Source organism: Porites lutea, chromosome 4, assembly GCF_958299795.1.
Source record: "Porites lutea chromosome 4, jaPorLute2.1, whole genome shotgun sequence".
NCBI classification, from domain to species: domain Eukaryota; kingdom Metazoa; phylum Cnidaria; class Anthozoa; order Scleractinia; family Poritidae; genus Porites; species Porites lutea.
Window position 1 is genome coordinate 8,534,354 of NC_133204.1, and position 72,089 is coordinate 8,606,442.

A 72,089-nucleotide genomic window follows, 5' to 3' on the forward strand; every position below is an offset into this window, starting at 1 on the left:
TGTCCATGTTATTAGAACATTCGTTGTTCTGGAGAATATTTTAGTGGTTGTCCTGTGACATATTTCAAGTGCATGCGCAGTTTTGTTTTAGCGAGCACGAGGTTTTTGCTTTTCTGCCAGCTCATCACATTTTTGGAGCAAGCAAGATGAAATTAAATTGTTGATGTTTTGTTTATTTTCTCGTGGTTTTTATGGACTTTCGACCGACCAGTTATCCTGGCGAACATCTGGTAGCAGAGCAAGGTTCTTTTTTAAGTGGATTTGACGTAATTTACCAGGATTTGTAACCGAACACTGAACGAACACGAGATGGCCGAACGATTGACAAAGGACAAAGCGAAGTACAAAGGCGCCTATACAAGAACCAAAACAAAATTGATGATGACTTTAGAGGGAGGAATGTATTCGAAAATGCAGGTGATGGAACGTTTGAATCTTCTTTCTGCCGCTTTTGAGGATGTAGTTCGTGCAGTCGAGAGTTTAGAAGCACATTATGAGACTGTTGGCGACTCATCGAGACTTACCGCCGTAGCGCTTGAACTAGAAGCTGTGGAGGAAGATTTCAACGAGATCGAACGGATTGTTAGAGGATGTTTGAATAGCAGCCCCAGTCAGATCTGTGCCTTAAGCGTTTCCAGAACAACACCCACGGGACAGTCTCCCATTAAAGAACAATCCGAACGATTGGAACAAGAAATTAAAATGCGAGAACAAGAGATCACGAAAGTGTTACATGACCTGGAGAAAACGTTCGCCGAACGCAAGAAACAACTTGAGCAGCAATCGTTGTCTACAGAACAGCAACGAAAGGAACCATTTCAGGGAGGTGAGTCAGCTAGAGTTCAGGACAATGTAAATGCTAGTGTGAAGAGATCAGAAGAACAGGAACAAAATAGTGATCCGAGAATTCAGTTGACAACACCACTCCAGCAATGTACTTCATCCTTCTCAGATTTAAACACATCAACCTCTGTTAACTTTAGTGGAGCAGCTGGTTTTTATCCCTCGAGTAGTTTTAGTCTTCAATGTCTTGTTTGCCTCCAGTGGGAGACCAACCCCTTCAGCAGCCGCCATTGAATTCCCGTGTGAACTCAACCCAGACCACACTTGTTGGGTCTTCTACAAAACGTCATTCAGCGTTTTCTTCGAATCATTTACATGCACCGGCAGCCCAAGTTTATACTCCTTTCCAGCCTTCGTCATGTGGTAGCTAAGTACAGTTTTCGACGCCTATTGCTGGTCAGCCATTTAGTTCTAGTTATGACCAGATCAGTATCGACTCCATGGCAGCTCTGAAACGAGTGAGTATTCCCAGATTTGCAGGCAACAAGAAAAATTATGAAGCTTGGAAAGCAGCCTTCTATTCATGCGTTGACCAAGCAAGAGCCTCACCACAATACAAATTGTTACGGCTGCATGAGTGCTTGCAAGGAGAAGCCCTTAAAGTTATTGAAAATCTGGGATACTCTGAGGCAGCCTATGAAGCAGCCAAGTCTCGACTCGAACGGAAGTATGGCGGAAAACGCAGGGCACTTACATTACGACTTGAAGAACTGGATGCCTTTAAGCAGATAAGAGAGGGGAATGAAAAGGATCTTGAGCTTTTTGCTGAGCTACTGGATGCAGTAGTAGTGAACCTTACAGATGCTAATCAGGAAGCAGAGCTTGGTAGTGGCTCTCTTTACATCTCACTGCAGCGCAAGTTTAACAAGAATCTTCTGGCCAAGTACAAGCAGTGGGTCTGTGACAATCATAGAACCGAGGGTGTAAAGACACTAAGGGAGTTTATTGATAGAGAGTCTGAGTTTTTAACCACAGCTTCTGAGACAATAGCAGGTGTTCTAAGTGGATCCAAGAAGGAGAGAGCACTGTTTGCCAAAGAAGATTTTGACCCTAAGAAGAAACATTCACGAAAGTGTAAAGTATGCAAGGAGTCCCACAGCCTGTGGACCTGTGAGAATTTTAAGAAGATGACAGTAAATAAAAGGTGGAACATTGCTAAAGAGCAGGAACTGTGTTTTAGATGTCTCAGTGACGGCCACAGAGGAGAAGCATGCCTCAGGAGTAGGGTCTGTGGGATAAAAGGGTGTCGCACTCATCACCATCGTTTGCTTCACGAAGACCCAAAGAAAGAAGAGAAAGCCGAAGCAGCAGATGGATCAAATGCAGTCGGAGCCAATGCCACCATTGAAGGGGAGTCAAGTGAGAGAACCCATACAGCTACTACTGGAAAAGGAACTGTACCCTCGTCAGAGTTTGTAGCCTTAAGAACTGTTCCTGTCTATGTGACCAATGGTAAACGAAGACTGAAGGTGAACGCTCTACTTGATGATGCCAGCAGTAAGACGTACTTAAACAGTGACACTGCGGCTGAACTGGGTCTCGAAGGCAGACCACACGAACTTACAGTTAATGTACTGAATGATAACCAGCAAATTTTGGACACCACAGTTGTAGAATTCATGATCAGCAGTTGTGAAGGAAAAGTGTCTAAACTAGCGTCTGCCTATACAGCTGAAAGAGTCACAGGAAACATGCAAGTGGTGGACTGGAGCAAATACAAGCACAAATGGAAGCACCTAAAGGGCATAAAATTCCCTCAAGTGGGACCCAGACCTATAGTAGACCTACTAATTGGTGTGGACCAAGCTGACTTGCTGTACTCATTGAGAGATGTGAGAGGAGAGCCTGGAGAACCCATAGCTAGACTTACTCCGCTTGGGTGGACTTGCATTGGTAATCCTGAGGTGCCGGTAGAAAGAACTCAGACAAGCTTCACCTTTTTTCTGAATGATTCACACGAGCTGAATAGTGTTGTTCGCCGCTACTGGGACGTAGAAGAACCTAAGGAAACTCTGATTGTCAATCCAGAAGAGAAGTTCGCAAGAGACACAGTTTCAAGGTCCTTAACATTCGCTGGCGGTCACTACTGAGTTGGGATGCCGTGGAAAAAAGACAGACCTTTATTATCTGACAACTACAGCATGGCTTTGCATCGTCTGCACTGCACTGAGAAGAAATTGAAGCGGTCCCCGGAACTTGGTGAAGCTTACAAAGCAGTGGTTCATTCCTATCAAGACAAAGGATACATTCATAGAGTTTCTCGTGACGAAGTTAAGCCTGATCAAGTCTGGTACTTACCCCATTTCCCTGTGTTGAGGCCAGATAAATCAACAACCAAGACCCGTATAGTCTTTGATGCCTCTGCAAAATTTAATGACTTGTCCTTAAATGACATTGTGCTTCAGGGACCTAAACTTCAGAGTGACTTATTTGCAGTGCTACTCCGTTTTCGCCGTGACCCTGTGGCTTTGATGTGCGATATCAAAGAAATGTATCTACAAATCAAGTTGAAACCTGAAGATCAGCCTTATCACCGTTTTTTGTGGCGGAACCTAGAGACAGACAGAGAGCCTGATGTGTTTGAGTTTGACCGTGTTGTATTTGGTGTGAATTCATCTCCTTTTCAAGCACAGTTCGTGGCGCAAGAACATGCCAGGAGACACCAGTCTGTATTTCCCTTAGCAGCTGAAACAGTGTTAAAGAGTACATACATGGATGATAGCATGGACTCAGTACCTGTTGTGAAAACCGCAGTAGAATTGTACAGTCAGCTGTCACAGTTATGGAAGTCTGCCGGAATGTATGCTAGAAAGTGGTTGTCAAATGTGCCTGAAGTGCTGCAGTTTATTCCCTCTTCAGACTGTGCTTCAGAAGTTAATCTTGATCGAGGTGAACTACCACCCGTCAAAACCTTGGGAGTCCTGTGGTGCCCAATGGAAGATGTATTTAAATTTCAAGTTAATCAGCCCCCCGAGAAGCATGAACACTCCAAACGCAGCTTTCTAAAGAAGATAGCAACCTTGTTTGACCCTCTTGGCTTGTTATCCCCATATACAGTGCGTGCTAAGGTTCTACTCCAAGAGATGTGGGCAAGCGGCGTGGACTGGGACGAGCCGGTGAACGAGAACCTGTCAATGAAGGCTTCGAGGTGGTTCAAAGAACTCTCAGCACTAGTCAACATTCAGATTCCCCGATGTTTAAGAACTACTAGAGCATTAAAGGAAGTAGCCTTGCACACCTTTGTGGATGCTTCTCAAGAAGCATATGGTGCAGTTGCTTACACTCGATACCTCTATGAGGATGGAACTGTTAGCTGTCGCCTTGCTGGATCCAGATCACGCGTTGCACCTTTGCAAGCTATCAGCATACCTCGACTCGAGTTAATGGCTGCTGTTGTAGGACTCAAGCTGAATCAAGCCGTTGGCCAGGCACTTGGCATCAAGAAAGAAGAGTGGACCTTTTGGTCTGACAGCATGGATGTATTGTACTGGATTCGGGGACAGAGCAGGAAGTTCAAACCATTTGTGGCAAATCGTGTAGGGGAAATCCAAGCCTTGACAAATCCAGAACAGTGGAGGCATGTTCCAACAAAACAGAATCCAGTTGATCTGCTAACAAGAGGCCTTAGTGTCTCACCTCTCAGTGAGGAAGAAAGATGGTGGGAAGGACCGTTGTTCCTTAAGTACGACCACACCCAGTGGCCGCCAACAACAACTGAAAGAGAGAAAGAAGCCGATGTTGAACTCCGGCAAATATGCCAGGCAAAAGAACAAATAAAAGAACAATCATTCCTTTCACTTCCCAACGAAGACCGGCTGAACCCACAAAGATACTCAAGTTGGACTAAACTCACAAGAATCGCAGCTTGGGTAAACCGTTTCCTAGAGAACTGCCGTTCGCCAGTTGCGGTTCGTAGACAAGACACAATACAACCTGATGAAGTTTCCTCCGCGGGAATAAGAATTATCCGGCAAGCCCAGCAGGAAGTATTTAAAGAAGAAGTACGAGCAGTACAAACTGGAAAAGAACTGCCAAGTGGAAGTAAATTGCAGCCCCTGAAACCCTATTATCGACGAAGATGGAATTCTCCGATGTGATGGACGACTTCGCTATGCAGAATTCTTACCATGGGAGAGTCGTTATCCGATCATACTCCCGCGCAATCACTGGGTTACAAGACTCATAGTCAAGCATCAGCATGAGCAGAGCCATCATGGGGGAACCAATCAAGTGTTATCAGAACTTTCAACCCACTATTGGATAATTTCAGCAAGAGAGGTGATTAAAGAGTGGGAGAAAGAATGCATGCAGTGTAGAAGAAGAAAGGCTAGCCCAGCCAAACAGATTATGGCTCCGTTACCAGAACTGGGAACCCGGATGTCGTTGCGAGCTTTCAGCCAAACTTCTGTCGACTTTGGTGGTCCATTCATTACAAAGCAAGGAAGAGGAAAGGCGCGTCAGAAGAGATACCTTTGCCTATTCATCTGTCTTGCAACACGAGCTGTTCATCTCGAAGTAGCTTTTAGCCTGGACACCGACTCATTTCTAAATGCATTCTTCCGTATGGTGTCCCGACGTGGCCAGCCCAAAGACGTTGTATGTGACAATGGCACTAATTTCGTTGGTGGAAGTAACGAGCTAAAAGAAATGGAAGCCTTGGACCACAAGAAGATTCAGGATGCTACAACAAGCTATGGAGTCAAGTGGCATTTTAACCCCCCTCTTGCCCCACACTTCAGTGGTGTACATGAAGTTATGATCAAAGCTGCGAAGAAAGCTATTTATGCCATCCTTAGCTCTGCAGACATCACCGATGAGGAACTTTTAAGTGCAGTTGTAGGAGCAGAAGGGTTAATTAACTCCAGGCCACTAACTTACCAGTCAAGCAGCCCAGCTGACCTGACCCCTTTGACTCCTAATCATTTTTTACATGGTCAGTTAGGAGGCAGATTTGCACCCGATAGTGTTGACACTGAAGTATTCAATCCAAGAAAGAGATGGCGTCGCGTCCAGGAATTTGTACGTCATTTTTGGCATAGATGGTTGCATGAATGGATTCCCAGTCTGAGTGTACGGAAAAAGTGGCGCAGAGAGCAAGTTGACCTAAAAGTAGGAGACGTTGTCATTGTCATGTCCCCGGATACACCAAGAGGAAAATGGCCTTTAGGAAGGATTGTAAGGGTGTTCCCTGGAAAAGACAGCAAAGTTGCTGTTGTTGATGTTCAAGTTGGAAAGACTGTTCTACGGAGACCAATTGTGAAACTTTGCCCATTAGAGCAATGTTGAACATTAAGTGACATTATTAAGACAAATGCTTTTGAACAAATTTATTTTGCCTAAGTTTTGTTGATAGTTTCATATCAAGAAAGGGGAGGATGTTCTGGAGAATATTTTAGTGGTTGTCCTGTGACATATTTCAAGTGCATGCGCAGTTTTGTTTTAGCGAGCATGAGGTTTTTGCTTTTCTGCCAGCTCATCACATTTTTGGAGCAAGCAAGATAAAATTAAATTGTTGATGTTTTGTTTATTTTCTCGTGGTTTTTATGGACTTTCGACCGACCAATTATCCTGGCGAACATTCGTCTATGTCTGAAAGTAAAATAGTGTCATCAAATCTGATATCTTTCCAAAAAAGAAAAGTGCCTTCAAAATTTGTTTTATTCTATTTCTCTGACTGGCATTTAGACTGTTAATTCTATGTTAGCCATCAGTTTGAGTTGTAAATACGTCATTCCATGTTTATTAACGTTGCATCCAAAATTTAACAAAATTAACAAAATAATAAAAATATAAAATATATGACATTTAAACAGAAGCACGTAAATGAAAGACTACTGAACTCTGGTGTTTGCTCTACAGGTAGGAGTTCAAAGGAAGACTAATATCAGTTGCATGCCACTCCTTTTTACCCATGGTACTTGTTACGTGTTTGTACCGGAACGAGCCTTGTCCTTGTGACCGCGCTCTGCCTTGTAATGAATCGATTACTTTTTGCAGGATACCAACTATTTTTTTCTCATGAATGAAAATTAAAAGCAAATTGACAAACATCAATTCTCGCGAGGTATAAGGCGAGGGAATCTTTTCCTTGGTTATTATAACTGTCTGGATTAGTTCATCTATCACGATTATTTCTATAGCCTTTCATGTTTATCGATTAAATGGTCCAGTTTTCATTTGTATGCTATTTATTTCAAATGAGATTCCAAAGACTTTTTGAATGTTTCGTACAATAACACTGCTTACGTAAAGACCTAATCTAACGCATTTTAGAGTAAAATTTTCTCTACCATCTCAAGGCGATGAAAAGAAGTCAAGAGTAGGCTTCTGGAGGTTTTTAGCACTACATACGAGACTGATACTCTTTTGTTCTTCAACCATTGTTTGATGTAGAGATATAAATAGCTATACATTTACCACGTATTGTTGTTGTTGACTCACCGTTGCATTTGTGTTTGTCACTAGAAAGCAAAAAACCACTGTGACACTGGCACTCATAACTTCCTTTTGTATTGTGACAGATCTGATGGCAGCCACCATCATTGGTGTTACACTCGTTCACGTCTGTTAAAAGAGAGGAAAGTGTTAACTAAGACCTTAATTTCACAGCTGATCTGCGTAAATGTTGATCAGTAATCATTCATCAGAGTTATTTTTATTATATACACAAACGTGTTGCAGAATCGGTTTACTTACACCCACTTACACTGGTGAGATTACATGTTTACTCAGTCATTTTTCTTCGATATTTTTTGACATCTGAGCAGATAACTTTCTAATTACCGCAGTTCTTTTCCAAGAACATTTTGCAGCTCTTTCATTCTATGGCAAATTTCCCACCACCTTTCTTCCCTTCAAAAATTGCAAATATCGCCAAACTTCACCGATTCCTAGAGTAATAACGTCATCAAACTAAATTTGTGTAATTATGGGTTTTATTGAGAGTAAAAAACTGATGAAAAGGGCTATTTGACAATAACCAGCATTTTCTTAAAGTTAAGAACAAGATATTAACACTATTATGTTTTGTCAACTGCATTCAAATCCTTCTAAATTTGACTTGGGTTATAAAGTCATGTTCCAAGTCAATATGATTTCTCTTACACGTCACTGGGCGTTCGCTCAGGGGGGCAGATCCAATGTACAATGTAAGAAGGAGTGGGTGATACTTATCGATCACAAAACAAGTTTAGTCCTATGGAAATCCCAAAACGCTGCAGTAGAGGGAAGATGAATACATGAACCTGTAACAACACAAATTCTTACACGCCTCCCGGCTATCAGAAATTTCAGGCGGCCAAAAATCCCTTGGATCCACCTTGCGGTTGTATTGCTATAATAAGCAATGAAGTTTCTGCTGCCATATGAGAACAGATTTTCTACTGATAAATATTACCTGTGCATTTTTGTCCATCTCCTGTATATCCTGGTGTACACGTGCAATCGAAGGATCCGTGGGTGTTATTACAAAATGCATCAGAACTGCAATCGTGGGCTTCTGCCACGCACTCATCGATATCTGGAATACGTTTTTCATTAAATAACTGAATACTCAGTCGGTGAAAAATTAAAATTTATTTAACCTGGACGGGAAAACATCCATTCTTGCAAATGCAATTATAAGATCCTTTGTTCTTCCTGACTTTGCGTTTCTGTGGCATTTGTTTGTTTTAGACCCACAATCGATTTTTGGACAACCTTTATTATATTCAGTAACCGTCTGAATGTGTCTCCTATGATACCATAGTCGTGACCTGAAGTTTACCATTTTTTTTTACTTTTTTAATTTTTTTTTTAACAATAATTGCAAATATAAGGTGAAGATGGTATTTCGTCATTTCCAAACTAGGTTTACTTCCAACTTTACTTACGGTTTCATTAATAAAACTTTGACAAGATGCTTCCCCTATTAACTAAAACCTCATTTATGTATTTGTATATTCACTGATCACCTGTACAGTTCCATCCGTCTCCCAAGAACCCAGGTTTACATGTGCAGTTGTAGGATCCTTTGGTGTTATTGCAAACCGCATTAGAACTGCAATTGTGGGTTCCTTCTTTGCACTCATTGATGTCTGAAATCATATTGATCAATAATAGCAACAACGTGTTTCGCATTTGTGTGTTTTAGACTTTCCACCGTTTGCATCTACAGTGAAATCAAGAGAAGAGGTTACTAGAAGGTAGTAACAGTATAAGTAGCAAGTCACAAAATCGGTGTTGAATCCAAAGAAAAGCTAGATTTTCCTCTGTCTGTTAAGACATTGACTTATTGTTTAATTTGCGTTTTGTTGTTGTTGTTTTTTTTTTCACCTTCACCTATGAACTTAATCAGTTATGAGAAAATTAAGACTTTTTGCATATTCAGCAAAAGATTATGGCAGGAGCACATAATGGTTGGACCCACAGTTTCGATATTTGACATTCTTGATCTTTGTATGTCATTTATTTTCCCTCGCAAAGTTTTATTTGGTTACAACTCTCCCCTAGCTGCTCACGGTGAGTTATCAAAAAATATGTACAACCCAATTTCATCGGCTCGCATTCGACCTGGAAGCTCGAGTGGTCACACGTAGGGTATGCAGGGTGGAAATTCAATGTTTTACCCATTAAGGTATCGCTGAGGGCTAAAGAGGATGAGTTTTGGTTTTTTCCTCAAGAAATGCCCATATATAAAAAAAACAAATGCCGTGACTTTCATGATCCATGGTATTCTTAAGGGGTCAATTACAGCTAAGAGCAAAAGGCCACGCCCTTATTAGTGTCCAGTAGGGGTTTTAATACTAATTTCAGACGAGCATTTTTCATTGAAGTCTTCCCGCCCCCACGCGAGCTGAGTAAAATGAACTTCCTAGCAAACAGCATAGAGGTATTACTCAGGCTCAGGCGATATCAGGTTTTCTTCTTTTACAGTTGAGATGCTATTGAAGATTAGCTTTCTTTTACCAACTGCTACTACTTAACAAGAAGCCCTAACACGCAACTCAAATAACCAAGAAACACACACAAGATTACGACAATATAATGCAAAAATTTCGTGGAAAATAGTATTTGAAAGTTTGCGACATTTAAAGAAGGCTAATTTAAACTCACAGGATAACAAAACCTTAAAATAACCGCTCGTTTCATACACTGCCGTGAGAAATGACATGGACGGCTCAAATTATCTTTATCACGATTTAAAATCCTTTGATTTAATTAGTTGCTTTAAAAGAAACTTTCAAGAATAACTTACCATTCTCACAGTGTTCACCAGTGAAACCAGAAGGACACAAACACCGATACTTTTTCTCTGTGAATCCAGACTGACAGGTACCGTTGTTATGGCAACGGGGATTATCACAAGCACTCTTTAAAGAACAAAAATCATGTCTGATTTGTAACAGAAGTTACGCCAATTTTTACAATAAAACTACGGGATGACTATGACGATGATGACAATGATAATTATTACAAAGATGATGTTGATAATAGGGAGCTTAACGACGACGTCGAAGACAACGATAACGCCGAAAAAGCAAATAGGTATAGTTTACCAAATTTAAAAAAAATATATTTGCATGTGAATAACACTTTATTGCACATTTCGTTGGTGTCGTTCCATGACCTACCTAATTTCACGTTTCTGGACAAATGTTTCTATTTTTTTCAACTTAGATACAGTCCTTTAGAATTTAACACCAGAAAAATTCACCAACATTTGACCAATCGCGACATGGAAAAAGAGCGATGAATTTTGAAACAGTTGGAGTTAACTTTTTAAGAGACGTTCACTTCACCGCCATCGTCGTAGTTGCTTAAGCTCCCTAATGACGAAGATGACGTCTCTTGTGATGATGATGACTATGATGAGATAATGATCGCCTTGAAGATGATGAAAGCAGATCATGAAAGAAAAAAAGACAACGAAAAGACAAGACAAAAAACTTACAATTGCGCCATGATATAAGCAGCCTCTCCTCCCTAAAAAGTCTTCATCGTGCGCTCGGTGTGTTGAATTATTCAGTTCACACCGTTTCTGTGTTTGTATTTCATAATTAACGCTGACGCAGTTTGGTTCGTTGTAACAAAGCAGTTCACAGAGACCCATATCCGGGACATGTTGGACAATTAAGATCGTGTGGCCCTCCAAACATTTGTCAGCAATTAGGAAATAGCTGGGAAACGCCAGTACGCGGCAGTTACCTGAATTTGAAAAAGGAAAAAAAATACGTTTAGAAATTCTGACCTGTTTTGGCGGCAAAAAGAGCTTCGATTAATATAAAGAAACTGTCCTTTGTAGATAAGATTGAAGTTCATGGAACGTAATAACTTATATTTTAGGTTATAGTCCTGCTCTTTCAGCCATGTTTAATCTGAAATTTGATGAAACTGCTATGTGTATTAATTAAACTTGCAGGGTTTTTTGGAATCGCTGACGATCTTCCTGGGAGAGTAGATTTTATTCTTCAAACTGGTTTAAAATAGCAAAGTATATGAAATAATGTCGACAAGGAGATGGATATAAGTTGTTAGCTCTCTAGGCCCATTTTCTGTCAATTGGTCGAGCTCTAAAAGAAAACCCCCTTTTTAAGGAAAATATACGACAATTCGTTTTAAAATTTGCAAAAGCCAAATGAAAAGGCTGAAAACAGGAAAACTGGAAGATGGTATTCCCACCTGTCTTGAATAGTGGTAAACTGTCGTGTTTATTGTGAAAATATTTTTCCCTAGTCACGCAAATAACAAAATTCTTTGTTTCTTAGCAACTTTCTCCTTGTTAACGAGTTTATAATCTAAGGGTTAAACCGCAGTGACAACATAGAAACTCAATTTTATATTTCTTAAAAATTTCTCACATTTGTCTCCTGTTATTTAACTTTTAAATAGGTTTCCATGTTGTTCGTTGAGTCTGCTGGCAATTTATAATTGAACAAAATAGCAACATTCCGGCATTGGAATAGAAGACACAGTTAAAATAAATCCGGCGCATAAAATGGGAAAAACCGTTTCAGGTTCTGCTCTGCCTTAAGGACAATAACAAATCCATGCAAAGTTTCGATTTTTATGAAAAGAGCCAACATTGTGATCGTCCGGTGTTTGCTCAGGAAATGTTTTCCCGTTGACATGCAAACAGAATTCTTTTGTTGTTGCTGTTGTTGTTGTTGTTGTTGTTTTTTCAATTGAATCTTTATACAGATTCAAACAGAAGTCTTTTTTTTTTTAGCAATTTTCTCCTTGTTAATTACGTGCAGCGGGATGTGTTTACCCTTATTTCCTCTTATTCAGCATTTATTAAGGTTGCCATGTCATTCAGTCAGTCTGTTAGCAGCTGCATGATTGAATGAATAAGCAAATTCTTGCATTAAATAGAATAAAACGTGGGTTGAAATAGATGGCATGATATCGAAAGAATTCCAGAATTCAAAGGACAACTTCTATGATACAATTAACACTGACTTACGCCCAAAGAGGACAAAAATAAATAACCTTTAGCTTTGTATTTCGCTGGTTTTTCGTCCATGAGGAACGTTTGATATTTATTCTGAAAAAAGGCATTCAGTGAACGTCTTAAACATATTAAATTGACCACAAAGGAAACAAGGACAGTTGAGTAGAATAAAATTCCCGTTAATACGATGACCGTTGGGCGTTGGGCTTGGGCTTGTCCATGATCCGAGAACGTGGTACAACCCATATTATACTAAGCCTTTCTAAAATATATGCAGCAAAGTAGAATTTCACCAGTCTATTAATCTGCCGTGCCGGATTTTACACATATGACTCGGACGCTCAATTATGTTATTGTAACAACTTTCAGTAAGATAAAATTGATGCAGATTGTCAAATTGATTACGTCTGACTTCCCTGTTGTTCGTATTAACGAGGTACAAATATAAAGAAGGTAACGCCTGGGGATACTTATAAAGGTGGTCATATTGAACGAGGTTTTCGAATAAGGAAATGACAGGACATTTTCGAGCCAGTAAAAGATTCGTTAAACTTAAAAGAGGGGAACAGGGTCGTATTAATGTATAGTGTTAATATGGTAGGGGTCCAAAGTAAAAACAAAGATAATTAAGAACAGATACTAAGGAATCTTGAGCTGCAGAGGGGAAGTGAAAAGTTCAACTGATAAGAAACGAAAAGAAATAAAAAGGGACTAAAAGATCCTCGCACACGCTGACATTGTAAGCAGCCTTTTTTATTATTTTTTTTCTCGCTAATAATAGCCACGGTCTGTTTTCTTTTCTATAGCTCGATTCTTGTAGAGCAATCATTTTGCCGGCGAGCAGACGTAACAGGCTAAATAAACAAACAGAGCCCACAAAGATGGGGTTAATCGCTAGTAGTTGTAAAAGAGGTTAACAGTGAAAAAAGCCGGTCTCCAACCAAAATTTATCATTTAGAGCGTTTCGAAAACGCTTGTTTAGAACTTTTTGCGTCTTTTCTCCTCGTTGCTAATAGACATGGTTCTTTATATCCGGGAAAGGTACAGTCCTTGGAGTCCTACGAGCCTTACACAATTCTGCAACCACGAAAATCAATTTTGCGGAACTTTTTGCATGTGAAGTGACTTTTTTGCATATGTCTGTTAACTGTAATTAACCTTAAGCCGTAGAATAGTCATATTTATGGGCAGTATATTAGAGCAGAAATTTTGCAGCTACTCTTGATTCCAATTCAGTTTAAAGTCCGTCTAGCCAATTATAATTTTTTTTTTATCTTCTTTCAAGAGATAAATGTATTTCTCACTATTTTGTCGTCCAGTTTTTGAAAATAGCGATAACTATGATTGAAACAACAAGCCGGGAAGAGAAGAACTTACCATCCAAACAGCCGAAGCAAATTCTTAAAGAATACATGTACAGCATAAAGAAAATACACCCATGATCGCTGCCTTGTTCGCGGAACGCAACTCTCCTGAAAAGTCGAGTGCATTAAGTGCGGATAAGTTACAACGGGGATGTAACTTATACTATGCCGGTAAACAGTTTCATACCACCTGTCACATTTTCACATTAACGTCAAAACTTAAATTATTCTTTTTGTTGATGACATAATTTAACAGTCGTTGGAAACATTTTACTGATCGATATTTCACAGTTAACACATACTTATGCACAAACAGAGACTTCCAGATCTATTGAAGATGTAGCTTTTCTAGCGTTAACTGTGCTCTCATTAACATCGTCTTTAGATTCTTACACCGTTCGTGGTAAACAAAATTTGGGATAAATTAATGTTGAAAGGCTTTTATGATCTATTAATAACAACTCTGTTTCAAAATATTAGGGACTAGCCGGATGGGCCATTGTCGCCGGGTAAATTGGGTAAATTTTTAAAAAATAGCATTTATTATTCAAAGATGAGTTAGCAAATTTTAATTATTTTCTTCTATGCAAATGTTTTTACAACAGTGTAGTTAACCCTTTCGCAACTGAACTTAATAAACCGCAAATAATATCTCTTAAATTGAGGTGAAAAAAAAACCATTGTTGTAGACAATACTCTAATAAATAATGGAAAGATAAGCAGGTGTTGAGTGGACGATTCCACACTCTATTCTAATGCACTAGAACATGATTAGCTGAGTGGTTGTCTACTCAATGGGACTCACCATGCATGGCCACAGGCAGACCAAGCTTTTAGCTGGGTACGTTTTACAGGGTCTCTGGCTATACATTCAAACCCCGCTTTGATGACATCTGTTTCGTTATTACCGACAGCTTTCTTTCCTGGACAAAGCCCTTACATTTTAACCCGCTTAATAAGGACACTTAAATCCTTTTTTGTAAGCGTCAGTATGAAAATTGCCGAAACCTTCCCTAAGGTATCACTATCTACTGCCGCCTCAATAATTAATTTTAGCTCTGATATTCTGGTCTTGGTTCAGGACTCCTGAGTTTTCATTCTATGTATACGTAATTAGTGATATCCTGCGTAACCTCAGTTCGTCCGTGGCGCAGGCTAAATAGTGAAGACCAGATGATATCAAACGTTTAACGGGTCATGTTATTAAAGTAAACAACCGAACTTCTTTTGGTGAACAACTGAAATACTAAAGAAATATTAATAAACAGAACATTGCTGTAGTATTTCTAACTGGCCACCTAGGCCATACAGTCTAATAAACACGAGCACTACTTAGCTCATCACCGCTACACGACAAAACACAACCCTGTCAAGTCACTTGACTAACATGACTCCAGACTGTCCCGCGCTAGGGAAGTTAAGTTCCGGATGTACACTACAATTGCTATTGCTAGTTTCAACGTAGACTACGTCCTTTGGTTTGCACTCATTACTTAATCAAAAACAGTTCTCTCTGTATTAAACTCATTTATTACTTTAAAAAGTCAGAAATTGACGCCTCCACTTCATTTTATCCCGTCTGCCGTAGCACTGTAAACATCGAAATGCTCACATCCGAAGATAACAGAGGCAAGGATTAATACAGCACACAACTGGTAGATAACAAAGTGCAGGGTCGGATCCAGGATTTTTTTTAGGAAGGGGTGCACTCGTCTCTTGCTCTACTTCAACACCAATAAACCACATAGTTTTTTTTTTGTAGAATACCAGTTGTATTAGAAAACCGCAGGTCATCTCAGGGGGGGGGGGGGGGGTGCGCACCCCCTGCACCCTCCCGCTAGATCCGCCCCTGAAGTGTCATATTATCGAGGTTAACTTCCTCTGGTCTAAGAATTTGTTGATCGGAGTAGGAAAAAAGTAACCTTTGTCCGAATTAACGGGTGTCCTTATTAAGCGGGTTGAAATGTAACGGCTTTGTCCATTGCCAGAAATTAGGGACAAGACGGCGGTTGCGCGTGCGCACCAAGGCCACAATGGCTGCGAATTCGTATAAGAAAATGTATGGAGAAAAGGAAACTTTTTCAAATATATCGATTATGAGCTCACGGGTGTTCGGTGCACGACTCGAAACATGTTAAGTGCTGTGCAACCTTCGCATCTGGGTTACAAATAGCTAATTAGAAGTAGGTTTACTTACTTCCCGAAGTGGCCACTTTTATCTCTCGTTGTACGCTTCATTTCTCCATACATTGTCTTAAAATCTTGCCGAAGTCATGCGAAATACTCGTCGATTAGAGGATAAACCCTTCACTGAAGTAAATTTGCACGACTCGATATCACTTCTGCGATGGAAGATGTTTCCAAAACAGTCGTTAAAAGGACGATTTTTGCACTGGAAAATACTTCCAAAGGCGCATTATTTATCGCAGTTTTCCATCTGTAGTCCAGTAATGGACGCCATGGTTGCGAATGACTTATTTCGGTCGGACAAAGCTTCACAACTCCAAACCTCACCGAATGGCCATTTTGGTTGTTGCTACAACTTCAGAGATGCTTCACGGGATATAAACTAGGTTCCAGGCATTCAAAAATCCTCGATTAGCCTACCAGGCTTGGTTTTAAAACAAAATTGTCACGAAAATGTCACGAAAATGTCACGAAAGGTACAGCCGCGTACTGTTTTGTTGCTATCAGCCGCTCGGCCGAGTATAAACCTAACATTTTCTTGCAAGGTGTTTCATTCCAGCTTTTTTCTTCGTAAAACAGATCCACAGAGCTCAAATTATTTAAAAAATCGCAGGGGATACGCTTTCCCTGACTACGATCGTTTTTGTCCGCCATTTTGGAAATGAGATTCCGCTGACAATTAATCACGGGCGCGAAATGTCCACTATTTCTGGCAATGCTAGGGACGAAGAGAGCTGTCCGTAATAACGAAGCATTCGTATTAAGCGGATGTCCACAAAGCGGGGCTCGAATGTTAGATAGATAGATAGATAAATCGTTTATTGTATAAATACTTTGCAGTCGTAAAACTGAATTGCGTATTTTACAAATAACATTAGTTAAAATATAAAACTAATTACAATCATATGAATATAAATACCTTGTGTAGTAAAGCTAAAAAATATGTATAAAAATCTTACAATAAAGTCGATTTCTTTGAATTTTTCAGAGCTTTATGCGCAATCCTGGGACATAGCATAAACAAAAGAGCGTCTGAGACGTTCCGTATGGGAACGTGGCAAGTTATATAACTTTTGACGCCTTAAATTATAGCTGGATTGTTTTCTTGGTGGCAGCAGGTGGTATAACTTATGTCCGGGATTGATAGCAATGGAATCGAACAATTGTCTACATAGTCCATTGCGTCTATCATATAGCATTGGCAGGCCTAGGCTGTAAAGGCATTCCCGATATGACATGGCAGGTGAAATTATGGAAAGCGCTCTTTTCTGAATTCTTTCAATATCCCCATTAAGATAAGCCGGGAGTGCGTGATGGAAAACCGGAGCGCAGTATTCTAGTACAGGTCTGTTTGTTGTACAATAGAAATTCACAATGTCATTAAGGGGAACACGAGCCCTTTTCAAGAGAACAATAAAATACAGGCGCTTATTTGCTTTCTTAATGCAATCTACAATGTGTTATATTTCAAGTCACTGGATATCGTAACACCTAGTATCTTCGTACAGTCGGTGACAGGAAGCTCGTTTCCGTCTACCTCGAGAGGGGAGAAGTTATGAGAGATCTTCTTAAAGTCGATAACCATCTACTTGCACTCGTCGGCATTTAGCTGCATCCGCTGGGACCGAGACCAGTCCTCCACGGCAGTAACAGCGTGTTGCACATCACCCAGGGAGCCGCGAAGTATGGCTTGAGAGATTGTCGTATCGTCCACATACTTCCACGTGAGAGCGTCAACCTTGAGATCATTGATCATGAGTAAGAAAAGCCAAGGGCCGAGCTTGGTCCCCTGAGGAACTCCGGCGGGGACTGGACCTCACTCAGAGAAGCAGTCTGAGGACAACTTGACGCGTTGGTGTCAATTTGTCAAAAAGTCAGTCACCTAGGCTTTGATGCTGTGCGGCATATCGAGGCCATTGATCTTAGCGACAAGTATCTTATGATCGATAAGGTCAAAGGCCTTGCGGTAATCAAATAACACGACCCTGACAGCTGCACCGGTACCGTCTGTAGCTTGTAACCAGTGGTGAAACATCGAGATCAGAGCAAACAGGGTGGAGGATTTAGGGATTCCGCCGTATTGATCATGGTCATTGATCTTGAGCACAGTAGGGCCGATATGGGTCCTGTGTTAGGCCACAGGACCCTGAAACGTTCAGTGTTCACGAAGAGCTTTTATTAGGCCAATCCGTTGGTCCGTCCAAATGGCTATTGCCGGACTTATTGAGCGGTACTGCAATCGACTGGGAATGAGTGTCATTAAAGAAATAAAGAGTGAAAAGTAGCTGATACACTGGGTTGGTTATCAGAACGCGCCGCAATCCGAGGTGGTAGAGTTTCGCTCAACCCTCAAGAAATCTACACCGCCAAAGTACTACAAACCGCAACCATCGTCTGATGTTTACTGGAAGATAGGATTATCACTTCCAGATGTAGACACTGCTCGTTCAAAGCTTGTACGTCAGGACGTGGAGGTTACTTCTCCAAGACAGTTTCGGGATATCGGATACATGTGCCACTTATGCGACCTATTTGGGTTTTCATTAGAGCTGCTTCAGCATCATGATTTCCAGTCTAATTTTAGTTCTGAGCGAATACAAGCCTCTCTTGAACCGAACCTGGCGCTTGGGCAGCAAGCGCACATCGGGCGAATCACTCTTCGTGTTTCTGATATCAATCGAAGCCATCAATTTTATCAGTCTACGCTTGGTTATGAAGTTACTTTTAGCACGTACAGACGAGAAGCCACCTTCACGTGATATGAACGTAGTGGAAATCCGCGAGTGGCTTTTGAAAAGGCCTTACACCACTTTAGCGTTGCAGCATTATCCCGGTACGGACCGGAAGTACAACATTGCAGACTTAAACCATGAAAGTGGCTTTACTGCGCTCGCGTTAATAGTTACTGCACAGCGTTTTGAGGAGCTTAAAGTCTTTTGTAATGTAGAGGATGTAGGCAGGAATTATCCAGAATATAATGCCAGTGTCCTAGAATGCAAAGACCCTGACGGTACAAGTGTTTTAGTGAAGGTGTCTTATGAGCTACAGCGTCATAAAGATACAAGTGTGTTGCTCATTTTAGGCGAGTGACAGTGTCCAAAGGATGATACCTCCTAAAATGGGAGGTCCATTAGTCACACTGATTAGTATGGGCCATGACTGGGCAGGAAAAGCAGATAGTAGTCCCAGGGGGTAGGGGTACTCAACAATGTTTTATACAGGTAGGCTCTGTCCTTTGAACTGTAATGTACTTTCTTTAAGATATATGAATAAACCTCAAACCAGAACATTTCCTGAACTTTTTGACAGCCTTAAAATCCACCTGTTAGTCCTTTTGGGCGTAATATTACAGACCAAAATGACAGAATTCCCTACCCTTTCATAAACTTCAACCAGTGAAATCCTTACCCTTTCATACAGTCATGTATACCTGAAGCCTGAAAAAGGTGCCCCTTTCGGGTAGAGCCTCCCATTATAGGTCATTATAAGGAGTACCCACCCCTCCTACCGGGATATCAGGGGTGGGTCCAAGAATTGTCTCATAGTGGGGAATCAGGATAGGAGTATTCTCTGATGGGTGCATTAAGAGAGGGAATCAGAACCTTCTTCATGGATCAGTGATTTTGATACAAATAGTTAATTATGGTGAATCCTGGGACTCATCTTATGAAAAATCAAGAGTCCCAGTCCAGAACCAGTGAGTCCGAGTTTAAAAAAAAGAAAACAGCCCAAACCAGTGAAAATGGTTGGGCCTTTTTGTAACCAGATGGACAGTTAATCCGACGGAATCAAGATCCTTGTTCTACCCCACAACTACCCAAGCTATGGCGTCTATGCCTAACTATGGTGCATACATGCATGTACTCAGAATAAGGATTTTGTCTCTAGCTTGCATAAAGACTTAATCAGAGGTTTAGTTTCATCTGTGGCACACTGGTTACAGTTCAACTGTTATATTAGTCATGTGACCTCAAAAAAGCCACTGAAAGCATGTAGAACTTAGAAAAATGCTGTTTATAAGCAACAATGACCAGTCATTTTGTTGTTAGCAATAATTTAATAGATCACCAACAACACTGCCAGTTAGGATGATAATTTTATAATTTATATAATATTAATTTTTTAAAGGCTATAAATATATCAATCGTTCTTGTATAAAGATGAATCAGAATTAATAGCATTTATTGTTTTACAAATATAACAAATATATGTGTAATTTACTTCTCATGATAATATGTATTAACTCATTAAGTCCCAAGCGTGACCAACATCAATTTTCTCCCTACAAAATTAATACACAATCAAGAGAAAAGGTTCTGAGAATTAATAAAATGATCACCAAAAGAAAAATGTTTTGATCTTTTATCAAATTCGTTCAACTTATTCTTTAAGGAAATCTATAGAGGTCAGTTTGGAGAATTTGTAAGTGGATATTGGTCATTAATCCTTTAAAAAGAATTAATGACCTCAAGATCAAGAAATAATCCATTATGGGTATACCTTCTTATCTCTGCTCTGTTTAAGTTACAATGTCATTGTATAAATTAATGATGATAACAATAATAATAATATTGATTCTCTTAATAGCAGTTTTAACCGTTCAATAACCACATGTACCTTGGTTATTAAAATGGACAGTGCCCATTTTGAAATAAACCAAATCTTTAATCAAAAAACCTAAAAATGGCCTTTTACCAACTTTTTCACCTGATTTGACATGAATTAGACATATTTGGCTGTTTTATCCCAAAAAGTGGATTTTTTTCAAAAAGCTTGGTACTTTGCTTAACCCATTCGCTCCTGGAGATTTTGCCGAAAAACGCGTTTTGAAGGTACTCGAGTGGTTTTCTGGCCACTGTCCTGCTATAAAGAGCTAAAACTTACCACAAACCGGTTTACAGGTCGTACACTTCCAGGAGTACCCAACGAAAATTTCTCGCAAAATTGATTATACGATGTCGTAAACGCTAGCAAAGTGCTTTTACGTCAACCTATGTTAATATTTAACTTTCCTGGGAAAAAAATACCCGCTCTTCACTGCTAGCCAGCAAGACTTTCAAAAAATAAAAATCCCAGCCAGCAATCATGTTTGACGGTTTTTTGCCAGCCAGCGAGGTTAAAAAAACAAAAATTACGCTATCCCAGCCAGGGTGAAAAGGAATTCGGTGTTTGCCAGCCAGCGGTAGCAGAAGTAAGTTATGAGCCAGCCAGCAAAGTTTCATTTAACACATTGCCAAGAAAAACATGTAAGTCAGTAGGCAAGATCTGTTTTACGTCAAATTTACATAATATAAAAGAAAAGCGTGTTTAACCTGTTTCACCCTTTTATCTAGTTTTCGTTATTTTTTTTTGAGATATAGGGAAAAGATCAGTGTATTTGTTTAGTATATGTTATTCCCTACCCCTTAGTATTACATAACAATAACATAACAACTAAAGACATTCAGCAGTACTTACAGTTTTGGAATGTGGACTTGAGGAGTAGTCTTGAGTTTTTGCCAGGTAAACGATAAAAAGGAAGATCCCGAACTTTGTCCGTAACACAATAAAACGTAAAAAAAGTGATCACCGCAAAGCCTTAAGACCATTGCATTTTTTCCAACGATAATCGACTGAGGCGAAATAAAGTTTAACAATAAACAACATAACGAGTAAGCTCGATCTACGTGTGATCTCCTCTGCAAAATCACCCCAAATTCAGTGTAGACACATGCTTATCGCCAGCATTGTATGCCGTGCCTACTGTCACTCCGCAAAAAGTTTACACCAGAACTGATAGAAAGTTTCGAGTAAACAGGCTTTCCGTCGGAAACTTCTAACCGCTACGGCTGAAAACCACGAACCCACGAAGTAAGGTAACGTTTGCGGTCTTTAACTCGAGTTTCAACGTGGGGAGGATGGTTTCCTCTTTCGTCATTAAATATGCTATGGCAACAGTTTACTTTTTAAAGCCAGACTGATAACTTGTTCTTGTAGTAACTTTCACCGCACCAGTACTAGAAGAGCTTGTCATCCTGAGTTTGATCTAACTCACTCATTTTTTCTCTAGCCAAGAAGCCATAATGGTATGTCCTCAGACAATTACCACAAAAGTTTCGCAGCAAAAGTCAGTAGTCGTAGGTAGTCAGTCAGGCAATCACCGTAAAAGTTTCACACCAGAACTGGTGCAAAGTTTCGCAGCAAAAGTCAGTAGTCGTAGGTAGTCAGTCGGGCAATCACCGTAAAAGTTTCACACCAGAACTGGTGCAAAGTTTCGCAGCAAAAGCCAGTAGTCGTAGGTAGTCAGTCGGGCAATCACCGTAAAAGTTTCACACCAGAACTGGTGCAAAGTTTCGCAGCAAAAGTCAGTAGTCGGAGGTAGTCAGTCAGGCAATCACCGTAAAAGTTTCACACCAGAACTGGTGCAAAGTTTCGCAGCAAAAGCCAGTAGTCGTAGGACACCAGAACTGGTGCAAAGTTTCGCAGCAAAAGCCAATAATTATTCGTATGTAAGTCAAGAATGTTTCGTTTTGCAGTCAGACAATCACCTATAAAGGCATGTAACCTTATGTCGTGCATGCGATGGTCGTGTGATGTCTATAAGTTATAGAATCGAAGCGCAGTTGAAACAAATGTAAGTATAATGATCACACCAAGGAAGGCAAGCTTTTTTTGCTTTGGGTACAGAGACACGCACCAAAGTAAAATACCTTCCACAATACGTTTATCAGTTTGCTTGAAGCGACCGTCATAGTAAATTTGCGAACAACAACAGTACTTGAGTTTTAATACAGCTACAGAAAAATTCTTGTAGTTTTTAGCAGTAAGATAAGCTTAGGTGAAACCTTCTTCGGTACGTTTAAAAATCGAGTTGAAGACGGCAAACGTGACGTAACTGCGTCCTACTGCGTATCTCGCGCTTCGCGCTCGCGCCTCTTAACAACCCTAAGCACCTTAATGACGCCTTTTGCGCAGGCTGCGGTTGAGTTGTAAGGGCGATTATTTTGTAGAAAGCAATAACTTCATGATAACCAGAAGAAAATAAAAATTCCAAAGAAAAATATCCTGTTCTTCACGACAAATGGTTACAAATAGGACAACATAGTTGTCTATTAATTTGTTTATTCAAAAGTCCAGTTTAAACCCTGCTTGCGGCAATTTTAGGAAAATGTGTAAATACTGTTCATGCACATTTGTAATTTTCTTTCATTTTTTGGCAAGAAAATTCTGAACTATTTTTTATTCTTTTCTTCTACATTGGCCAAAGAGCCTCTCAAACGTAACCATGGCCGGTAACGCCCGCTGTCAAATTTGAGGTCCTACAGCCGGGAAACATCACCAAAAAAGTGTAATCTGAGTCACTGTGTTCGAAGATATGAATAAATTCACTAACAGAGCTCTTACAATTTATACGATAAAAAGCTTTAAAAGCAAGAAATGCCTCAGCGTCAAAACAGATTAAACAGATTCTCACTACGTGTATCTTTTACAAGGTATTCACACCCAAACAAATTTCCGTTTTCACAGGCAAAAGGTGTCATTTCCACAGCTCGCGTGGGGTGATTTTCACGCGCAGTTACTTGCTTCGCCCACTCTAATATCCATGTAAAAAATTACAGTGCGATTGCCAGGAGAAAAAATATACCTTTTTATCCAGCCAGAACCGGCATAAATTTTTCATATTTTCAGCTAGCGAGGCGCTCATTCAGATTTCCCAGCCAGCTAATTAGCCAATGTTTTTTTTTTCCAGCTAGCTCAAATTCTGCCTGTAGAGCGGGTATTTTGTCGAGCGGCTCCGTCGGGTATTCCTGCACGTCGCGGCCTTCTGATCCAGATGCAAAATATCAGCTTGCGAAGTTCGGGCATGCGCAGAAAGCAAAATTTCGAGATCACTCTTCACTCTGCACAAGTTAGAGGACAAAGTTGTTATTGACCGTTAAAACTGATGACGTCACAAAGGGTAGAAAGGACGTGGATCCGCACGGGCGGTTACGGACGGTTCAGGGGCGAATGGGTTAAGCATCTGGTGGTTGACCAGTGTGGTACGTTCTTTTACAGGATACAAACTTAAGTGGCCCGATATTTGTTCAAAGTGTTCGAAGTCCCTTAAACAAAAACAAAGTTTCCAACTTTTAAATGTGAGTGCACCTCTCTTCATCCAACCAACATACAATGTAACTGCAAACTATTAAATCTCGACAATGGCTTTAGTGGCATGCTGATAAAATCATGGTGTTTTCTACCATGGGGTGAATGTTATTGTAGCCAATCTAAGGCAATAGCTAGCCAACCTTACCGCAACTTAACCCCAGTCTCCACATGGTTCAGCTAATCTCCTGGATCCACATGAGTTCCTCTTAGCCTGCGTCGCAGGCGCAAAAAGGGAGGGGGGAGGGGACAGGGACAAAAGCACGAAAGAGGGGAAAAGGGAAGGGTCCCTTCCCCTCTCTCCCCAACCCCCTCCCTTTTTCCCTTCCTCCCAATCCCCCTTTCAACGGCTGCTACGCAAGCTAACAATAGTCTGGAATACAGCCTAAATTTTTTCCAAACATTTTAAATTTTATAGCTTACATTACTGTTTGTGGTCCCATTTTTTTTTTGTATTACAAGACTGTCTAAGATTATTTTTGTAACATGATCAGATCAACATTAGAACACAACTTAGGAGTTGGGTTTTAATGGAGGTCTATCTGGTGGATTAACAATACTTGATGAGGCTTAGATAAGACCTCCCAATCATTATCTCAAGCTTGGCTTAGTCAAACTCCATACCTTTAACTATGAAAAACTCTGATTATGATATTTGACTGTACTGTAAATATTGCTAAAGCAAATGCTTTAGGTTATTATGCACAGATGCTTTTGTAAAGCTGTTGCAATGTACATTGTATGGCATTGAATTGCTTTGTTTTCCAATGCAATCTATTGTAAAGAACTTTAAGGCACAGAATACGGCACATATATAGTAGAGTCTGCATCTCGTACTTTAGTCAAGAATATCTAACTGTATTTTGTTTGCATAAGGGACTAAATTTTACTTCAACACTAATACCTCGAATCCCCAACAATGGAAATGAGCAACACACTGAACGCTACTGATTGTCAAACTAAGGTGACCTACAAGCAATTACTCACTGTATTACTTCATGTACCAACTCCCATATGTGAGTGCCATGTGGGTGGACCGAAAACTTACTTGTCATCTTTGAAAAAACTGTAATCGAGTAGGCCTAATTAACATAAGCTGATAGTTTCCTTTAGGCCTCCTCGCTATTGCTTTCTACATTTTTGCATCTTGTTTGTAATTGTAAACATGTAATTTATCTGTGTGGCAAATAAATAAAATACAAATTCACTCTTTTAAAATCACCTTTTAAATGAGCCTTTTATTATGAATGATTCCTGATACAAATCTTTTCTCCGATCGATCACAAAAAACCGCCAAACCGCGAGAATAGTCTTTTAAGACCATGTCCCTTTAAAAAGGGACAAAGGGTTAAATAGTCCCTTTAAAAAGGGACTATGTCAGCCCAGGCGCATGCTCGAGCTGGTGGAAACCAACTTGAAAAGGTCGGCCCGACGTTTTCAAGTTCTGTCTGAGATTTTGGAAGGCTGTTTTTTTCTGTTTAAGTCTCAGCCATCGTTTGATAGTTAGCGCAGTTTTGCATTAAGAATCGCTCTAAGGAGATTACAGGAGACTTTCTATTGTTATTTTTGAAAATTTTATGTGGCTTTTATGCCCTTTGATCAGCGACCGTTGTACTGGCAGCTGCCAAAAGAGAATTTTAAACGACTAATACTCCATAAAGAATAAAGGAATGTTAGATGGAATATTTCCTCATAGTTCACAGAACCTTTCTGTTGAGTTATTTTAGAGGCTGCTGGCCCTTGGATATTTTTTGTTAGGTATTTAAAAATGAAATTGTTTTGGGGTAGTCAGGTTATATGGACACACAATTGTTGTTTTTAATTACAAGAGCAGACAGCATGGCCATGAGTTTTGGTGACGAAACTCAACTCCTTCTTTCCGGCTCGATTCCTTCTTGTATTCATCTTGATTCAATGCAAGGATAAAGACGACCACCTGCACTTCCAGCTTGTTCTTATTATAACGGGCACTAGTTAGATCTCCAATCTTGTAAATGCCATGTCTTTGAACTGACGAAACAGGATTTCCTCGCTAGAATTTATTACACGTCCTGCTTCATCGACGGTCAAGTATTCTTCAGCGTATTTACTTTTTATAACGCATTCGGAGATTTGTTTCTGAATTGATTGAACACATGTGTATAAAATCACAAAAATCGAGGGCCTCGATTCGAGGTAATTTACAGTAGAAACTCGATATAACGAAGGGCCAAGGGACTGGCATAATTTGTTCGCTATAACGAGGTTTCGTTGTGTCGAGGTTCTTTTTCATATATTTTACTATTACTAGGGTAAAGAAAAACGTTCGTTAAACCGAGGACTTCGTTATATAGAGGATTGTCATACAGTCGAACCTCAATATAACGAACCTCTATAAAGCGACCTCCTCCTTATAACGAACTGTTATCACTAATAATAGTAAAATATATGAAAAAGAAACTCGATATAAAAAAACCATATTATAGCGAACACGTTTTGCCAGTCCCTTGGCCCTTCGTTATATCGAGATTCTACTTTACATAATTGCCAAAAAGCCAAAACTTGATTAACATGGTTGGTGTGCGTCATTTCAATTATCGCCGAAAATAAAACGCATGCTCATCACGAGTCCGCTCATTTGCATACAAAGAACGTTTACAACACTTGACCAACGAACCGAGCTATTGCGCTACTGTAGTGCGCCCTAGTGAACAGATTCAAGAGTTAAAGAATCGGGATTTGGAAGAGTCAAATATTAATATGGCGATTTGCTTATTGTTGTTTTTCCTTATCATCCACTTTTTTCGACCACTGAAGTAGTATTCACTTGTTCCAAAGTAATCAACGCTTTCAAGCGATAGAACTCATGTACCAGACCCGTTCCGGAAAACCTCGACATCTTTTGTTTCAATCTTTCAAAAGCTTTCTTCACAAAACATGCACGGCGCTCTGGAAAATGTTTTTATGTTGTCGGTCACGTCGCGATTCTTATCCCAAGTTTCCACGGTCTGCGCTAGGAACGCCTGGGACCATGACTTCCCTTTTGTGGACTTAATACCAGGAAAAAAAACGGCTTGCACATATTGCGGCTCTCTACGCAAGGTAAAGTAATAGATTAGAGTTATTTCATTTGATTTCCGTAAGGCTTTCGATCTTATTGATCACAACATCTTGGTGCGTAAATTCTCAGATTATGATATTCCGAACCACATCTTATGCTGAATTCCTAAATTTCTATTGGATAGGAGACAGAGGTCCTGGGTTAAACTGGCCCAGGATTGATTGGCGTTACATACCATTAATGATTTGAATTCAAGAGAGGCAGATATGTGGAAATATGTAGTTGATACTATAATCTCTGATGTGGTAAATAAAGGCCAAGAGAGTTGTATTCAGCAAGTGGTAGACGATCTCGTAAGGCAAGCAAGGGATGCCAGATTTCAGTTAAACGACAGGAAATGCAAAGGGCTCAGGATTAGCTTCGCATTGAAAGAGCCAGAGTTTGACTCTATCTGTGTTAACCGTCAGACCCTAGTAGTATAGGAGGGATGAAATTATCCCCTTTTTTGCGCAGGAATCTCATTAGCGTGCGCAGGAATACATTAACTAGGTGACGTCATAGGCTTTTGTCTTGATCTCATGAATAAAATGCGCAGGAATCTCATTAACTTGCGGTGGTATCTCATAAAGATAAGGTCATGTGCTATTTTAAAATGGATGATGTCATGGTTGGTATAACCGGTTTGACAGGTTTTAGTTATTTTCGGAAGATGATGTCATATGTATTCCGGGGTACTATGATGTCATAGTTGTCTTGATTGGTTGACCGGAATTAGAAAGACGCTCATTGGCTGTCTCGTTTGACGAAGCATTCTGGTTGGTTGCCGTATTTTTATTGTTTGAACGGTATAAAAGCCTGCTCACTGCCTTCCCGCATACTAATTTGGATTTCCTGCATACTAATTAAGTGTCTTCCTGCATACTAATTCGGTATAGGTTTACTAATAAGCGTCACTCTTCTACAATAGGAACAATAGGCTTGCCTAGACTTGACCGGTAGGTAACTTGAGCCCGGTTTTCGGACCGTCTATTAAAAGAAAAATAGGAATAAGAGAAGTGATCACCTAGCAACGCGAGAAACGGCTTCCTATATCTTATTTAGCGCTAAAACCGGGATATATATAAACAAAACATACACAAATTGGAGCTGTAAACTCTTTATTTCAAGTTTGTCTGACTATTACAGAACTGTTTTCTCCTTTCTATCTCGAGGAAAAGAAAAACTATTGAATTCTTGTCATTTTCACGCACGGTTAATCAGTTAATTATGCGAGTTCACAAGCCCAAAGTTGAATACAAATTAGTTCATCAGTGCAGCTAGACCCAAGGGGGCACCTTGACGTCAATTGGAACACGCGACTAATAATTGCTAGCAATAAAACCCCAAGAGAGATACCGTTTGAAAAAACTTTATTAAAAAACAATGACGAAAAGAGTCAAATACACAGCGATTTGAAAGGAAGGAAAACAAGTGATCTAACTAAGCCTGAGAATAACCTTCCTTACGTAAGGATCTGATTGGTTGGAATCGACAGAACTAGCGATCGATAAGCGAAAATTCTTACTCAATCGACTGTATCAACAGCAGCCCATTCCACAAGATGAAGACTAGTCCAACTATGAATATTATAGAATTATTTTTCCTAGATCTTTGTATTGTTGCGTTTCAATAAAAACTGTAAACAACCAAACTTTAAGAGTGCTGTATTGCTGACTTGAAAATAATAACAATAATAGTAAACTTGCACAATAAATAAAAAAATCTGAAATTTGAAATACCAATTACTAATGCACGGTCAAAACTTTTTTAATTAGGCACTGTTATTTGTGATTACACTTAATAAAGATGATGATTCCAATGTTGAGAGTTGTTGCGTGACTAGCGATGCGCGACACCCACGCGTGTGTCCGAGAAAAAATAAAGACACATGACTAGAAATGGCCCGTTTGTCTCCTTTTGTCCTTTTTGGCCTGGTTTTGGCCTTTCAGGCCTGGTTATGACCTTTCTGGCCTGTGTTTGGCCTTTCTGACACTCTATAACCTGACTATTTGCGAAAAAGATGTCATTTGTGTTCATCCATCGAACTGTCAGCATGGTTTACAAGAGAGTTTGCAGAAACTGTCCTATTTCATCGTGTGGGGCAAAGTACCTTGTCAGATTAGCTAACCATCTCGCGGATGTTCATCAGTAAGACCATATACAGCGAAGACAGTATTTACAAGAGGCCAAACTGCAACCTAAAGTTAAAGTCGTCGTTTACGAAAGTGAAGCGGATAATCCCGGAAAAAATCACCATCACAATCCAGTACAGACACAAGAAACGGTGTACTGCGAACTGTCAAGATCACAGAGAAATGAAGCCTCTTTTAACAGTAAATCACGCGCTAAAAGACGAACTACAAAGAACAAGACAAAGTGCAAGAAACAAAGAAAGTCGAACTCTTGTCTTAGAGGCCATAGGAAAATTGTGTAGACACGGAAGGATTATTTTGGAACGGAAAAAAAACTGATTTGTAATAGTCAGTCAATGGATTAATTTTCATCCCTTTTCCTTTCAAATCGCTGTCTATTTGACTCTTTTCGTCATTGTTTTTTAATAAAGTTTTTTCAAACGGTATCTCTCTTGGGGTTTTATTGCTAGCAATTATTAGTCGCGTGTTCCAATTGACGTCAAGGTGCTCCCTTGGGTCTAGCTGTACTGATGAACTAATTTGTATTCAACTTTGGGCTTGTGAACTCGCATAATTAACTGATTAACCGTGCGTGAAAATGACAAGAATTCAATAGTTTTTCTTTTCCTCGAGATAGAAAGGAGAAAACAGTTCTGTAATAGTCAGACAAACTTGAAATAAAGAGTTTACAGCTCCAATTTGTGTATGTTTTGTTTATATATATCCGAGTTTTAAGCGCTAAATAAGATATAGGAAGCCGTTTCTCGCGTTGCTAGGTGATCACTTCTCTTATTCCTATTTTTCTTTTAATAGACGGTCCGAAAACCGGGCTCAAGTTACCTACCGGTCAAGTCTAGGCAAGCCTATTGTTCCTATTGTAGTAGAGTGACGCTTATTAGTAAACCTATACCGAATTAGTATGCAGGAAGACACTTAATTAGTATGCAGGAAATCCAAATTAGTATGCGGGAAGGCAGTGAGCAGGCTTTTATACCGTTCAAACAATAAAAATACGGCAACCAACCAGAATGCTTCGTCAAACGAGACAGCCAATGAGCGTCTTTCTAATTCCGGTCAACCAATCAAGACAACTATGACATCATAGTACCCCGGAATACATATGACATCATCTTCCGAAAATAACTAAAACCTGTCAAACCGGTTATACCAGCCATGACATCATCCATTTTAAAATAGCACATGACCTTATCTTTATGAGATACCACCGCAAGTTAATGAGATTCCTGCGCATTTTATTCATGAGATCAAGACAAAAGCCTATGACGTCACCTAGTTAATGTATTCCTGCGCACGCTAATGAGATTCCTGCGCAAAAAAGGGGATAATTTCATCCCTCCTATACTACTGACCCTCAGGGACACCCAACGTCAATTTTCGGAAAATATCTGTTCGGAAGACGATTTGAGATCTAGAATTTTCGGAACATTTTTTGCAAAATTTCTTGCTAGCCTGCCTCTCCTCGCATTTTCGAACATCTAAAAATTGGTATAATTGCCCATTTTTAACGGATTTTTATCCTAGAAAGGTCACCTAGAATTTTCGGGAGCCCTTTTTCTGGCTGTAATTTTCGAAAAGGTAAGTTTTGATCCCCAATAGACTTTCAGCTAGGAAATCCGAACAGATGAAAAATTTTTACGGGATACAAATATGCCTATATCTACCGTTTAAATACTAAAATACATGTAACAGCACTATGTTTAAGCGGTTTTGAACTATATTCTCGTTGGGTGCCCCTGGACCCTAGAGACTATGAACAGTGTGAAATTGTTACGACTTGATATTAGCAGTGATTTAAAGTGGAATGTCCACTTAAGAAATCGCATGTTGCTACAAGAAGAGAGCTAATTCTATTTTACATGCCTTCGCTCTATTTTGGCCATGGAGTACGGCAAACCAGTTTCCAGAAACTAGGGTCATCAAGTAACTATCAACCAAGCTACTCCCTGAGAGAATACAGAACATGTATTCGTCGAAAGTGTAAAACTGAAACATGCAGGAATAGTTTTCTTTTAAGTTATGTTTACAGTAATTGAGAACTAGATATAATCTATCTATCTATCTATCTATCTATCTATCTATCTATCTATCTATCTATCTATCTATCTATCTATCTATCTATCTAGTGAAAAACATAACATCCTTGCCTTGACAGATTGCTAAAGGAAAGTTTGTTAACTCAAAAGTTGTAAGGACATCCTCCAAGATACAAATTACCAGCCATCATCCGCGGATTAGCTAGGTACAGAGTCTTGGGGGTTTTGCCAGGATTCCTAGAAACCAAGTTACGCACACATCCTGTATAACTTTTTGTTACTGTAACTCCCTTGCCTGCTTCGCCAGCTAAAAAACAAAACACGATCGCTTATCAGGCAAAACGGCAGGAAGTAATAAATGGTTTGTCTTTTACTGCAAGTATACAAGTGTCCGTTTTAGGTAGGTGTCCGCCTTATAAAGAATATAAAAAAAATGACTGGAGAACGAAAGGTACAAACCCGAGGTGTCCATGTAAGAGAGGTGTTCGCCTTAAAAATAATTAATGAAAATGACTGGAGAACAACAGGGACCAACTCTAGGTGTCAATTTTAGGTAAGTGTCCGCCTTATGAAGAATCAACGAAAATGACTGGAGAACGAAAGGAACCAACTATAGATGTCCATTTTAAGGAGGTGTTCGCCTTATAAAGAATCAAAGAAAATGCCTGGGGATGACAGGCACCAATTCCAGGTGTCTATTTTAGGTAGGAGTCCGACTTATAAAGAATCAAAGAAAATGACTGGAAAACGAAAGGGACGAACTCTAGGTGTCCTTAGAAAGGTGTCAGCCTTATAAAGAATAAAAGAAAATGACTAAAGAAAGAAAGGGGCCAACTCTAGGTATCTATTTTAGGGAGGTGTCCGTCTTATGAAGAGTCAAAGAAAATGACTGGAGAACGAAAGGTACCATCTCTAGATGTCCATTTTAGGGAGGTGTCCGCCTTATAAAGAATAAAAGGAAATGACTGGAAATAACAGGCAGCAACCTTAAGGGTCCATTTTAGGGAGGTCTCCGCCTTATGAAGAGTCAAAGAAAATGACTGGAGACAACAGGCACCAACTGTAGGTATCCATTTTAGGGAGGTGCCCGTCTTATGAAGAATCAACGAAAATGACTGGACAACGAAAGGTACCAACTCTAGGTGTCCATTTTAGCGGGGTGTCCGCATTATGAAGAGTCAAGGAAAATGACTGGAGAACAAAAGGTACCAACTTTAGGTGTCCATTTAAGGGGGTGTCGGCCTTGTGAACAATCGACTGAAAAACGAAAGGTACCAATTCTAGGGGTCCATTTTAGGGAGGTGTCCGCCTTAAAAAGATTCATAGAAAATGACTGGAGATAGCAGGCACCAACTCTTGGTGTCCATTTAAGGGGGTTTCCGCCTTATGGAGAATCAAAAAAAATTACTGGAAAACGAAAGGGACAAACTCTAGGTGTCCATTTTAGGGAGGTGTGCGCCTTATAAAGAATCATAGAAAATGACTGGAGATAGCAGGCACGAACTATAGCTGTTCATTTAAAGAGGTGTCCGCCGTTATGAAGAATCAAATAAAAATACTGGAGAACGAAAAGGACCAACTCTAGGTGTCCATTTAGGTAGGTGTCCGCCTTATGAAGAATCAAAGAATATGACTGGGGAACTTAAGGGACCAACTTTAGGTGTCCATTTTTACGGAAGTGTCCGCCTTATGAAGAGTCAAAGAAAATGACTGGAGGACGAAAGTAACCAAATCTAACCATAAATCTAGTTGTTCCCCAGCAAAAACACATTGTTTTACAGAGATTTTGGCCCAGTGGTATGCAGTGTTCTGGACCCCGAAGCAAGAGGGACGGGTTTTATTTGGAGGAGCTTACAACAGGAAGGGCTTATTTTCAGAAATTTGCAGTTTAGGAAAGTAAAAAGATTTGTCACCGTACGAGGCAGTCCTCCAACATACAGTGGACGATTGTTGATTTTAACACGTTTCGTGTTTCCTCGTGGCCCGTCTTCACTAGTAAGGTTTCCATCCACTTGCATTCGCACAGTATTCTCTATTTTCCACACTTGTATCTTATGCCACTGCCCGTCACAGAAATGAAGAGGTTCGTCTACACTGTGCTCCGCTACCAGCTCGCCGTCACCGTTTTCTGCACGGAATATGATCTAAAACCATTGATGAACACACTTATTAATAATTTTTCCGTTAGCAAAACGACGAATCCTTTGTTCTGATCTTTCTTCACTACTGGCTAATGAAACAAATAACGAGCACCGGCGGAAATAGTTTTCAACGTGAAACAAAAATCGTCATCTCTGAATCATAATGTTTGGGAGTTGTCTTGAAGCTGTGTCTATGTCAGTTTGAACATCAACTTTCATCGCGAGATATTGGTAGCGCAGTCCTTTAAACCTACATACGCTTTGCGAATTTCTGGATGCTCAGTGCGGGTCGACTAAGATACGTTAATGGCCTTGAAATACCGCATCATTTGATAAAAGTATGTTTTTCTTCCGTGCGTGCGTGTTGCATAGCCGCTCTACTCATTATGAATACTGATAGTTTGTTTTATGGTAGAAGTCTAAAAGGTGACCCATCATCTTCAATCTCCTTGAACAAAGGTACTTTAAAAAATACCCTATCCTGAATTAAACTTACGCGGTTCCCTGGAGCATCTGGTTAAGAACTCCCTCCCCTTATTCCATGTTGGTTCCCGAAAGGACCGTTGGCTGAGTAACATTAATTGGACCAAAGCAAGATTGATAAGTGACGGCGGAAGGGTCACTACTGTGTTGCCTCATTCTGTCTGTACACAGAAGCGTACAGTTATTTGTCCAAGACTATAGCATCAACCAGTTACAGACTTCTAACTTGGGATTCTATTATAACACCGATATGTTTGATTTAGAATATAAGTGCTATAAATACTGCCGAGGGTAAATAATTAACAATTAATGAATGAGCCGAGTATCTTATGAAGAATTATGGAGATCGTGAGGGTGTTATCCGTCGAGGCCCGTAAGCCGAGCGGATAACACCCTCCGAGATCTCCATAATTCTTTATATGATACGAAAGCCGAATTCAATAATTGTTTCATTATTCATTCAAAATAATTCTTAGCTTAAAAATATTGCTAAAACATGCTTACCTCCATCGATCCATCGATGTTAAGTCGTTCTTCCATAGTGCACGTTTTGAGTTGTTCTGCTCCGCAAATATTCTCCAAATAGCAGATGTCTCCCTTCGAGTTGTCTTCTTGCTGTTCTTGCCATGTTTTTAGCTATTTTTTTGCCTACATCTTACTCTTGATACGAGTGAAATTTTTTTTTGTTTCCACAATCAAAACAACTCAACCTCGTACCCAGGTCTTCTCGATTAACGGTGCCTTAACCTGCACGAAAGCTGCATTCTTGACGTCATTTCCTCGTTAAACACAAAATTCTTCTAAATTTGGTCATCAGTAACTGGTTATGGTGAATTATGCGTGTCCTTTTAGCAAATTAGAATCGGGGAAATATTTTGAATGAATAACGAATTTATTATTATTATTATTATTATTATTTTTAATTATTATTATTATTATTATTATTATTATTAATCCATTTATTTATTTAATTATTCTATTAACTTTACTGGACTTCACTGGACTAGTCCAAGTTGAACGGCATTACAGCGACAGAGAAGTTTAGAACTCACGTTTCCATTGGACATCTCCAGAACAATGTAGTCCGGGCTATTTCCATGTCCCCAAGCCGACAATAGAAGTCCTGTGTGTGTTGTCGGTTTGATTTCAAGTGAGATTTCCTCTTTTTCTCCAACCTGGTATTGATCGGCTGACAAAAAAAGTACAAAAACGTCATTTATAATAAAGGAACAAAGTGCCAACTCCAGCAAAAAGAAATCGAGAAATACTGCACATTATATTTTTGCTTAGCTTGTTTCGTAGCCTCCCAAGCAAGCGTTTCTAGGGGAGCTCGTATCTCGTCCCTCCCCAAAAGCGCCTGCTCAACCGAGAACAACATTCATTTCCTAAACTTAGCCAATCACGTCGTATCTACCAAATTCTGGAAGGTTGACCTTGACCGCAGGGTAACCGAATAATTGCTTGACCTCCATGAAACACTGGGAAAGCTTTATTACCTCTAATAAATGTTATAGGACTCAGAGCGGCAAAAGTGAGATTTAGTCAGATTTTAGAATACTCCGTGCACTGCACAACTTTAGCGAAGGAAAGAAAAGAAGGAAAAAGGTAACTCTAGGGTCACGTTTTTACACTACCACGAGCTTATGAGTCGTGTTTAGCCGGTCAACACTTTATTTCAAAACTTTTGATTGCTCACTTACAACGCGAAAAAAAACAAAGGGAAAGGAATGTTGTTATTGGGCAGGCGTTTGTGGGGAGGAAGAGATACGAGCTCCCCTAAAAACGCCTGCTTGGGAGGCTACTTGTTTCGAAGCGCTTTTCTATTCCGGTGTATCACAAACATAAGCTCCCTCGGATGTAAACCTCTCAGTTATAGGCCCTCTTAAAACCCATTACAGAGATGTATAAGACCAGAGCTTATACGGGGCAGTCATTAAGGTCTTTGATTACGTTCAACGACATTTTCAGTTTGCGAAAACCATCGACACCATTTAAGAAACGCCTTAAGATAAGTGACGTTGCCAAGTTCGGAGTGATCTTTTGAAAATTATGAAACAGTACGCTTCCGCAAAGTCGCCATATTTTACAACAAGAACAAAACAAACAACAACAACAACAATACCTTTGTTCGCGCTGTACTTAACTAAAGAGAAATCCTTACAGACCATCAAAAAGCTGAAGTTAACTCACCGACTTTAAGGTAGCCTCCTCCATTTTTAAAGCTGACTCCCGATTCTGGGCTGTCGCGGGAACAGCTCTGCGTATTGATCTTACTAGGTGGAGTGTCAATGTTCTTTTCATTTACTGTCAAGTTCGCGATGCATCCTGGGAAACTGTTTCGTGACGCCACCTACAGTGATATGAGGGGTTAGTTTCTTAACAAGTGTTGTGCTGCGTCGGTAAACGATTGAAACGAAATTTGGTTATATTTATCACTACCGTCAAACCCCGCATTACGGACACCCGCTTAATACGGATAGTTCGTCAGACAGTTTCCTTTATCCTTACGGAAGGCCCATACATTTTCTCTAAAATTAACCCGCTTAATACGGACACCCGTTAATGAGGACAACGGTCACTTAAAAGTCAACCTCGCTAATGCGAAAACTTCACTGCCATCTGTAATTTGAGTAATAAACCTTTCGTTCTTGAAGGTAAACAAACCTTCATTTGACAGCATATCGATGTGCCCAGCGCTACTGTACACCGGATAGAATGATTTGTTGAGTATAATTTCAGACTATTTTGACATCAATCAATTTTTGAGTGTTTCCGTGGATTTAGTTCGCGAAATGACGGCTTTGTGAACGGCCAATATGTTTAGTTTGACGATGCTTATGTCCTGACACCCCGTTAATACGGACAGTTTTTATGGCCCCTTAAGTCAATCTACATCCTCGGAGACACAGGGGTGCCCCTGGGTCTCCGAGGATGGGCAATCTACCACCCTAAAAAGATTACAAAGCTTACATTTCGAGGGCTAGCCTTTCTTCATAGGAAATCAAGGATTGTGGGTTGGGTGTGGTTTGTATATTGAATGGTGGAGCAACGCCACTGGTGGGAACGTCAATAAGTCTCAATAGACTACGAGCATTCTCTCTTTTCCTAGTCCGTCAAGCGAAACGCGCGAGACAGGAAAACGACTACGCGCGTGGCGGAAAGCAAAAGAAAAAGAGAGACTGTTCGCAGTGTAGATCATCAATGAAGGCCGGAATTCATCTTGGGTCATATATACCCCAACCGATCGGTTCATTGCCCACCCCCCACCCGGTTATCGAGTCAACACTATGTCAAGGTACATTGAATAGCGAAGCTGCAAATCTACTAACCGGAACTCCTTTTGCATCAAAATCCTTGGGAACTCCTCCTAGGAAGAGTCTCTCAAGTGGGTTTATGTAGAGGAGTTCGCCTTGCAATTGGCCCGAATCCACGCTTTTGCAATCTACATAAAGCGTTCCGTCGACTCCTTGCTTGGAAAGCCGCACCTAAGAAATCAAGAGCGCTATTAAGGAGCTGATGAAACGCAAGAGGTGGGGCACCTGAACTAGTAAACAGATGGTGAAAGGTTTAACTCTGTTTGGGACAAATCGCACATTCTTTCGAGTCGCCTGTGTAACTGACTGAATAATCCAGTTAGAGGTTACTTTCACAAAGAGTTAATGATTACCGTGCGAGGTAGACTTGGGGCAAATTTGTACACATAACGAAGGAAACAACGGGGCGTGTCAAAGGTGCAAAATGTTGTAAGGTCTCCATGAGCCCCCAAATGAAAACATGGTCCAGCAGAAATGGGGCATATGAATTGTAAGCCTTGCCATTCAGAGGCATTGGATCAGTGGCTCAGGCGATGAGAAACAAGGCTCGAAATTCTTGTTTGTGCACCGGTATAAACTAAAACAACAAAAATATCCCCGATTGTCTGCGGATTGCGTCCCTGCTACGTCCTGGGTAAATGGCATGTGCACGGCATGTAATTGTTCGTTGTTACACGTCGCTACGATACGACCCCCTCGTGTCTGCCAACCTAGATGAAATGCAGTGCAAGTGGATATACAGTGAAAACTCGTAAATGAGGAAAACCAAGGGAAAAAGTCCAGTTTCCCCATTATATAGTTGTCCATATCTCCTTCCAGACACATCCATACGGACAGTTCTCTTGGTCCTGAAATTTTCATACATTTCTTCCTCTTGAATACAGACTCCTCTTTAATGTGGAGACCTCAATAATATGGACACCATGATTGTAAAATGGACTCCTCTATAATAATTTTATGACACTGTATAATGCTGACATTCGGCTTTGTTAATTAGATGTCTTTACAGGAGAAATGTCCGTAATAAAGCAGTGTCAACAGACAGAGCGTTTTTGTATGTAGTGTAGGACTTGAAAAACGAAACAACAGGAAAATGGCGAGTTAAATCTGTTGATTCAAAAATCAATTCCACCGTTTCGGCGATGCAACAAAAATGCACATGAACAAAGAAAGAGAGAAAGAGAAAGAGGGGCACTTGGAAGTCACTTGAATTCAAAGTCTTTTTCTTCTTCCCCCACCCCTACCCCCTTGCGCTGGCGGTCAATAAATCTACCGCGGTTTATATTTATCACGCACGCTCAAAGGACTTTGAAGAGAAAATAGGGGGTCTGTGAACAGGCTATCAAGGTTTTAAAGGGACTGTGACACCCTATGCGCATGTGCGGTATCTTTATTTCTGGTCTAGCGGAACCTTTTTTCAAGATTGGCTTTTGGTGAAAAAAATCCTCTTCCATCGACCCTGAGATGCCCGAGAAAGCTATTATATCAGTATTCAAGAGCCATTTGGTCAATTTTGGAAGTTTTAAACGCCGTATTTGGTATTTTTGTGCAAGCATTGTCGAGCAAATTCGAAGTCATCGAGGAGAAGCGCAAACGCATATTATTTAGCTTTATTTGTTGTCAAATCAAATGTGGCGTTTAATGTGGTCATCTGGCTTTCACTTGTGTCTGCCAAGTTCTCCACTCAACGATCTACCTTTTTCGGTGAGGTTTAAACGTTAAATATGTAAACAAAGTTGAAAAGGGCTTCCTCGATACAGCCGTGGACTACAAATGGGACCCAGCGGCGAATGAAGCTGATCTGCGACATGACTTCCGATTGTCTGCAACAATTTAATCTCGAGAGAGCTTGGAATAAGAAGGAGAAAACCCAGAAATCTTTAATTGTGCAGGAAGTCGTGTGAGGTTTGAGGAAAGAATCCATCGAACATGAAACGTTTTAACAGGCATTCGATTTATGACTCCGATCCGTAGTTGTCAGGAGTTGTATACCAGAAAGAACTGTGGAAAACGGGCCGCGCGATCTTTGCCGATGTGGTTCGCTCAGAATGTTCCTTGTCTCTTTGCTGTATGAGAGTAAATGTTTAAGAATATAACAATAGATTGTTGCCTGAATGTTCTGTTTATTATCTGGTTTCTTTATGTGTTGAATTCGATAACAACTGAGTTACAGTACGGTTCATACAGAGTGTTCATCGCGCTAGCCGAACGCATGGCTTATTTTATCATAGTGCGCATTTAGCTGGCATTTTAAGCAAAACGTTTGCCTAATTCGATACTGGTTGTTTTGGCTACCGGTCAGGCGCAATTTGCAGGTATATTTCTAAGTTTATATAGGGCAAACAGAGTGATCAGCAAGGTTTGTTTTCGGCTGGTTTGCAAGTGTACGTACGTAAAAATATACGTAGGTAAATGTTTGTTTCAAACTAGGACAGGCTTGTTTATCTTTTTCTTATTGGCCGCAATAAACAGATATCTGAGGAGTACCAGAGAATAAATATAAATTATAGAGTGTTTTCACATGACGTCACGGTGGCCATATTGGTGTCCCAAAACAATGAAACGGCGGCCATGTTGGTGTCCCAAACCAGTCCTCCGGGAGTTGAACTCTTTTCGTATGCAAACGCTTTCTTTTGTTCCAATAAATTTTCATATATGCTGGCCACGTGAGTGAAAACACTCTATAGTGATATATAAAATGCAACAAAAACGTCTGGAAGTCTCTCGCTTCGCGAACAACGAATTTTAAATTGTGTAAATTTCCTTGCGTGCAGCTTACTCGCTTCACATGCGCACTATCGTGACACAGTCCCTTTAAATTGTGTATCAAGTGCGACTTCTTTTCTTCTGCTCAATAGATCGGCTACGATTAGCTCCACTCTCTTCAAGCTGGTGGTCCAAACCGCAATATCAGCCCATCCGGGTTGTGTCTTTTTTTTCTTCATTACATCAAGCCCTTGATCCCGTAAATGAGGTCGTAAATGGACTCCAAGTCTACAACCTGACTCCAGGGCATTTCCGGCACGAGATACAATAGATTAGCTTGCTACAATCCTGACCAAAAGGTTTCGAGGCACCTCCCCTTTTTCATGTGTCTTTGTATGAAGTTTGCAGCTAACCGTCAATGCACACTCGTAAACACGGCCTTACCAAGGTTTCTCCCCCAGAGAGGAGGGGATTAACTTGAATTGCATTTTCCTTGGATGAAAGACAAAGTGCCCCAGACGTTTTGACCAGGATTGTAGTAATGAACCTAAAATGTGTTTTCACTTGGCACGTATCAGTAGTACATACCGTGTGCCACTTTCCATCGCTGTAACTCGCATTCGGGGTTATAAGCTTCAAGATGTGTTCTCCCGCACCGAAGCTACAGTTGACTTTACTGTCCTCTAAATGACACTCTATGAAATTAGACTGCGATGGCTCATCGGCGGTGTATAACATGATGCCATTTGGATTGGAGGCACGGAAACTGAAATTCAATTCTGTGCTGCAAAAGTAGAAGACAGGTTCAATCGTAGTGCTTTTAACCGACCGTTTATTTATTCGAACAGAGGATCAGGCAGACGATCAAGCATAGAACCCTTCTAAGAATGAGCCCTCAGTTGAACTTTTTCTTTATCTTCAGTCCATAAAAAAGTGAGTAAAATGAAACGGACAATACGATTATCTTGGGGCTAGAAGACTATTTGCTGTGTTATGGTTAGAAAAGCTTGAAATAAATGTTGATTAACATAATGAAATCAATCTTTGACTATACTAATTCTTTTCGAGCACAATCAGGAAATTTTGGCGATTTATGTGGTCTGAGGTTGGCTTATAATCAGATCAAAACTTCAATGTCAACGTTTCACGGAAAACGTTTCACAATCGACTGGCCCGCATGTAGCAGCTAAAAGATTTTAAAAATTCTTAAGTACGTAAAGCTTGGTTTTCTTTCCACAGTTTTCTCATCGTATTGTTTCTTGAATATTGTCAACCTATCAATATTTCCGTCATACATTCCCACTAACAGAGTTTGTAGGGACTTGTTCTTGTCAGAGTAGGACGTTTGCTATTTAATATATATGATGGAGAGTGACACTCTCTTCAAGGACATGTCATGAAAATTAGCAGGGTCACAGTCCTTGTTATTTATGAGACACCCAATGACTGTCAAAGAAAAGCCTTGAGGCAAGCGTACTAGTACACAGTGTAATTAGAAATCGATCATGTGAAATTAAACATGTGACAGAGTCGTTCCCAGTCGTCCTCGGCGATTTCGGATGTGACGTCACCTGTCAAGCTTGTCGGGAGAATTCGCCGCTCGGTTCCAAGCCTCCTCTAGTAACTCGGATAGCGCGAACAGGCCTGGGTACGAGGCTGGTGACAGAGTCTTCGGTTAGCATAAAAAGCGATTGAACAACAGAACCCTGGGAAGTTACCATTTGCGGGGGAAAACCTGAAATCGAAATCCGTCTGAAAAAGTTCAGAAAAAAATATCGGCGTTTCTCAATTAGCCTACGGTTGTTAATTCTTTTCGAAACAGCTACAAAGTCTAATCAAATCACTGCTATTTCTTTAATCCAACCATCCGAATATCTGGCGCTAAATTTTCAATCGGGAGATTTGTGCAAAGATAAGCATCCCTGGTCTCGAACTGGGTACAACTTACCTGGCCGACTTCAGCGTCGGGTCCCCAGTAATGCTGTAGAGGGCATGACTGTTAAGGTCGAGACCAAAGCCCAAAACGTCTTCCAGCTGAGCTGGATCGCCTGGCATTGTGCATGTCGGTTCTGAGTTTGTCGTTGGGGCAGGAGTGGTTGTAGGCTCCAAGGTAGTTGTCGGGGATGGGCTGGTAGTAGGTTCCGAGGTAGTTGTGGGGGGTGGGCTGGTAGTAGGTTCCGAGGTAGTTTTGGGCGGAGATATAGTCACAGGTTCAGATGTTGTCGTGGGGGGAAGGGTACTGGATTCCTCGGTTGTGCTTGGTAGGTTGGTAGTCTCAGGAGGAGTTCTTGGTGCTGGACTTGTTGTGGAGGAATCTGAAAAAAATATATCGTAGTCCTAACTCAGCCACTGACAGTAACCAAACCTAGAGGGGCGTTCTCAGCTGGAGGTGATAATTTTGCTTTCTTGGGTAATGGTTCAATCAATTAATCAATCTTTTTTTGCCACCTAATTTCTAACGTAATAAGGCTATCACATAATCTATTAGCAGGGGATCTCTGCAAGCTGAGCTGAGTTGACCTTTACCAGGGAGATCGCCTGTACATAATTAATTTATGCATTACAAACATTCGTATTGAATATGGTGGCCTTCCATATTGTTGAGCAGCAAGGTTGTTACATGTCTTATATTGTATGTATGTTCCACGTCGTCTTCAGTTGTAGCTGTTTCGCCTTACTTTTGGCGAACGCGGAAAAGCGTGAATTGCTGAAACGGGAAGAGGCGTGCATGAACAGATTGAGGAACACGGTAGGGATATACGTGATACACGGCTTTCAAGAACTCAAACCTCCACCGCTCTGAACACACCAATAAGATCGGGCATCATCCACTATGGAACGGGGTTAGGGTTAGTGATCAAGACCTTAACTGGTACTCTCGAAGAGTTAAAGAAGCTATGCGAATAAGACTTCACGAAAGATTAAATGGAATTGAAATTCCTGAAACGTGGATGCTTACCAACAGACAGCACAGCAGCCGAGAGACAGAGGACCGCTGAGGGAAATTTCTTCCCCTTCGCTTCGGATCGAACCTACCAAACATGAGCGACTGAGATACGTGATACACTATTACTAACATCCATTGTGGTACTAAGGCCGTCATTAACAGTCCCACTCAGTAAATCAACACTATCGCTAAATGAAGACCTGCAGTACGCGGTCGAAACGTCTCGATGGCAACGTGAACATCTTCAATTGAAAACAATTGATTGTTCTCTCTCAAATGTCTGTTAATCGCAAGGGAGAGAAATTAATTTTGAATCCGCTGCTGTCGTTAGCTATACCTTATTATAGGACATTAACGCTCCATGAAATTAACGAGAATCGTTAAAATTCGGGTTAATTTAAGTCGCGGTAATTTTGTTGAGCGTTAATTTCCGCGACGTTAATTAAGTGCAGCGTTAATTTCCGAGCTCTTAATTTCCAGTATTTTAACCCCAATTTTGGAACCTGTCCAGACATTCTTGACACCTGAAAAACATTAACTACAAGCTTTCTTTCTTTCAATTAACCCTTTATTTTTCATCTTTCACAAAAGCTAAGGCGAAGGTTTACAATATTTCGAGTTTATCTTCATCGTTGTCGCTGTCAGAAGTGATGTCAGTCAGTTTTGTTCAGTTTTGAATTTTTTTGCATCCATTGTTGAAATCAATTTGTTTCAGTTATCACCACCAACTGTGTCTTAATCGCGTTAATTTCCTTTATAATGAAATTCTACCTCCTCTTTCGCGTTAATTTTCTTTATTCGAAAGTCGTTTTCCATAAAAGTCGCGTTAATTTCCAATACCTTAATTTCATGGAGCGTTAATTTCCTATAATAAGGTACGTCGGGTTTAGAAATTGGCGAGAAAACTTGCCCATAGGGTATCTCAGATTATTGTTGTTTTTGCTACTGTTGTTGTTATTGTTAGTATTATTATTGACTAAAACGTGACACTGAAAAGTTTCAACAATTTTAAGACGTACTCTTTCTTTTTTACAAGAATCACTGAAGAATGTTGTTTTTCTGGACCGATTCAAAAAGAATTGCCGTCGAGAGGGAGCTATAATCATACAGTTAAGTTAGAAACTTTTCAACACACAAAATTATACCCTTTTCAAAATCTTAGCCTCAGGCTTATTCTTAAAATTTCGCAAATTTCAGCCTCGATATTCTTATGAAATATATTCTTGTAAAAAAGAAAGAGTGTAACGTGTATCTGTTCCATTTAGCCTTTTTAATCGAGAAGTTCGTGATCAGGCAAAAGTGGGTCCCACTCCTCCAGACACTGAGGACACTTAATAAAATTAACGTAAATAAAGATGACGTTCAGCGTAAGCTCCTAATATCGATAAAAGGATATGCATTTCTCCCTCTGATAAAGTCTCACTCTAACCTTTCCTTTATTTTATTTTATTTTATTTATAGCGGGGCTCCCTCGCGCGCGAAGCGCGCGTGGGACAGAGCCCCATACTCATAGAATATGGTCAACCTCTTTTCGTGTGGTTGTCACGTGACTGACCGAGCGTACGTACGTACGTACGCGTCTACAGATTGTACTGGTAGGGTAGGGGAGACTATCAAAAGGAAGGGAGGGGTGTCTCAGGTGTGTCTTGGCAAACCCATATCTTTTATATTGGCCATTCACAATATGGTCAATTGACAGCTGTCAAAGCAGGATAGCCACTGACCAGTATCGCATTGCCATATCGGGAGCTCATGTGTCAACTCATCAAGGTGACGTGATTTATTTGGAAGCTGTCCGCTGACCAGTTGTTTTACTAGCTCGCAATCAATGTTCAATCTCATACTTTCTAGCTAAATTGAGAGCACAGGAAACTGATAATGCACACATCCATTGAACATCAATGTTGTGATCAATTGACAGCTGTCAAAACAGGGTATCCGCTGACCAGTATCACTTGACCGTATCGCGGGCTCAGGTGTTGACCCATCGAGGTCGAGTATTTTTTTGAAGTTATCCGCTGACAAGTTACTAGTTTTCAAATGATCGCAGGCTCAAGTTTGTTTGTTTTTAAAGTCATATGAAATATGTTTTGTTTTTGTGCCGCACAATTAAAATTTTGATTTAAAACTGACCTCGGATACGAAAATTCAGCCAGCTATTACAGGCAGGGAAGGCAGTTGCTTTTGACTTTGCTCACCATGGTCACGCTCCACGTCCAATTTTTACGCTCTGATTGGTCAAAATTTGACAGGTGAGCTCATGCGGAAAATTTATGCAGCATCTTGAATCTTGTTTACTTTGAGAGCTGAAGCTGACAGAGTTTTATGTCAACTTGTGATGTTTTTAACTGTCTTTTCCACTGGATGCACAAAATGAAATTCAGCTGCTATCAGGAGTCTTCTGTAATTCATGGCTAGTTGGTTTTTGGTTGAGAGATTAATACATTACTTGTCAAAGTCTGAAATCCGATTTCGGATGGCATCGATTTCGCTTTCCACCTTGCTTGATGCGTAAGGGTTGAAAAGTCTGAAGCGATACTGGCCTTCCTTGATACCTTTCAGGAGCTGCACCTCGAATGGTAAGCCTCAGTAATTATTGTGTTTGATGTTTGTTTTTTATATCTAATTTAATGAAGTCGAGCGCAGTTTATGCGGCTATGTAGTTTATGCACGTTTGTAAGATTTGAGACAATTTGATATGACCAAGAATCAGGTTTGATATAAGCTTACAGAACTTTAAAAAGCCTTTAGACATTTTCTCACCGCAAATAGAAAGAAAACGTTCCAAAGAACATTTAGTTAAAATTCTGGTTGTAAAAGAAAGCTTTGAGCGATTTTCTTGCCTCGAGTTCATCTTTGAAAAAAGTAAATACCGGGAAGCCGGCTTGAAACATAAACTTAAGCTTTAAGCTTGAAGATTCAGGATTTTTAGAGACACTTTAATACTTGTCTTCGTCAATGAAAAATGTTGTCTCTGTATATGTTTAACCGAATTATATTTCTTTTATTGATTGTTGGTAGTCTCTCTTGTAATTTTAATCGCCGTGCCGTTTGTTTTCAATCGTTCAGTGAACATCGCTTGCAGGAGTACTCACAGTGCCGCGGGTATCAAACCGGCGCTTTTAAAGATTACACATCGATAAAACAATTTAATAAAATTGAATAAACATAATAATTTCTTTATTATGTTGTAGCTTAACTGTTCGTTCAAACACTCGCTACAGTTCGCACTGCAAAAGTGAGAACCGGCTGGCCGTATATGATTTTGGAAATTTTTTTTAACGGTTTAAAAAGCCCACGCGTGCTTCGATCGTCCGGAATATTGAATGAGTGCAATTTGTGTTGCAAAATTGTTAAATACTGCATTCTGTCCGAGGTCTGTATGATAAAAACAGTACCTCTGTTTCACCTCAGATGTGATGTATAAATGGTGTAAAAGGTTGGTTTACACGTGCACGCACCCGGATTAGTTGGCAAGATTTTGTAAAGTAAACCTGTCGAACGCAAAAAAATTCGGCCTGATTTTCTTTTTCTAGGCTTAATTAATCTTACGGTGATCAAGAGCCATTATGGCTCCTAAATGTGATCGAAGATGATTGCTATTTTTTGGGTGTACATATGAGGCTATCAACTTGATCTAAGATTTTGTTCACTCTTGGGCTGTTTGCAAATTATTTTTCTCTAAAATCACTTAGCCTTTCCCTCAAAAGTCACATGAATGTGCTATGTGCTCTTAAGTTAACTGAATTGTGGATTACAAGTTTATTGTTTGATTTAAATTATAAATATATTAATGGGAGCCTCGCTTTTAGCCCTGGCTAAATCTATATATTCTTTATTTTATTATTTTGCCACACACAATGAAATACAAGCAGAATAGAAACGATAATAAATAGGTTAATTAACATTAAATTTAAAATTTGTACATTACATTACCTTTTTTTGAGCGACAGTTTTTCAAAAAAAAGGCATTAAACAGTGCATAGAAGGTCTGAAATGCAGTCAGAATACAAAGAAAAACAAGAAGACGCTAAGGGTGAGCTTCAAAGCGATATTCCATGTACATTTTGCTAATTTAGTGAGCAAAGAATATTTCTCCATACAACGTCTCATAATTTTCTCGCTGTATGAATACTTAATTAGGTTAGTTGGGTAGTGTTGTTTTCGGGTTCTTTGGCATCCTAACAGGCCTGAAACGCAGTCAACAGACAAATAAACATAACAACATACTAAAAGGAAAACTTTAATGTACGTTTAGCTCAATTATGGAGAAATAGGATAATTCTCACACAACGTCTTATAACTGTTGTTGTATGAATAATTAATTACTAATGGGATAATGTTGTTCAGGGCTCTCATAGTGAGCTTGGGCTACCTGTGGGATTACTGGGATTTTGATCCACACAAATCTTGGGCCTAATTAAAGTTAACATTATGGCAAAGAAAGAGCAGGAAGAAACTACATCTGATGACAATGATCAGGTTATAAAAACATCTCAAGAACTGAAAGAAGACGTCAGTCAGAAATATGAATGTGTTTACAGAACTGGGGGGGTTAGAAAAACCTTACCACATTGAAATAGACCCAACAGTTACACCCGTCGTAGACCATCACTAGCCGCACTTCAGGAGGGAGTGAAAGCAGAGTTAAATAACATGGAGAAACGAGGAGTGATTTGAAAAGTGGAAGAACCCACTGACTGGGTAAATTCAATGGCCATTGTTGAAAAGCCTGATGGACTTTGCTTATCTGTATGGATCCAGGACATCTGAATAAAGGTATTAAAAGAGAACACTTTCAGCTACCCACTATTTAAGATATCACGACACGCATGGCAAATGCAAAGTGGTTCACCAAGTTAGATGCAAATGGAGGCTATTGGCAGATAAGTGAATGATGATAATCTTTATTGGGGATCCCAACTTCACTTAAACCAGTGATTTACAGAAGGTTCCTCTTAGGCTGCCGTTTTCCTAAGATTGTTCCTAGATCGGGTATTTTAATCATGAAAATCACGATTAAAACTAAATTGAGAGGCATAAGAAAAAAGATTATTAACTGATTTATAGACAAAAATGGCGCGGAGCTCGGCTCTACTGCACAGTAGTGGTTTCCAATGTAATTTCACTTGAGCATTACTAGAAGATGCGCGTGGAAGGAGATCTAAAATAATAAGTTTCCTCGGTCGCCCCAGATGATGTCTCCATAATCAAAATGCGTAAAACAAAGCCACTGAAAAAGGTCAACCTAGCGCTAACAGGTAAATAAGCTTTAATACGTCTCAGAAAAAAACCAAGTTTCCTATTGAACTTACTTGGAACGTGTTCAATGATATCATTCCATAACAATATCCTCATTAATAACTATGCAAAGATATGAAAAAGAATTGACTTCTTCGAGCAAATTGTCTATGTGGGGTCGATGTAGATTGGATGTAGGGTCGATGTAGGGTCCATGTGGGGTCGATGTAGGGTCACGTGGGGTCGATGTAGATTCTATGTAGGGACAATTTAAGATCAATTATAAATTACAGAGGAAGACGCTTAGTAACCCCACCTTCACTAATATTCTCTACCTTCTGAAGTTTAGTTTACAATAAGAACGAGCTCGGTTCAAACCAAACATGTGGAGCAGCAGTCATCATTACGACCTTATGCAACAAGGTAATGGAAATTTGGAAGAAGAAAGTGAAGAAAGCGAAGTCTCTCAAGATAGCTTCCCAGGAGGAACAGAGCACTTAGAGCTTTGGTCATGCATTCATGATGAAGCTGAGAAACGCCATAAGACCCACCTCAACGCTTTGATCGATCGATCAATATTGAGTAAACGGAGATTCAGAAAACGTGGCTCGTATTATAGCCGAAAGGATAAAAGAGAAAAGGGCTGAGGAAAGTACCCTTAGAGTGTCTAAAGTGGGTGCGTGCTATGAAGAAAGATTCTTCCCTCCAAAAAGTGATGGAAACCCAATAAGAGCTCAAAAATACAGAAAGATTTGATTGTCTGGAATCGACAGAACTAGGGATCGATAAGCGAAAATTCTTACTCAATCGATTGTATCAAAAACAACCCATTCCACAAGATGAACACCATACCGGCTAAGAATGGTAGAGATTTTTTTTCTGGACCTTTGTATTTCTGCGTTTAAGTAAAACTGTACGCTAAAACGATATCTCGTGTCTTAAGGTACATTTTGGTTATACCCTCATTACCATTAACAATTTGCGCGCCAAGAATTAATGAACTGGAATTTTGAAATAAATTGTCGCACAATGAAAGCGGCAGGAAATAGAACGTGCATAATTCATTACGTTTCAGTGATTTTCAGTCACGGGTGGCTTCAAATCCAAATAAGGATGTGACCCAGACAAACAACCTAGGACATCATACCACATAAGGACATGACGAACATAATTAAAAATAAACTATGACATCATTCTTCTGAAAATAGCTAAAACCTGTAAAGCCGGTTAAACCACTTAAATGAGATTTCCCCCCATTTTGTTCATGAGTTGAAGACAAGACTATGACATCATCGGCGTTAATGTATTCTTCCGCAAGTTAAAGAGATTCTTCCGAAAAAAACGATAATTCGGTCCCTACACCACTACTCTCACCTCACTGAATTTCATCCTACTTGCTCTTCATCGACCTTCAAACACGCACACTAATCACCCGATTGACAACGGCCTATATCATCTATATTGTCTATGCGGTTGAACAGTTCAAACACGAGATATATATATGCGAAACCAATAGAGGCATTCAAGTAGCTTCGTTCAAAGTTTGATCATTATCATCGCATTGTTCCAAAAGCTCGTCAATTCTACAAAAGAATTACTTCTTCTTCGAGAGGGTAATGCAAGCGCGTGTCAATTCTGAAACCATAACAGTCGAAGAATTTCTCGTTCTTTCGCCCACAATCATAGTGAAAGCCCATACCCGCTTTAGCATCGTTGAAAGAGTAATCAGTTTCCTTGCCGAAAGAAAGCAAACATTTCCTTCACTCATAGTTTACTAATCTTCCTGCCAGTAAAGCGTTCAACTTACAAATCACTTTGTAACATGATTCACGCTACCCTAGGTGCCACGCTTATCTCCAAAGAGGGTTTACTTCCAACTTTTCTTAAGGTTTAACTTTGCTCAAGCCCTCGCAATAAGACTTACGTTGAGCAAGATACTGTCCCAATCACTAAAAATTCCTTCATATAATAATCAATCACCTTTACAGTTCCATCCGTCTCCCATGTAACCAGGTTTACACGTGCAGTTGTATGCGCCCTCGGTGTTATTACAAAACGCTTTAAAACTGCAATTGTGGGTTTCTGCTGCTTTACACTCATCGACGTCTGAAATCATATTGATCAATAGCAAAAGTTAACTTTGCAATGTGGATTCCTGTCAACGTTCTACACAAAGTGTAATCTTGAACTGAGGAGAAAGGTGCAAAAGAAACACATGAGAAAAAAGAAACACGAAAAAACAAAGAAAATCAAGTTTCTGATGCCGGCTAGTGCACTAAATAGGAAGCTATACATGCACTGTATACTAGTACGTTAAGGCGTTTTAAACTTTCTTACCTTTTTAGGTAATACAGTCTAACCTCTACTAAAGTTCGCCTCTCCTCAACGGCCACTTTCTTCTGTCCCGAAGGTGGCCGTTGTGGAGCTGTAGCTAACAAATGGTTTCTATAAAGAACATATTATCATGGAAACAGTAAAAACAGTAGTGCTTTCGAAGGCATGCAAAATGACCAAGTTAATAAAGAAACTACCTGTGCAATTATATCCGTTCCCTTTGTATCCTGGTTTACACGTGCAGTTGTAGGATCCTTTGGTGTTATTACAAACCGCATTAGAATTGCAATTGTGGGTTCCTTGTTCACACTCATTGATGTCTGAAATCATAGTTGAACATCAATGACAATAAACTAAGTTGGCACAGTGGATTCCTATCAGCTGTCTGACGTTCTTTTAAAGCTACAGACGAAGTAAGTTGTTAAGGAAACAAAAGAGAAAAAATCAAACAAACAAACACTGAAACAGACACAAAGCGTTTGATGCCATGCGAGCGGACCAGACAATAAAATGAATATTACCTGTGCAGTTATTTCCATCTCCTCTATATCCAGCTTTACATGTGCAATTGAAGGATCCGTGAGTGTTGTTACAAATGGCATCAGAACCGCACACGTAAGTGTCTGCTTCACACTCGTCGATGTCTGTAATATTGCATTATTGAACACCATAAATAGTTAGCTTAACACGCTGAATGTGATTCCTCGTACCTGTCACTGGGCGTTCGTTCAGTTGGGCGGATCCAAGATTTTAAGAGATAAGAGAGAGTGGGTGCTAGGGGTAACTTGTCCTATGGCGTCCCTAAAACGTTTTAATTGAGTAAGGATGAATAGGAACCTGCAACACCGCAAATTCATACAACGCCACAAAATATAGAAATGACTTTTTACAAAAAACTTGTTCTCTTCCTGGCTGTACACGATATCGAGCATAACATGGGAATAAAGTGCCAATTGAACTGTTCTAACAAACAAGTAAGTCGGCTAAAAAAGGAGAGGTTGCTAGCCTTCCAATCCACCTCCCCTGCATCCACCTCTGTCGTTGCATTGCTATAAGAAGCAAGTTGTAACAGGGGAAGAGAATGAAAGAGAAGAGATAAAGTTTCTGCTGCCATACGAGAACACACGTACCACTGAGAATACTACCTGTGCAGTTTTCTCCATCTCCTGTAAATCCAGGTTTACATGTGCAATTGAAGGATCCATGGGTGTTATTACAAAATGCATCAGAACTGCAACTGTGGTGTGTATCTACTACACACTCATCGATATCTGAAATAAGTTTTAAATTACACGTTAATGACTGAATGCTCAATCGATGAAAAATTAAAATCTACTTAGATTGAAGGTAAAATATTCTTTCTTTCAAAAGCAAAGGTAATTAAGACCCTTTTATTGTCCCTTCATCGTCTTATTTGTTTGTTATAGACCCGCAACCGATTTTTGGATAACCCTCCATTTTATTCACTAAGCGTATGAATTTGTCTCCCAAGATACAGGTACCATAATCGTGACCTGAAATTTCATTCTTTTTTCACTTATCACCAATAATTGTTAGTATAACGTTAAGATAGTATTGCGTTATTTCCAAAGTACGTCATTACTTCCAAATTTGCTTTAACCTTTCATGAATAAAACTCGAATTTGTCATTTGTGTATTCATCACCTGTACAGTTCCATCCGTCTCCCAAGTACCCAGGTTTACATGTGCAGTTGTAGGATCCGTTGATGTTGTGACAAACTGCATTAGAACTACAATTTTGAGTTCTTCCTTCACACTCATTGATGTCTGAAATCATTAGAACAATAGAGATTGTCTTAGTTTGCAGAGTGAATTCCTCTCAGCTTTCTAAAAAGTGAGGCTAGCATTAAGTGAAAGTTGTAAAAGAAATTTATGAGAAAAAACAAAAGTTTCTGATGCCGGCCATGTTAGGAGACAAAACATAAAAAATACATGAAGGTACTAAGCATTAACCTTTCCTCTTAAAATTTTGAAGAAATATGGTCTACTACCTAGCAAAGAATTGCTATAAAGAACATCTTATCATGGAAAAATAAAAACAGCAATGCTTTCGATGGTATGCAAAATGACGAAGTTATGAAAGAAATTACCTGTGCAATTATCTCCGTCTCCTTCATATCCTGGTTTACATGTGCAGTTGTAGGATCCGTTGATGTTGTGACAAACTGCATTAGAACTGCAATTGTGAGTTCTTCCTTCACACTCATTGATGTCTGAAATCATTTAGAACAATGGAGATAAGCTTAGTTTGCAGAGTGAGTTTCTCTCAGCTTTTTAAAAAGTGAGGCCAACACTGAGAAGAAAGTTGTAAAAGAAATGCGTCAGAAAAAACAAAAAAGCAAAGTTTCTGATGCCGGCCATGTTAGGAGACAAAACATTTAAAATACAAGGTACAAAGCGTCATAAATTTTCCGCTTAAGATTTTAACTGAGGTATTATTGTCTACTGTCGAGCAAAAATTGATATAAGACATATAAAGAGCATCTCATTATGGAAAAATAAAAACAGCAATGCTTTCGATGGCACGCAAAATGACTAAATTACGAAAAATATCACCTGTGCAATTATTTCCGTCCCCTTTATATCCTGGTTTACATGTGCAGTTGTAGGATCCGTGGGTGTTATTACAAAATGCATCAGAACTGCAATTGTGGTGCGTATCTACTAGACACTCATCGATATCTGAAATAAGTTTTAAATTACATGTAAAAAACTGAGTGCTCAATCGGTGAAAAATTAAAATCTACTTATTCTGGAGGTAAAATATTCTTTCTTGCAAAAGCAAAGGTAATTTAGACCCTTTTATTGTCCCTGCGTCGTCTTATTTGTTTGTTATAGACCCCCAATCGATTTTTGGATAACCCTCCATTTTATTCACTAAGCTTATGAATTTGTCTCCCAAGATACCATAATCGTGACCCGAATTTAATTCTTTTGTCACTTATCACCAATAATTGTTAGTATAACGTTAAGACCGTATTGCCTCATTTCCAAGGTAGGTCATTTTTCCAAATTTGCTTTAACAGCTTTCATGAATAAAACTCGAATTTGTCAAGATACTTCGCCCATTAACCAAAACGTCCTTTATGTATTTGTGTATTCATCACCTGTACAGTTCCATCCGTCTCCCAAGTACCCAGGTTTACATGTGCAGTTGTAGGATCCGTTGATGTTGTGACAAACTGCATTAGAACTGCAATTGTGAGTTCTTCCTTCACACTCATTGATGTCTGAAATCATATAGAACGACAGAGATTGGCTTAGTTTGCAGAGTGAATTCTTCTCAGCTTTCTAAAAAGTGAGGCTAGCACTAAGTAGAAAGTTGTAAAAGAAATACATGAGAAAAAACAAAAGTTTCTGATGCCGGCCATGTTAGGAGACAAAACATTAAAAATACAAGGTATTAAGCATTAACCTGTCCACTTAAAATTTTGAGGCAATATGGTCTTCTATCTAGCAAAGAATTGCTATAAAGAGCATCTTATCATAAAAAATAAAAACAGCAATGCTTTCGATGGCATTCAAATTGACTAAAACTACGAAAAATATCACCTGTGCAATGATTTCCGTCCCCTTCATATCCAGGTTTACATGTGCAGTTGTAGGATCCTTTGGTGTTATTACAAACCGCATTAGAACTGCAATTGTCAGTTTTTCCTTCACATTCATTGATGTCTGAAATCATATAGAACAATAGAGATTGGATTAGTTTGCAGAGTGAATTCCTCTCAGCTCTCTGAAAATTGAGGCCAGCACTGAGAAGAAAGTTTTCAAAGAAATGTATGAGAAAAACCAAGAAGGCAAATTTTCTGATGCCGGCTATGCTTGGAGACAAAACATTTAAAATACAAGGCCAGTATTAAGCATTCACCTTTCCCCTTAAATTTTTGAGGTAATATGGTCTACTATCTAGCAAAGAAGTTATGCAAAGAGCATCTTATCATGGAAAAAAAAACAGCAATGCTTTCGATGGCATTCAAAATGACTTAAAGTACGAAAAATATCACCTGTGCAATTATTTCCGTCCCCATCATATCCTGGTTTACATGTGCAGTTATAGGATCCTTTGTTGTTGTTACAAACCGCATTAGAACTGCAATTGTGAGTTCCTCCTTCACACTCATTGATGTCTGAAATCATATTGACCAATAATTGCGAAAAAATAAGTTCCCATTGTGTGTTTTAGACTTTCCCCCGTTTTTATCTACAGTGCATGAAATCAAGAGAGGAGGTTACTAGAAGATAATTACAGTATTCGCAGCAAGCCGAAAAAAATGGTGTCGAATCCAAGGTGAAGCCATTTTTCTCTGTCTGTTAAGACATTGACTTATTGTTTTTGTTTCATTTTTTTTTTCACTTTTACGAATAAACTTATTAAATTGTTATGGTTGGACCCACAGTTTCGATGTTTGACATTCATGTTCCTTGTATGTCAAGTTATGGGCCCCGTTATATTCCCTCGAAAAACTTATTTCGGTATTTGGGTAAGTTTCCCTTAGGGGCCGGTTTCATTCCAATTTTTCGAGGAGAATTTTATATGGAACTAGCAACGAGCCTAGATGCATAATCAAGGCTCACGCCATATCACGTTTTCTGGTTTAGAGTTGAGATGCTCTTGAAGAAAGCTTAAAGGCTTTCAATTACGAACTGCTTTTACTCAACAACAAGCTCTAATATTACTCAACTCAAATAACCAAGAAACACATAAGATTACGGACACAAAGAGCAAAAATTTGAGGAAATAGCATTTGTTGAAATTGTATGAAGTTAATAGACCAATTGAAACGAGAGGCTAGCAAAACCTTAAAATGTTCGCTACGCAAACGTTTTATACACTGTCGTAGGAAATGACAAAGGACAGCCCGAGCTTAATTACGATTTACGAACCTTTGATTATTTGCGTAAAAGGAAAGTTTTTTTCAAGAACAACTTACCATGTTCACATTGTGCACCAGTGAAACCAGAAGGACACAAACACCGATATTTTTTCTCTGTGAATCCAGACTGACAGGTACCGTTGTTTTGGCAACGGGGAGTATCACAAGCACTCTTTGATAGAACAAAAATCAGGTTTGAATTGTAAGAGAAGAAGTTACGTTAAACCGTCTTGATAGAGCGTCAACTACAAACTAGAAGATGATGATGATGATGATGATAAGAAAATTGTAATTATTACGATCCTGATGATGATAATAATTATTTATAGGGAGCTTAAGCAACGACGACGCCAAAGGCAAGGAAAACGCAAATAGGTTAAGGATTAGGAAAACAAAAACTTTGCAAGTAGATCACGTTTTTTGTTCATTTCCCTGCCCTCGTTGCACGACTACCAGGTGGAACTTCTTAGTTTAACCTCTCTACCGGGACGTGAACACAAGACAACGATTCTTTACTCAATTGTTGTTATTTTTTTTTTGAACTTAGATACAGTCCTTTACAATGCGACTCCAGAAAAACTCACCAACATTTGGTGACCAAGTGAACGACGTGCAATAAGAACGATAGATTTTGATACAGCGTGAATTCACTCTCGAAGAGACATTTTTGCCACGTCGTCATCGTCGTTGCTCAAGCTCCCTCTAATGTCGAAGATGGTGACCATTGTGATGATGATGAAGATGTCGGCAGTGGGATGATGATTGCCTTGAAGATGATGATGATGAAAGAAAAAGAAGACGGGAAAAGAAAAGACAAAAAACTTACAATTGTACCATGATATAAGCAGCCTTCCCTCTCTTTAAAATCCTCATCGTGCGCTCGGTGTGTTGAATTGTTCAGTTCACATCGTCTTTCTGTTTGTATCTCGTAATTAACACTGACGCAGTTTGGTTGGTTGTAACAAAGCAGTTCACAAAGACCCATATCCGGGACATGTTGGACAATTAAGAACGTGTGGCTCTCCAAACATTTGTCAGCAATTAGGAAATAACTCGGAAACGCCAGTACGCGGCAATTATCTGAATTGAAAAAAGAAAAAAATTGCATTTAGCAATTCTAGGAGCTCATAAGATGGCCAATTCTGACCTTTTCTGGCGGCAAAAGACCTTCGATTAAAAGCAACTGTCCTTTATAAACAAGATTGAAGTTCATGGAACGTAATAACTTTTATTATATGGAGGAGAGTGTTTTACTGGGAACTAAACCACTCGTAGATTCCATACGCCACTTCATCCGGGACCCGAGTGGCGTATTTTCCGTATGTCACCTTTGTGAGTGTCGTATCGTTCAATGACGTCACGATTCCCGCCTTTTGCTTTTGTTGAATTGGTTTCTCCATATAATAAAAAGAACATTACACGTTGGCTCGAAGATATGAATTTTATGTTCTCGTGGCAAGAACAATATCTCACGAGTGAGCGAAGCGAACGAGTGAGATATTGTTCTTGCCACTCGAACATAAAATTCATATCTCCTCGCCACCGTGTAATATCCTCTATATATCTTCGGTTATACTCCTTAGCTTCAAGCTATGTTTTATCTTACATTTAATCATGAAACTACCATGTACGTTAATTAAACTTTCTTGCTGGGGTTTTCATGGAATTGCTTCAAACTGGCTTAAAACAGCAATGTACATCAAATAATTACAAAAAGGAGATGGAATTAACTTTAGTTCTCTAGGCCAATTTCAATTTTCTATCAATTGGTCGAGCTCTATAAAGAAAACTCCCTTTTTAAGAAATATAAACGATAATTCATTTTTAGTAAAAGCCAATTAAAATGCTGAAAAAAGAAAAACAGGTAGATGGTATTCCCACCTGTCTTGAATAGTGGTAAACTGTCGTGTTTATTGCGAAAATATTTTCCTCGTATGACGCAAATAACAGAATTCTTTGTTTCCCAGCAACTTCCTTTTTGTTGACAAGTCTATAATCCAAGTACTAAACCGTGGTGACAATATCGAAACTCAATTTTATATTTCTTTAAAAACTTCTTCCAATTATCTCCTGTTATTTAACTTTTAAATAGGTTTCCATGTTGTTATTGAGTCCGCTGTCAACAACATCAACACTTTATTCACATTTCCATTACAGGGTTTGTCAAACTTATTGAATAATTAGTAACTTAACACGTAGAATATTCAATTACAATTTAAACTAAATATTATTACATAGAAGGAAATGCCTAGCGGCTAGATAACCGTAAGGTTTTCGAGCTAGCAACTAGTTCTTTGAAAGTAGTGTCGAATGTACAGGACATCACAATAACTAGACATACAAAACATCTTAAGACACACACCATAAAAAAAAAAGAAGAAAGCACATAGATGGCAAAAAAAAGAAGAGAAAACAGTCATCATAGTACATGACGATATGATTAAAATAAAATAATTTCAGTAAGTTATAATTGAACAAAATAGCAAAACTCAAGCACTGGATAGACGACACAGCTACAATAAATCGCATAAAATTGGGAAAACCTTCTCACGGTCTTCTCTGCCTTAAGGACAATAACAAATCCATGGGAAGTTTCAATTTGTATGAAAAAAGCCAACATTGTAATCGTCTGGTGTTTGCTGAGGAAATGTTTTTCCGTTGACAAGCAAACAGAATTCTTGGTTTCTTAGCATTTTTCTCTTTGTTAATTATGTGCAGCAGGATGTGTTTACCCTTATTTCCTCTTATTCAACATTTATTAGGTTGCCATGTTATTCAGTCAGTCTGTTAGCAGCTTCATGGATTGATAGTAATGAATGAATAAACAAACTCTTACATTAAATAGAGTAAAACATAAAATAGATGGCATGATTTCTGAATTCAAAAGAAAATTTCTAGAATGGTAATTAACACTGACTCACGCCCAAAGAGGACAAAAATAAATAACCTTTAACTTGGTATTTCGCTTGTTTTTCGTCCATGAGAACGTTTATATTTATTCTGAAAAAAGGCATTCAGTGAACGTCTTAAACATATTAAATTGACCAAAAAGGAAACAAGGACAGTTGAGTGGAATAAAATTCCCATTATTACGATGACCGTTGGGCTTTAAAAACCCATCAACGTGGTACAACCCATATTACACTAAGCCTTTCTAAAATAAATGTTACAAAGGATAATTTCACCAGTCCATCAATCTGCCGGATTTTACACATAACTGGGACGCTCAATTATGTTCTTGTAACAACGTTCAGTAAGATAAAATTGATGTAGATTTTCAACTTGATTGCGTTTGGCTTCCCTCAATTGCCATCCGCCCGAGATTATTGTTTTATGCTGTTGTTCGTATGAACGAGTTAAAATTGTAAAGAAGGTAACGTCTGGGGATCCTCAAAGGTGGTCATATTCAACGAGGTTTTCGAATACAAGACATTTTCGAGCCAGATAAAGATTCGTCAACGTAAAAGAGGGGTACAGGGTCGTATTAACGTAGAGTGTTTTAAAATATGGTATGGGTCCAAAGTAAAAATAAAGATAATTAAGAACAGACACTAAGGAATCTTGGGCTTCCGAAGAGAAGTGACAAGAAACGAAAAGAAATAAAAAGGGACTAGAAAAGCTCCTAGCACACTGACATTGTTAGCAGCCTTTTTTTATTTATTCTTTTTTCTCGCTAATAGTAGCCACAGTCTGTTTTCTTTTTTGTAACTAGATTCTTGTAGAGCAATCATTTTGCTGGCGAGCCGACAGGCTAAATAAACAAAGAAAGCCTACAAAGATGGGGTTAATCGCTAGTAGTTGTAAAAGAGGTTAACAGTGTCAAAATTAAGCCGGTCCCCAACCAAAATTTGTTATTAAGAGAGTTTCGAAAACGCTTGTTTAGAACTTTTTGCGTTTTCTCCCCTCGTTGCTAAAGACATGGTTCTTTATATTAGGGAAAGGTAAGGTCCTTGGAGTCCTATGAGCCTTAAACAATTTTGCAACCACGAAAAATAATTTTGCGGAACTTTTTGCAGGTGAAGTGACTTTTTTTGCATATGTCTGTTAGTAAAGAAGAGAAATTAACCGTAAGCCGTACTAAAAGTCACATTTATAGGGAGTATACTAAAGCAGAAAATTTTGCAGCTACTCTTGTTTAAAGTAGGTCTAGCTAATAATTTTTTTTATCTTCTTTCAAGAGATAAATGTGTTTGTCACTATTTTGACGTGCCAAATATGATTGAAACAACAAGGCGGAAAGAGAAGACCAAACAGCCGAAGCAAATTCTTAAAGAATGCATGTACAGCATAAAGAAAATACTGTAGTGAAGAACAACACCCATGATCGCTGCCTTGTTCGCAAAACGCAACTCTCCTGAAAAGTCGAGTGCATTAAGTGCGGTTAAGCCACAACGGGGTTGTAACATATACTATACATGTAAACAGTTCCATACCACCTGTCGCATTTTAACATTAACGTCAAAACTTAAATTATTCTTTTTGTTGATGACACAGTTTAACAATCGTTGGAAACATTTTACTGATATTTCACGGTTAACACATACATATGCACAAACAGAGACAATTCCAGATCTATTGCAGATGTAGCTTTTCTAGTGTTAACTGTGCTCTGGTTAATACTATCTTTAGATTCCTACAACGTTTTTGGTAAACAAAATTTGGCATAAATTAAAGTTGAAAGGTTTTAATGATCTTTAATTTCTCTGTTTCAAAATATCAGGGCCTAGCCGGATGGGCCATTGTCACCAGGCTATCTCAGACTCGCTATGAAACTTTTTTGATATGAAAAATTGGGTAAATTGAAAAAAAAAAAGCATCTATTATTCAAAGAAAAGTTAGCAAATTTTAATTATTTTTTTCCACGCAAATGTTTTTAGAACAGAGTAGTTAAACCTTTCACAACTGAACTTAGTAAACCTCAATTAAATCTTAAATTGAGGTGGAAAACAAAACATTGCTATAGATAATGTTTTAATAAATAATGAAAAGATAAGCAGGTGTTGACTGGACGATTCCACACTCTATTTCTAATGCACTAGAACATGATTAGCTCCGTGGTTGTCTACTCAATGGTACCAACCATGTATGGCCACAGGCATACCAAGCTTTTAGCTCGGTGCGTTTTACATGGTCCTGTGGCTATACATTCGAGTCCCGCTTTGCGGACATCAGCTTAATACGAACGTTTCGTTATTACGGACAGCTTTCTTTGTTCCTGGACAAAGCCCTTACATTTTAACCCGCTTGATAAGGATACTTAAATCCTTTTTTGTAAGCGTCAGTATGAAAATCGCCGAAACCTTCCCTAACGTATCACTATCTACTGGCAGCCTCATTAATTAATTTTAGCTCTGATATTCTGGTCTTGACTCAGAACCCCTGAGTTTTCATTCTATGTATACGTAATTAGTGACATCCTGCGTAACCTCGGTTCGTCTGTGGCGCTGGGTAATTAGTGAAGACCTGATGCTATCAAGCGTTTAAAACTTAACAAAGCCACTGGACTGTAAAAAAATAGTGCACACCTGCTCAAGGACTCTGTCCATGTACGCCGTCGTTACCACCTATATATCGCCATAATAGGGACCTTTTCCCTCTACTTAGAAAAATTCGAGAGTGTACCCTTCATTCTAAGTTGTACCCTTACATAAGAAACGTAATAAACAGGAATCTTGGGTCAGTTTCCATTTTGCCTACTTTTTTCAAAATCATAGAAGGGGCTATCCACACCCAAATCTATGGAAAGAACGAGAAAACATTAAAACGGTTCAGTTTCAAACGTGAATGACAATACCCAGCCTAACCAAGCTACAGTATCTGTAGGAGTTGCCCATGGTACAACCTGCTATTGTTTATATTCTATGTGAATGATTTGCAAATGTCCTGGAGTTTGCATTATTGTTACGTGTATGCTGATGACTCTGTTTTATATTGATATATCGCCTTGAAACATATAATATTTCAAAAACTGAATCTAAAACGATTTGAACTCGGACCTGGCAAGTTGTGTTAAAATGAAGAATTCGCAGCAGGCAGTAATGCCAAGCTTAATAGAAATGACTCCACTACTATTTCATTCTTCAAGCACTCTTTTCTTTTTTGGGCATGGTGCTATGAGACAACTTATTCCTAGGCTACCAGTTCTACACAGTAAGGCTGCGCGAATTTCTAAATCAGATCCCGCGCTTCTGAAAGCGACACTTTTTAGTGAAGACTCAACTGGAAGTCTTTACATCGCGCTTAGTTGCTTGCGTCGGTTTATAACCTTTTTATGCAGTCGTGTCACCGTTCTAAATAAGTGTCAATTCTCATAACTGTACTAGATGGAAGCATGATAGCCGACAATCTTTTGCTTCTAGAAAATGGGAACAGTGGATAACTTTAAACATTGTTGCAGATTTATGGCATCGTTTAGAGTTACTTTAAGAGCAACACCCACCATAGTTGTATTTACGCGACTCTTTTCCAAAGCCAAATATAAACTGAAGTAGATACAGTCGAACCCTGTTACTACAGAAAGTGTCCTAAAAAAAATTTTTAACGTGTCATGTTATTTAAGGAAACAATCAAACTTCTCTTGGTGAACAACTGAAATACTAAAGAAATACTTAAAAAAAACACACATATTTCTAACGGGCCACCGAGGCCATATAGTCTAGTAAACACGACCACTACATAGCTCATCACCGCTACACTACAAAACACACTGGCCCCGTCAAGTCACATGACTCCAGACTTCCCGCGCTAGGAAAGTTAAGTTCCGGATGTACACTATACAACTGCTATTTCTAGTTTCAACGCAGACTACGTCCTTCTGGTTTGCGCTCAGTACTTAATCAAAAACAGTTCTCTGTGTATTAAACTCATTTATTACTTTAAAAAGTCAGCAAATGACGTCTCCACTTCATCTTATCCCGTCTACCGTAGCATTATAAACATTGAAATGCTGACATCCGAGGATAACTTCGTCAGAGGCAAGGATTAATACAGCGCACAGCTGGTTGATAACAAAATGTTATATAATATATTATCGAGGTTAACTTCCTCCGGTCTGTGAATCTATTGATTGGAGTCAGGAGCTTATGGCTGTTGGAGTAGAAAAAAGTAAACGTTGTCCCCATTAACGGGTGTCCGTATACTATTATGGGTGTTAAAATGGAACGGCTTTGTCCAGGGACAAAGAAAGCTGTCCCGTAAAAACGAAGCATTCGTATTATGCGGATCAAATGTCCCTTTTTTAAGGAAAACATACGATAATTCGTTTTAAAATTTGTAAAAGCCAAATGAAAAGGCTGAAAACAGGAAAACAGGAAGATGCTATTCCCACCTGTCTAAAATAGTGGTAAACTGTCGTGTTTATTGTGAAAATATTTTTCCCTAGTCACACAAATAACAGAATTCTTTGTTTCTTAGCAACTTCCAACTTGTTAACGAGTTTATAATCTAAGGATTAAACCGCAGTGACAACATCGAAACTCAATTTTATATTTCTTAAAAATTTTCTCACATTTGTCTCCTGTTATTTAACTTTTAAATAGGTTTCCATGTTGTTCATTGAGTCCGCTGGCAACTTTATAATTGAACAAAATAGCAACATTCCGGTATTGGAATAGAAGACACAGCTAAAATAAATCCGGCGCATAAAATGGGGAAAACCATTTCAGGTTCTGCTCTGCCTTAAGGACAATAACAAATCCATGGAAAGTTTCAATTTTTATGAAAAGAGCCAACATTGTGATCGTCCGGTGTTTGCTCAGGAAATGTTTTCCCGTTGACATGCAAACAGAATTCTTTTGTTGTTGCTGTTGTTGTTGTGTTTTTTTTTTTTTTAATTGAATCTTTATAAAGATTCAAACAGAATTCTTGGTTTGTTAACAATTTTCTCCTTGTTAATTATGTGCAGCACGATGTGTTTACCCTTATTTCCTCCTATTTAGCATTTATTAAGGGTTGCCATGTCATTCAGTCAGTCTGTTAGCAGCTGCATGATTGAATGAATAAGCAAATTCTTGCTTTAAATAGAATAAAACATGGCTTGAAATAGATGGCTTCTATAGAAAGAATTTCAGAATTTAAAGCACAACTTCTATGATGGCAATTGCAATTAACACTGACTTACGCCCAAAGAGGCATTCAGTGAACGTCTTAAACATATTAAATTGACCACAAAGGAAACAAGGACAGTTGAGTAGAATAAAATTCCCGTTAATACGATGACCGTTAGGCTTTAAAACCATGACCCGAGGACGTGGTACAACCCATATTATTTTAAGCCTTTCTAAACTATATGTTACAAAGTAGAATTTCACCAGTCTAATTTAATCTGCCGTACCGGATTTTACACATATGACTCGGACGCTCAATTATGTTCTTGTAACATCTTTCAGTAAGATAAAATTGATGCGGATTGTCAAATTGATTGCGTCATACTTCCCTGTTGTTCGTATTAACGAGGTACACTGATGTGAAGAAGGTAACGCCTGGGGATACTCATAAAGGCGGTTATATTGAACGAGGTTTTCGAATAAGGAAATGACAGGACATTTTCTAGCCAGAAAAAGATTCGTCAAGAGGGGAACAGGGTCGTATTAATGCATAGTGTTAATATGGTAGGGGTCCAAAGTAAAAATAAAGATAATTAAGAACAGATACTAAGGAATCTTGAGCTGCAGAGGGGAAGTGAAAAGTTCAACTGACAAGAACTTTAACCGCGGCAGGATTAGCTCAGTCGGTAGTCAAGAGCGCTTGACTGCAGAGTGGGAGGTCGCGGGTTCGATTCCCGGGGCCGGACCAATACTCAGGGTCGTAAAAATAACTGAGAAATGAAGGTACTCCCTTTGCACTGCAAGCGGCGAGACCTTTCCGTGGCTCGGATGACCACGTAAAATGGCGGTCCGGTCTCCATTAGGAGACGTAAAAATATAGTGTCCCCAATTAGCACTTGTGCTAAATACATTGACACTCAAATAAAAAGTGCCTTTTTTAGAAACGAAAAGAAATAAAAAGGGACTAAACGATCCTCGCACACTGACATTGTTAGCAGCCTTTTTTATTGTTTTTATTTTCTCGCTAATAATAGCCAGATTCTGTTTACTTTTCTACAGCTAGATTCTTGTAGAGCAATCATTTTGCCGTCGACCAGACGTAAGAGGCTAAATAGACAAAAAGAGCCCACAAAGATGGGGTTAATCGCTAGTAGTTGTAAAAGAGGTTAACAGTGAAAAAAGCCGGTCCCCAACCAAAATTTGTCATTTAGAGAGTTTCGAAAACGCTTGTTTAGAACTTTTTGCGCCTTCTCCTCTCGTTGCTAAAGACATGGTTCTTTATATCCGGCAAAGATCCTTGGAGTCCTACGAGCCTTAAACAATTTTGCAACCACGAAAATTAATTTTGCGGAACGTTTTGCATGTGAAGTGACTTTTTTGCATATGTATGTTAACTGTAAAGAAGAGAAATTAACGTTAAGCCTTAAAAAAGTCATATTTATGGACAGTATATTAGAGCAGAAAATCAGTTTTGCAGCTACTCTTGATTCCAATTTTTAAAGTCGGTCTAGCTAATTATATATTTTTTTATCTTTTTTCAAGAGATAAATGCGTTTCTCACTATTTTGACGCTCAAATTTTGAAAATAGCAATAAATATGATTGAAACAACAAACCGGGAAGAGAAGAACTTACCACCCAAACAGCCGAAGCAAATTCTTAAAGAATTCATGTACAGCATAAAGAAAATACTGTAGTGAAGGACAACACCCATGATCGCTGCCTTGTTCGCGGAACGCAACTCTCCTGAAAAGTCGAGTGCATTAAGTGCGGTTAAGCTACAACGGGGATGTAACTTATGCTATACTGGTAAACAGTTTCATACCACCTGTCACATTTTAACATTAACGTCAAAACGTAAATTATTCTTTTTGTTGATGACATAATTTAAGAATCGTTGGAAAGATTTTACTGATATTTCACAGTTAACACATACATATGCACAAACAGAGACTTCCAGATTTATTGAAGATGTAGCTTTTCTAGCGTTAACTGTGCTCTCATTAATATCGTCTTTAGATCCTTACACCGTTCGTGGTAAACAAAATTTGGTATAAATTAGTGTTGAAAGGCTTTAATGATCTACTAATAACAACTCTGTTTCAAAATATTAGGGACTAGCCGGATGGGCCTTTGTCGCCGGGTAAATTGGTTAAATTTTTAAAAAATAGCATCTATAAATATTCAAAGATAAGTTAGCAAATTTTATTTATTTTCTTCTATGCCACTGTTTTCACAACAGCGTATAGTTAACCCTTTCACAACTGAACTTAATAAACCGCAAATAATATCTCTTAAATTGAGGTGAAAAAAAAAAAACATTGTTGTAGACAATGCTCTAATAAATAATGAAAAGATAAGCAGGTGTTGATTGGACGATTCCACAGCCTCTTTCTAATGCACTAGAACATGATTAGCTGCGTGGTTGTCTACTCAATGGGACCAACCATGCATGGCCACAGGCAAACCAAGCTTTTAGCTCGGTATGTTTTACAGGGTCCTGTGGCTATAAATTCGAGCCCAGCTTTGCGGACATCCGCTTTGTTATTACGGACATCTTTCTTTGTTCCTGGTGAAAGCCCTTACATTTTAACCCGCTTTGATAAGGACACTTAAATCCTTTTTTGTAAGCGTCAGTATAAAAATCGCCGAAACCTTCCCTAACGTATCACTATCTACTGGCAGCCTCAATAATTAATTTTAGCTCTGATATTCTGGTCTTGGCTCAGGACTCCTGAGTTTTCATTCTGTTTATACGTTCAGTTCGTCTGTAGCACTGTCTAATTAGTGAAGACCTGATGCTACCAAGCGTTTAGAACTTAACAAAGCTACTGGACTGTATAAAAATAGTGCACATAACTGTTGTGACGATAAAATGTGTCCAGATATGCAGACTGGCGTACCCGGATTCTCAATGCACTGGGGGTGGGTTGGTTTCCAGTAGGCGCAGGTTGGTATTCCTGTGGTTCTTCCTCAGGATCCGACTCATCACAATCGAGAATGCCCACGATCTGCCTAGCTTTTGCGATGAACTATCGATTGGTGTCAGGTAGATACGTGCACTCGCTTTGGTAGTGGGGGTAGTTTCCGCGTCTGGCCTTTTCGCAGAGGGGACAGGAAATTAGGGCGTGTTCGGAAGCGAGTGGTGGGCTTGGCAGCTTGTGGGAAAAATCACGAAAATAAAGATCCTCGAAAATAAGGCGTGAAATTATTTTAATGCTCATGTAGAAAATTCAAATCACAGAAAATAAATTCTTATTTTGTAATAGCAACAACATATACATGGTGATGTATCGAAAATATAACGTGTTAACTGGTTTTACTTGTAAGCTCCGTTTTGTACCTTTAGTTAGTGAAATAACACCGGTCAAGCTTTCCCATTGATTTTCCAGTTTATCTAGAAATTTGGAAACTTTCAGACTCTTTTAAAAATAAAATTAAGTTGAGAACGCTTAAATCGCGAAATTTAATGCCCTTTTTTTCATATTTGCGTGTAAAAATCGCGAAAAGGAAACCCCGCGAAATTCTCTCTCGCCAAAATGCGCGAAATTAAGTACTAATAAGGTAACAAAAGAGCTTCATAGTTGGTTAATTACCCGCTTATACCCCGCCTATACCCTGCCTATACCAAACTACCTTGAAATCTTGGTGACAGCCCTGTGCATGTCAGTTGAAATAGGGAATTTCCAAGTTACCCCAATCAACAAATCTTTCAGTGTAAAAGAGTTGGTGAGGAAGGTAAAGTCCAACAACGTGATAGTTTGAAAAACAGCAGACCTTAGAGTTATGTCAGAGGGGGGTAGTTATTTGAAAAGGGGCACATAGTACATTCTTCACATTACTAGTAAACAGAGAAAGTTAAGTGTGTGCTGCAGATACATTTCTTTGTCAGTAGCCTTTTGCAGGCTTCAACATACTGATAGTATTACCCTGCTCCAGGCTATAAAAAGTCATGTGCAGTTACTGGTTCGATACTGATGCACAAATCACACGTCAGTTTTTCATAACCTTCCTGTGCATCTGAGAGCCTGGCAAGGCTATGTTTCCCTGCGAATAGAGGTTTCTCTCTTGCATGGCTTTTAGCATTTACTTAGTCATTCGCCATCTACCCAACAGACAAGCCACGTGAATGACTTCATAAACAGTAGAAGCCATGCAAGAGAGAAACCTCTGCTGGCAGGGTAAGGCTATGTTTTCAGATGTGTCTGACCTCAAATTGTACATGTTTAATACTGCTCATGTATTGTATATGGTATGATATTCAGCTTGGAGGGGTGTTAAGTTGGGGGGAAGCTTATTAATTTTTTTATTACTTTTGGCTTAAAGGGCTACTAAAGCTAGCATTTCTGTTATTTTAGTTTCAAGAATCCGTCCTATATTGTCTTGTAGGTAAAGTTAGTGGACGTGATAAAATGATGGCCGAAATCTATGCCAGGGGTCCTATTGCAAGTGGCATAATGGCCACTTCGAAACTCGAGGCATACGAAGCAGGTATCTACACTGAATATAACCCTTCCCCTATGATCAACCACATTGCATCTGTTGCTGGCTGTGGTGTGGAGAATGGAACAGAGTAGTGGATTGTGCGCAACTCCTGGCGTGTCCCGTGGGGGGAAGAAGGTTGGCTGAGGATCGTAACCAGTAGATACAAAAATGGAAAGGGAGACGATTACAACCTGGCAATTGAACAGGATTGCGCATTTGCTGTGCCTACAGTGGGAGAAGACTAAAATAACGAATGATGATAAGGAATTTTCCAAGCTTTTTTTTTTTCTAACAAAAACGATCGATCATTTTTTCAGAATATTTAGAGGCATATTTTAGTAAAAAAAAAAAAAAAGTTAAGCAGCATTTTTTTAGTTATACTTTGGCCTCTCACTGTTCAAATTTCATAAGCATGTAAATCGTAGAGTTTCCTTAATAAAATATTAAGCTCAAAGTGTATAAATGACCTGTTTGTTTAAGTGCTTGTACTTTTTTCAAAGAAGTAAATGACTTATGGCCGGGTTTGTTTCCAAAGAATGTTCGTTACGGTGCCATTGGTAACTTGCTAGCAGGATTTAGGGGGCATGATTGAACGCTATGTGACAACCTGCGAGCAAAGCTTTTCTGTCGCACTCGAATCAAACACTTTTCCGTTATTTATCAAGGACCTAAATTTTATAACACCTTAAACACCAACATCGTCAACTCTTCCCAACCCCCCACCCCCGTTCTCCCCGGGCCCTTTCTTCTTTTAAAAAAAGCACTTAAGGCATCTATTTTTAATAGTTATTAGTACATTCTAACTAAAATCTTGGGAAAAAAAACTTTAATATTCAACATTTGTAATATATTGTAATAAATTGTTATTTTAATTTCGTTTTGATAATGATTGTATCCGTTGCCGTAATTTTTATGTCATCTTTGAAAAATTGTAATCGAGTAGGCTAATTAACATAAGTTTCCTTAGACCTCCTCACCATTGCTTTCTACGAACATTGCTTTCTATCCTGATCCGCGCGAAAGTGCAGAGTTCCCAAACTTCAAGACCTTGACACAAGACCAAGTTTCTTTGATTATTGGAAAGGAAGCCAATAAATCTTGTCCTTTAGATCCTGCACGTACATCTGTGGTTCTACAGGTTCTTGATGTGCTGTTACCGATAATCACCTGTATGATCAACATGTCGTATGAATCTGGTCAGTTCGCAGAGGAATGGAGGTAGGCACTCGTATTACCCACGTTAAAGAAGTGTGGCTTTCACATTACGTATACAAAAACTTTCGCCCAGTAAGCAATCTCCCGTATGTCTCTAAGTTATCTGAAAGAGCAGCTGCTGATCAATTGATTGATCAGCTACAGTCGTCCCACAGTCGGCTTACATGCAAGAAACATGATAGTACTGAATCAGTGCTTTTAAAAGTGAAGAACGATATCTTATTGAATATGGATGCGCAGAAGGTGATCTTGCTGGTTCTTTTAGATCTCAGCGCATCTTTCGATACTGTACGCCACGACATCTTACTGGATCGGTTAAGGTCAAGACTTGGTGTGACTGACCAGGCACTCAACTGGTTTACATCGTACCTCTCCGACCGTACAAAGCGTGTTTCAGTTAATGGAGGGCTGTCAGATACCTTTCCGCTCGCGCAAGGGGTGCCGCAAGGGTCATGCCTTGGCCCGCTTCTGTGAACGGTATATACCAGCGAACTATTCGATATGGTGGGTCGACACTTGCCAAGCGTGCACTCTTACGCCAATGACACGCAACTGTGCTCGGCGTTCAGTCCAAACGTGCAGGGTGATGACGCTAGTGCGGTAAAGGCTATATGTGATTGCATCATGGATTTAAGAAATTGGATGATTAGAGACCGACTTATGTTAAATGATGATAAGACTGAGTTTTTGCTTCTTGGTACCAAGCAACAGCTACCTAAGTTTGACATTAATAGTATTACTGTTTGTGAGTCTGTTGTGAACACAAAGCCGGTTTTCAGGAATTTAGGTTCCTGGTTTGATTCTCAGCTTAGTATGTCTACTCATATTAGCAAGCTCTGTAGCTCAGCTTTCTTTCATCTACATAACATCAGTCGTATTCGCAAGTTCTTAAGCCCCGTGGAAACTAAGTCCTTGGTGCATGCATTCTTTACTTCCGGCGTTGACTACTGCAATAGCCTTTTGTATGGTCTACTGCCTCGCAGCTTAACAAGGTTCAGCGTGTTTTAAACACTGCAGCAAGGCTTATTTGCTGCGCTCCGCGCTTCAGCCATATTACACCACTGATGTATGAGCTAGATTGGCTTCCGTTAAAGCAGCGCATTCATTTTAAGATTTTGTTATTTGCATTTGAGGCTGTCCATGGTATAGCCCCTACATACATTCAGAACTTAGTTTCTTTGAAATCGAAAGGCACATATAACCTCAGATCGTCAATTCCAGGTGGCTGCGCCCAAGTTACGGAATGCTCTTCCGCGTGAGCTTCGCGATATTCCAAACTTGCATACTTTTAAGAGCAATCTTAAGACGTATCTTTTTAAGTTTGCTTGTGGTTGAATGAATTTTAATTGTTACATATCGATATTTTAGATTTTTATGGCGGAAGTGTATATATTTTTATTGTTTTGCTTATTGTAAATAGGTTTGTAGTTTGTAGTGCGCATTTGATCATTTTTATGAATACCTGCGCAATATAAGGGATTAAATTATTATTATTTTTTTTGTAATTGTATTTATTTGCTTCTTACACACATAACATAAACATAGATTCTTAAATACAGAAGAAATACTTTTAATAAAAAAAGAAACAAATTAATTAACAAATTGATAGTAAGGTTGCTCCGTTAAATTTTCTCCGTTCCCTTAATAATTGAAATTTGTTTTTCAATATAAAGTTCTTTTTTAACATGATAAATATACTCTACAATAGATGGTTTTGAACTTTTGTATTTGCAACTAAAGATAGAGTGATTTTACTTGAACCGCGAAACAGATACTAACAAATAGTGCGCGCCAAATAGCAAGAGGTGAACAAAAGAAGACAATGATATTATAGTGCATAATAGTGCGTAGTATTCTACTACCTATTTCACGGGTCAAGTAAAATCACTGTAAAACCTAGCCAAGAGTAGACAATGACTAACTAAAATATCTTCTCCTTCTTTCCCTGTAAGACCTAAACATTAACTTGTTTTTCTAAAGCGCCAGAGGCTTCCATCAAATCAACTGAAACTAATTAAGAAATCGCTGTCATTAACCCAAAAACCTCTTGAAACGGGAAAATCTCAAAAGAATCTTGGGTTCCTTGGCTTAAGTAACAGAGATCGGTATCTGCAGCTTGAATCTTAAATAAAAATACATTCATAGCTTTTCATAGCAAGAGTACGTTTCTTATTAATGAACGCCTTATAAGCTAGTTGGCTTGGGTTATTGTAAGAGACTAGCTTTGCGAGCAACTTTTCAGAATTTTTATCGTCTGGTGGGGTGAGTTTAAGAGCGCATTAAATGGCCGAAGCCTGATTCCATAATATTCTAAAAAAGGAAACAGTTGGGCAGAATTCTTTCGTAAAACAGCTGTATCCCAGAAATTTGGAATCAATTGTCAAAACATCATCAATATTCTGTACTCCTGCATCAAACCATTTCTTATAAAAGATAGTCTTGCCTGCGATTCTAATCTTGGAGAGTTGTTCCATATTCGTTCTGCGTTAAACTCTGCTAAGGATGCAAAGGAATCTCTGTAACTTAGATCAGTCAACAGCTCAATAAGTTCCTGGAGAAAATTTTCTTTTACAGCAAGGCTCTTTGCATCTTTTCGAGACAAATTGCCAGTAAAACCCAGCTTTCCCGCAAATTTAGACAGATGGAAGTCGAAAAAGCATTTCCAAGTGGAGTGGCAATTGTCAAATATATTAATGTACTTAATGAGTATCATAACATAACATAACATAATCTTTATTTAACGTGGGAGAAACACTTAGCTAAAGCTATTTTGCAGGTTTTCCACAAATCAATATTAAGAAAGAAAGAAAAAAAATATATATGTACACAGAAATGTAAATATATATATATATATATAAATATAAAATATCTAGCATCTAAAAATTTCAAAATTAGGTAACTAAAATTGAATGCTCCTCACTTGTTTGTTAAATTCTAGACCTCCAGCTCTTAAACGCAATTCATTTGGAATACTGTTCCATTGTTTTGCAGCGAAATATCTGAAGGAGTTTTAATTTAATCCATGTAATTTTTATTGTTAAATTCGTTTTCAGCGTTGAAAACT

At 39.1% G+C, this 72,089-nt stretch overlaps 2 protein-coding genes, 1 long non-coding RNA gene and 2 pseudogenes across 3 annotated transcripts; 3 read left to right on the forward strand and 2 right to left on the reverse strand.

Annotated features, from left to right (window-relative positions):
• The first annotated feature begins 1,292 nt into the window (after positions 1-1,292).
• Positions 1,293-4,940, forward strand: LOC140934129 (uncharacterized; annotated as a pseudogene).
• A 250-nt stretch (positions 4,941-5,190) lies between these two features.
• LOC140934130 (uncharacterized) lies at positions 5,191-6,129 on the forward strand. The gene has a single exon (XM_073383810.1). The coding sequence runs from the start codon at positions 5,191-5,193 to the stop codon at positions 6,127-6,129; it is 939 nt and encodes a 312-aa protein (XP_073239911.1).
• An 8,500-nt stretch (positions 6,130-14,629) lies between these two features.
• LOC140934131 (uncharacterized) lies at positions 14,630-18,915 on the forward strand (annotated as a pseudogene).
• A 12,445-nt stretch (positions 18,916-31,360) lies between these two features.
• Positions 31,361-50,713, reverse strand: LOC140934132 (laminin subunit alpha-4-like). The gene is made up of 9 exons (XM_073383812.1): positions 50,581-50,713; positions 50,030-50,155; positions 41,810-42,176; positions 40,450-40,645; positions 37,171-37,326; positions 36,032-36,191; positions 34,894-35,030; positions 33,136-33,361; positions 31,361-31,524 (listed from the first exon to the last, which is right to left on the reverse strand). Exons 1-9 carry the CDS (start codon positions 50,711-50,713, stop codon positions 31,361-31,363), a joined length of 1,665 nt encoding a protein of 554 aa, XP_073239913.1.
• Positions 50,714-50,910: 197 nt separating this feature from the next.
• On the reverse strand, positions 50,911-52,174 carry LOC140935678 (uncharacterized). The gene is made up of 3 exons (XR_012165235.1): positions 52,049-52,174; positions 51,529-51,654; positions 50,911-51,027 (listed from the first exon to the last, which is right to left on the reverse strand). It is a non-coding gene; the product is annotated as an uncharacterized lncRNA (long non-coding RNA).
• Positions 52,175-72,089: the final 19,915 nt, after the last annotated feature.

Coding starts and splice junctions, on each gene's coding strand:
- LOC140934130 (XM_073383810.1), top strand. CDS start 5,191: ATGGCTCCGTTACCAGAACTGGGAACCCGGATGTCGTTGCGAGCTTTC.
- LOC140934132 (XM_073383812.1), bottom strand. CDS start 50,713: ATGATTTCAGACATCAATGAGTGTGAACAAGGAACCCACAATTGCAAT. Junction 40,646..41,809: donor CCGACGCTGAAGTCGGCCAG/GTAAGTTGTACC, acceptor CTACTTTTGCAG/CACAGAATTGAATTTCAGTT. Junction 37,327..40,449: donor GCGATGGAAAGTGGCACACG/GTATGTACTACT, acceptor TTGATTTCTTAG/GTGCGGCTTTCCAAGCAAGG.